Consider the following 72,089-nt stretch of genomic DNA (forward strand, 5'->3'; position numbering starts at 1 on the left):
GGGTACGGACATCCAGTTCAAGGGCTGTGGTGATCTATACCACCCAGTATACTGTGGTTTGGTCTGATCAGACGTTCATGTTATGTTACGGGCCACTTGCGTTGAAACATTATCTCTACCAGAAAATCTCATTATGATATTTTTATGACAGGGCTCTATCGAGCAAATCTTTTACGTATGATTGTCAGATATGCACGTATTTATAATTACATCATGACACGATTTTTACCTTACGCTTTACGATCCGATATTTTTACGATTACACGAAATTTTATGATATATTTACATGTTATTCACGATATATGCATGCTGAGTCTTTAGACTCACTAGACTTGATTGTTGTAGGTACTGATGAGGTCGAGACCGAGGGCGGGGACCAGTGAGCTAGCTTGGGTCAGCAGTAGTAGGAACCCGAGGACCTCATGTTTCAGTTTATTCATCTTTTTATGTTCAAACTCAGTTTTATTATGTTGCATTATTTTCAAGTGATTGTTTTGAAAAACAATATTTACTTCCGCTGTTATTTTAAAAATTAAATCCATTTATCAGTTTATTTTATGAATGATGCATGTTATTTATTTAAAGAGAAAAATTTCAAATAATTCAGCAAAATTACGAATATGAAATACGGGCCTCTACAGTTGGTATCAGAGCTATGTTCTTGTAAAGGGTTGTACTAATACTGATCTCGAGAAGCTCATGAAGTCACGTCTTCGGTCTGTAAGTTTTACATTTACGCATTTCGTTTAAATCATGAAATATTTTAGCGGCATGTTTTCATGAAAAATTTTATTTTCAGATTATGATTATACAATGTTTATTTAAATTTAAATAAATAATAGAATTACGCAAGTTGGTTACGTGTGGGTTATGCATGGAACAGTATGCCTCCTAGACGCAATAATGATCGCACGAGAGATGAGCATCGTCATGAGGACGGTGAGGATCATAGGCAGGAGAGAGATCTACCGCTACCCACTCCACAGGACAAGAACGCCCAGATGTTAGCCGGAATGACACAGTTCTTCGCACATTTTGCGGGGAACAATGCTGGGGTAGCCAGGCGAATGGGGCCTGAGGCTACCTATGAGCGGTTCATGAAGATGAGATCGAAGGAGTTTTCAGGGACGACAGATCCTATGATTACCGAGGGCTAGATTAAGTCCCTTGAGGTTATCTTCGAATTCATGGAGCTTGAAGATGATGATAAGGTTTGTTGTGCGACCTATCTGTTTGGAGGAGACGCTCGCTTGTGGTGGGAAGGAGCATCTGTAGCCCGGAATTTGGCCACTCTGAGCTGGACGCGTTTTACAGAGGTATTTTACACTAAATATTTTAATGACGAGGTGCGTTCCAGGTTGACCAGGTGTTGCGACTTTGATTGTTGCACTCCCAAGAGCAGGTTGTCAACAAGTAGTATAATTCGGTGAGTCCGAATATCGTATCTATAGGGAAGCTAAGGTAATTACAAGTCCACTACAATGTCTTTTTGTTTTTGTTTTTTTTTCTTTAATGGTTTGAATCTTTAATTGGTAATTTTTAATTGTTCAAATTTAATTTAAGTAGTTGAGATTATAGGATCCACTCTTGGTATTTTAATAAAGTTAACATTAATGAACATTATTGAAATCCACTTAATAAAATGGTTCCAATATATATAAAAAAATCATATTTTTATTTTGTTATATATTATTATCATATAAGTATATAATATATACCAAAACTTGTAAATGTTGTCAAGTATTTATTGTGCTATATATATATTTGTAAACACTAAATCAAGGTTCCCACTTTAAATGGTTGGTAAAACCAAACAAACATTTAAATGGTACCAATAAATTAATATTATGATACTAACAAATAATAAATCAAGGCATCCACTTTAAATGGTTGGTAATACCAAACTAACATTTAAATGGTTCCAAGAATTTAGTGTAACATATAGCAACAATAAATCAAAACTCCCACTTATAAGTAGGGTATAATAATACTTAAAGAAATAAATATAACATAAACAATAAATAATGATTAAATAATATAAAACATAGATTCTTACCTTTTAATAACCTTATTATCATGCCAAGAGTTTCACCTTTTCATCTCAACTTTGGGAAGTTAGCTACTCATTATTCAAAGTGTAAAACTTTGAATATGAATTTAACATACTAATTATATTTAAATGAAGAAATAAAGGAAAAACAAAGAAAGAAATATTATGAACTCAAAGGTTTGTTCATAAAATGAGGGATATCTCAATACATTACAATGCACCCCTATTTATAGCCAAATTTGGGTAGACAACCACAAATAAAATATTATTTTTTACACATAAGTCTTCATTGGTGTTCCAAGAAATTAATATTTTAATACACATCACTTTTGAAAATCTTCCCATCTGAATTTTCTTCTCCACATAAAATAAAACATGTAGATATCTGAGTTGTTTGAATTGTGGTATTTTTTTTTAACCATTTGACCAAGTAATTTGAGAGATATGGTCGAAATACTAGAGCATGGTAAAATGCCACTTCTTGGGTAACTTCAATTGTTGCTTAATTTGATCTCACTTGTGAGAAGATTTTTATCTCATGCTTGCCACCAATATTGTAGATGTTAAGATCAACTTTCTACCGGTCCAAGAATCATCTTAATCACATTTGCAACGCCAAGTTTATTCTTGTTTTATCAAACCTTTAAAAAATAGTAAAAACTTATAATTATACAACAACTTATATTTTATACAATTTATTATAAAACATATAATATTTAAACATTTAATAAAAAAAACTTTATATTTATATTATAAAACATTTAATTAATATACAATTTTTTATCTTTATCACACTCCAACCAGCTTATTGCTAGTCCCTAGCAATTTAAGCGTTAATAGCAACACAAAACATATTGATTAATTTAAATAGAAATGTAATCAGAACTATCCAAGTGTTGAAATTAAATTTGAAAACTGTCAAAGTTATATCAAGATCATTATAATTATAATTTATGAAATAATCTGAACTGATCAATTCAAAGCTTATTTTCAGGTAGTTAAATGTACATGGCCTTCAGAAATTCCTAGTAAGAGTCTCAACTCCATATTCTCACATGTTAATAAGTGTTTCAATTTATGGGAATGATTTCTTTCATGGAGTTGGAATACAGATAAATGCTCAGGAAAATGGTTTACAGAATGCAGACAGACAAACGAGCCAAACTAATCAAAAGATAGGAAATCCATTGATTTAAAATCCAGTTGTTCTTATTATATATTTTTTTCCTGATTTTTTTTACATCATGGAATCAGACTAAGTTTATGGTTCTTGACCACATATTTATTTAATTTGTACAATGTATTTCTCTCTTTTTTTCTTTTTTTTTTCAGGAAATATCAATTTTTTTTCAAAATAAGAACACAAGATCTAAACAAAAGATAGTCTCTCTGATGATCGATAAAGGCTCGCAAGCTGTTTTCTCAATCCTCTCCACTCACTCACAAAATATGTGTGAGTTTAAAAATTTTAGGCACTCTTATCAGGTATATCTTGGGCCATATACTTTAATAACTGATTTTATTACAATGGTTAATCATTCAAAAAGATTTCATAAATCATATTTTTATAGTGATCAAAATTTTAAAATTGACTTTTATTTTTTTTTCCAAATAAAAATTTAAACATCCTTAGATAGATTATTACAATTTCTAATCTAAACCTTTCAAACATGTAATGTATGATATTTTTGCAAAAATTACTAAGATACAAACAATAAACATTTTTTAATTTTAAAATAATTTTTTTTTTAATTTTTAAGTTTGTTCTCCCCCCAATCAGAATATGACAATGTCCCTAATGTCAAAATAACTATTAATAAAGAGTACATAATGAAAGAGATATCACCTGGAATTTTATTGAAGATAACAAACTGAAACAAACGCAAACCAATCCACGATTTTTGAATCAATGATCCAACTTTCTTTTCTTACTGCTTGATTGCGACCAATTGATATTTTTTATCATCGGATCAGGCTTAAAAACAAAAGCTTCCAAATCATCAATTAATTGGTCGGCAGTCGAAGAACAGATGAGCATCAGACGTTAGTTTTTTGAAATGAAATTCTGTTCCACAGCTTTATCAAGAAATGTCAACAAACTGTCATAATAATTATTGATATTCAACAAGCCCATAGGTTTATTATGGATATTAAGTTGTGCCCAAGAAACAGTGTGAAAAATTTCTTCTAATGTATCAAAACCACCTGGTAGTGCGATAAAAGCATCGGAATTTTCTATCATTTTGGTGATTCTTTCATACATAGAAGAAACTTTTAATTCCTCCCCAATCGTAACACCTGTAATATTTCCTTCAGCTAAAGCTGTAGGAATAATACCTAAAACCTGACTACCTCCAAGATGAGCAGATGTTGAAACAGATCACATTAACCCAATATTAGCTCCCTCGTATACCAAGTGAATTTTTCTCTCAGCCAATATCTTTCCAAGATTACTCGCTGCTTCTACAAATACTTCATTTTTTTCCAGAACTCGGCCCATAAAATACACAAATATTTTTCAATGTTTGTGCAGAGGATCCAACCATGTTTTTACTTTCTTTTTGGTCTACGAAAATAGAGAAAAAGATGAGAGATTTTATAGGAGTAATATGTTATCATGACAAAACTATGGGTCATAGCTGTAAGCAGAATAAAAAATAAAAATAATAATGACACACATGCATATAAACAGTAGTGTGATTGTGGCTCACAATTTTCCTCTGGTTTTACGTCCAAAAACGGTTTCAACGCCTTCTATGAGTCGAGGATATGCTTCCCATTCAATTTTCTTATAAATTGGCAAACAAGGTCTTTTTTAGTCGGATTCCCAAGACTATGACGCTCATCTTGAAATTGTTTCCATAAACGGAGAAGTTCAATATGCACATGTCCACTAGAATGCGTCTCAAGAGTCAATAAGATGTTATCTAAAGACTCCTTACTCAGCTCATTCTTAATGAAACCAATTTTATCTTCCCTGTTATCGGAAACACATCCCAAAGATCTGCATTGTTTGTCACAAGTCCATCTTGCACACTTATGACAAACCCCAAACCTTTTGGCCCTTCGTTTTTTCTCATAAGTGCTTTTTCCTAATCCAGACAAATACCGAATGAGCAATGATTGTGGAACTTCTCCTCCTAATCGGACCTTAGATTCTATTACAAGACGAATATCTTCTGGAATTCCTTTTTGCATTAACAATCTCAATCTTTCACACCTACCTGCATAAATTTTTCTTAGAACATTTTCAAAAACAGAAGGAAAATATTTACAAATTTTTGAGAGATTTTCATCCATTTTGAAAAGAAAAGAAATGATTTTTTTTTATTTTTGTATCAGCAATTGTGGGAAACTGATTTAACCGACTATGAGAGTAACGGAGTACCGTTATCCGCCATTTAACCGGGAAAATAAAAAGATTAAGGAAACCTGAAATAAAAAAAAAACAAAATAACTGCAACATAAAAATTTAAGGATCAGAAAGGGAAATAAACTCTTCCTGAAAGATTTCATTTTCCAAAAATGGTTTAAGTCTTTGTCCATTCACTTTAAAAACATCACCATTTTTAGGATTTTCAATATCCACAGCTCCATATGGATACACATGCTTTACAACATATGGCCTGTCCATCTTGATCGTAATTTTCCTGGGAATATGTTAAGTCGAGAATTATAAAGCAAAACTTTTTTACCAATCTCAAAAGATTTTCTAAGAATTGTTTTATCATGAAATGATTTGATTTTTGCTTTATAAATCCTTGAATTCTCATACGCATCATTTCTGAGTTCATCAAGTTCATTAAGTTGCAATTTGCGCAATTTGTTGCAATCATCCATGCTTGAATTAAAAGTTTTGATCGCCCAATAAGCTTTATGTTCCAATTCAACAGGCAAATGACAATGTTTTCCGTAAACCAACATATAGGGAGACGTATTCAATGATGTTTTAAAAGCTGTTCGATATGCCCAAAGTGCATTATTAAGTCGCAAAGACCAATCTTTTCTATTTGAGTTAACAGTTTTTTCCAAAAATTTTTTTATCTCCCTATTAGCTAATTCAACTTGTCCATTTGTTTGAGGATGATAAGGAGTAGTTACTTTGTGAGTAATACCATATTTTTTCATTAATGAAGCAAATGATTTATTAACAAAGTGAGTTCCCCATCACTTATCATGGCTCGAGGAATTCCAAATTTACTAAAAATATTTTCTTTTAAAAATTTTATGACGATTTTATGATCATTTGTTCGACATGGAGTTGCCTCTATCCATTTGGAAACATAATCAACCGCAACTAAAATATACAAGTATCCAAACGACGGTGGAAAAGGTTCCATAAAATCAATTCCCCAACAGTCAAAGATTTCAATTTCAATGATAGGATTCAAAGGCATCATGTTTCTTTTTGAAATCGCACCCAATTTTTGACAATTTTCACAAATCTTGCAGATTTCGTGGGTGTCTTTAAACAAAGTGGGCCAATAAAATCCACACTGCAAGATATTTGCAGCCGTTTTCTTTGAAGAAAAATGTCCTCCGCATGCTTCTGAATGACAAAATTTAATGACGCTATGATAGTATCGATTAACGTATCAAGAGTGTTTAGAAGGAGGGTTGAATAAACACTCACAATTAAAACTGATCTTTTCGAATTTTGAGTTCAGTTTGGTGACAAACTGATTCTCGGAATCTTGCTGGTCAATGACAATCAGTTAAACTAAATTAGTTGCAGAAAGTAACTAACTGAAAGATAGAATACAAAACTGAAATAAAATACACAAGGATTGTTTCTGGATGTTCGGAGATTTCAATTACTCCTACGTCACCCCTTCTATCTCAAGGATAGGATTTCCACTAAAAGACTTTGATCGAATACAAGATTTGTACTGACCCACTTTAGTTTGGACTTATCACTTCCAAAAGCTGAAACTCTTAGTATTACAAAATGTTCTCAGTGCGTAACTGTAGAACCCGTAACTCAGTAGACGTATAAGCCATGCATAATTCTAGATTTTTAAATTTAATTGACTTCATTGCATGATTATTTTAAATGCATTTATTTGAAGTTAATTATTCATTATTTCAATTCAGTAGTTTGATTTTTAGCATTTCAGTTATTTCAGTGAGGCCGGACCGGAGTTGGAGTTTTGAGATAGAATTTAAGATCCAGAAAATATTTCCAGAAGTTAATTTAGCTAGCAAGTAAGTTCATTTAAGTTAGTAAGGATGTTTTGAGGATTTAATTTAAGTTACTTGAGGTGAGTAGAAAATAAGCTCATTTAAGTTATTTAATTAAGGAGTTATAGCTCACTAAATTATTTAAGGGATTAGTGAGGCTTTTAAGAGTTATTAATTTAGTAAATAAACAACATTTCCCCTTTATTTTATCATGCATTTTCGGCCACCCCTAGTTGCTAGAAGACTCATTTTCCAACTCATCAACTTTGACCAATTTTTTGCATGTAATTAGTAGGATAATTCTAGGATTTTTGGGAGCACAATTTAATTAAATAAATGGACATATCCTAGACTAGAAAATAAGCAATAATCGGCCATCACCATTCTAGAAACACCCAACATAGATTTGATATCAAACCATAATTCAAAATTCAAAATGAGAAGACTTGGTCTTGATTCTTTCCTTATATCTTGCACCCACTTCCCTCACCCTCCTAACCATTTTTCCCCCCCTCTCCTTTTCGAAAATTCAGAGTGAAATCAGACCCCTTTTAAGTAGAAAAATCGTGAGCCATAGCTAGGGAGAGAGGCAAGAAAAAAAATCGAGAGTAAAGAAAACAAGAGAAGCGCTCCATCTCCTCCGTGCCGCGTCGTCGTCGTTTCGTTCGTTTTCTTTCGAAACGAAACCAGGAATGTCTAGATTCTTTCAACCTCAATCAAATCATATTATCAATTATTTTTCAGTACATGATCAAGATTTATCATTTCAAAAACCGAAATTTTCAGTAGACAAGAAACGAAAATTCTGCACAGATTTTTATCGACTTCCATGCTTCACGATCGGTATGTTTTGTTTCGATTTCAGGGATGGATCGTTCCAGGGGCTCGAGGCTGCATATGGACATGTACTAGGACATGTTAGGGCCATGTTAGAACGTTTATTTCAGTCCCATGCTTGCTGGAAAAACAGAAATGACAGCAACACCATTTGTGTCCCTTTTTGAGTTCGAAAAATTTCAGTTTTTATGTCAAGGGGTTGGATCTGATCTTGGCTGCCCTAAGGGCTCTTAGCCATGGTTGGATCACTCTTCTAGCATGTCTAAGACGTGACTAAGTTGCCCTTTTGGTGGCTTGGTCCATGGCTCATCGGTTTTTAATAAAAGCATCACAACAGCCCCTATACCCCTTCGGCTACTTCGGTTGGACAGCTTTTGGTTCGTTTCGTTTGGTTGCTTGGTATGGATCTTGGTTGGCCTATGGCCCTTAGCCATGGTTCATATCATGCTCCTAGATGTCTAGATCGTGCCATGGTCAATCAAATGGCCACTGGAACGACGCAAGACATCGATATAAGCAAAACACTACACACGCATGCACGTTGGCTCTCGGTTGGACCCTTCGGTTGAGTTATGGTGTGATGCGGATTATGGATGGCCTAGGGCCCTTAGCCATGGTTCAAATCATTCCTTGGGATGTTGGTAAGAGTCTCTGGTCGGTGGTTCATGCCCCAATGGCCGGTAGTCTCGAAAACAACACAAGTAACACGATTGTACAGTTGCTGGAAAATTACAGCAAGTTGCTGTGTCGGTTCGGTGGCTCATTCGAGTTCTTGGTTGGCTTTTAGCCCATGGTCTTGGACTGGACAGTGCCTCATTGAGTTAGGAAGGTCATGTTTTCGACCGTTCGTCATTTGGATCATTTTTGAGGTCGTACGAGAATTTACGGTGCGATGTGCCAAATTGACTCTCGAAAGAGCGTTTCGTGTTTTGGCCTCCATTCCACCTAGATTTCGAGCCTATCATTTTAGGAGCATTATTTTATGATTTTTCAGCGTATTTTAATCATGACTATACGTCGGTTCGGTGTTGGTTCAGGTTGGCTCGGAGTCATGATTAAATGCGAAGTCATTAGGCATCATAGTCGCATCTTTTGAACGTAAATTGCGTAGTTGGTCATGTTTAAGCTATTGCATATTTTTCATAGCACAGTTAGGTTGCAGCGAGCCTGGGGACGATCCAATCCAATCCAGTTGGTAAAATTACAGGATTTTTCATTACGTCAGTTAATTATATTACGTGCATGAAAACAAAAAATGATTATTTTTGAGATTTATGCGATATGGCTTGTGGTTCATTCACTATGTGGGAGTGTTATTTTATACGATCGCCAGTGACCGATCAGTTCAGTACGGTACCACCCAGTCGCCAGTGACCGGCCAGCTCAGTTCAGTTTCAGCCTCCCCGGTAGCCAGTTACCGATCAGTTCAGCTTAGTGCAGGGGCCACAGGCGTAAAACATAATCTCAACAGAAAATTTTACCAGTTATTTCAGTACAGGCTCCAAGGAGCAAACATTTTTACTGTGATTATCAGTTCAGTTATTAGCTGGGATGGCACAGTCCTTCGCACGGTTTGCGGGGGACATTGCCGCTGCCGTAGCCGCAGCCGCAGCCAAGCCGACAGGGCCCGAGGCTGTTTATGAGCGATTCATGAAGATGCGCCCGAAGGAATTCTCTGGGATATCTGACCCCATGGTTGCCGAGGGATGGATCAAATCCCTCGAGGTCATCTTTCAGTTTATGGAGCTGGGGGACGCAGACCGAGTCCGATGTGCCACCTACCTGTTCACTGGAGACGCCCGCTTATGGTGGGAAGGAGCTTCGGTAGCCTTGACTTTGGCTACACTTTCATGGACCCTCTTTACGGAAGTTTTCTACTCCAAGTATTTTGCTGAGGAGGTTCGCACCAGGTTGACCACCGAGTTCATGAGCCTAAGACAGGGGGATATGACGGTTACGGAGTTTATCCGTAAGTTCGAGAGGGGCTGTCACTTTGTGCCCCTGATCGCGAATGATGCCAGAGCCAAGTTGATGCACTTCCTAGTGGGTTTACGGCCGATCTTGCGCCGGGATGTTAGGGTATTTGACCCTGCTACTTATGAGATTGCTGTCTCCAAAGCCCTAGCCGCAGAGCAGGATCTGCGGGATATCGAGAGGGATCGCCAGGGCAAGCGCCCAGTCCACGCACCGCACCGCCCTCCTCCTCATCAGCATCAGCAGCAGAATAAGAGGCCTTTTCATGGACCACCCAGGAACCGAGGCCAGCAGCAGCAGCAGCGGGGACGCCCAGCCCCGAGGACTCAGGAGCACCCAGTCTGTCCCAGGTGCTCACGTCGCCATCCTTGAGCATGTATGGCTGGCTCAGGAAAGTGTTTTAAGTGTGGCAGTCCAGACCACATGTTGCTGCAGTGCCCTCAGAGGAATCTGCCTACTCAGGGCAAGGTTTTTGCTCTCCATGCCGCAGAAACCAACCCGGAGACTATGTTGTTGACAGGTACCTTTAAGCATTGAGTTATTATTCGAATTTCAGCATGTTGGGTGTAATGTCCCAGATTCGACGACTGTCCTCACTGTATCAAGACGAGTCTTTCCAGCGTGCTTATGTCCTCACTCACACGCACCCTGGGAAACTTCCCAGGAGGTCACCCATCCCAAAATTGCCCCAAGTCAAGCACGCTTAACTTTGAAGTTCTTATGTGATGAGCTACCGAAAAGAAGATGCACCTTCGTGATATGAGTAGTACAAATCAAATCTTTTAAGCCCTCTTCAACTGTACAGTCCATTACATTGAACAGTCTCGGAATCCCTCACATTCCCGTGTGGGTCGGTTCATTCATGTTCCCTCCACCTAGAAGCCTGCCAGGAGCCGCTCATTGTCCGTGCAACTACTGATGGCACCGGCGATCACCCCCCGCCCTCTTCGGCCCCGGGCCTCACAGGGAATCGGGATTTAGATTTTTGAACTTAGAACTGTTATAGGATTGCATGCTCTACTCAGATTTATTTTGGGGGAAATTAAGCTAGAAGAACCTTGACCTTTGCATGTCTATAAGTTTAGATCTTGTAGTGGGATTCAACTTAGAGTTCCGATCTTTCAGGGAGAATTTTTATATTTGGTTCCGCTACCAAGGCCTTGATAGATTCAGGGGCCACTCACTCGTTTATTTCGGAGGTCTTTACAAATTTTCTCAAGATCAAGACCATTGGGCTAGATACAGCCTTTTCAGTAGTGTTGCCGTCAGGCGAGGAGATGGCAGCCACCAATGTTATACGAGATATAGACCTTGAGCTGCACGGTAATCTTGCTTAGGCGGATCTGATTGTGCTACCGATGCCAGAATTTGACATCATCCTAGGGATGGACTGGCTATTGAGAAACAGAGTGTTGATAGAGTTCCAGCGGAGATCTGTTCTTGTCCGACCGCTTGGAATGGAGCAGTTCTTATTTGAGCCGGACATGTACTTTCCTTTACCGCGCATTATTCCTTATGTTCAGGCTAGGAAACTCATGCATAGAGGGTGTCGGGCATTTCTAGCGACCTTTTTATCTGTCCCCGAGGAACCCAACCAGTCAGCCTCAGATGTTCCGATTGTCAGAGATTTCTTAGACGTTTTTCCCGAAGACGTCTCTGGTATGCCACCCGAGAGAGAGGTGGAGTTTTCCATTGAGCTTATGCCAGGTACGGCTCCGATATCCAAAGCGCCGTACCGACTAGCACCGACAGAGATGGCAGAGCTTAAGAAGCAGATTCAGGAACTTCTCGACAAGGAGTTCATTCGCCCAAGCTTTTCTCCATGGGGCGCGCCGGTCTTATTTGTGAAAAAGAAGGATGGCTCGATGAGGCTTTGCATTGACTATCGGGAGTTGAACAGGGTTACAGTGAAGAATAAATACCCATTGCCGAGGATTGAGGATCTGTTTGACCAGTTGCAGGGAGCTTCGATTTTCTCCAAGATAGATCTGCGTTCCGGTTATCACCAGTTGAGGGTGAGAGATGCTGATGTTTCGAAGACAGCTTTCAGGACTCGTTATGGTCACTACGAGTTCCTAGTGATGCCGTTCGGTCTGACGAATGCGCCAGCGATCTTCATGATCTAATGAATCGCGTATTTCAGCCGTACCTTGACCAATTGTGATAGTGTTCAAATATGACATTCTCGTCTACTCCAAGAGTCGGGAGGAGCACAGCAGACATCTGACCACAGTGTTGCAGACCTTGCAGAAGCACAAACTATTCGCAAAGTTCAGTAAGTGCGAATTCTGGTTAGAGAAGGTGGCGTTCTTGGGCCACATTGTTTCTAGCAGTGGCATTGAGGTAGACCCGGCGAAAGTTGCAGCAGTCAGAGATTGGGTTGTGCCTCAGAATGCATCCGAGATTCGCAGTTTTCTTGGGTTGGCAGGATATTACAGGAAGTTCATTCAGGGATTCTCATCCATTGCCGTTCCACTCACAGCACTAAACAAGAAAAATGTGAAGTTTGTGTGGAGCGAGGAGTTTCAGAAGAGCTTCGATACTTTGAAGCAAGCTCTTATCTCAGCACCCGTTTTGGCTGTACCGTCAGGATCTTTTGAGTTTGTTCTGTATACCGATGCTTCGAAGCTTGGTTTAGGTGCAGTTCTGATGCAGCATGGGAGAGTGATAGCGTATGCTTCTCGACAGCTAAAAATCCACGAGAAGAATTACCCTACCCATGATCTGGAGTTAGCGGCCGTAGTTTTTGCTTTGAAAATTTGGAGGCACTATCTGTATGGAGAGAAGTGTCAGATCTTTACCGACCACAAGAGCCTCAAGTATTTCTTCACGCAGAAGGAGCTGAATATGCGTCAGAGGCGTTGGTTGGAGCTTGTGAAAGACTACGATTGTGACATTAGCTACCACCCGGATAAAGCTAATGTAGTTGCGGATGCTTTGAGAAGGAAAGTCGCAGTGATGGCTCATTTGACGATTCAGTAACCTCTTCAGATTGAGATGCAGAGGTTTGATCTTGAGACTTATCCTCGAGGTAGAGTTCCTCGTTTATCTACCTTGACTATCCAGTCCTCTCTTATTGACCGTATTCGCAGTGGTCAGGCAACAGATGAGCAGTTAGCACAGTGGAAGAAGAGAGATGAAGCCAAAGGCAGTGTTTTGTATTCAGTCAGCGACGGTATTGTGAGATACCGAGATAGGATATGGGTTCCTAGCAGTGATTCTATCCGAGCAGACATCTTATTAGAGGCCCATACGTCCCCGTACTCCATTCACCCTGGGAGTACGAAGATGTACAAAGATCTGCAGCTATTGTATTGGTGGCCACGGATGAAGAAGGACATCAGACGGTTCGTGTCCGAGTGTCTGACCTGTCAGTTAGTGAAGGCCGAGCATCAGAGACTAATAGGTTTGCTCAAGCCTCTTTCTATTCCTGAGTGGAAGTGGGAGAACATTACCATGGATTTTGTGACCGGATTGCCGAAGTCAGCCAGGGGATTGAATGCTATTTGGGTGATTGTAGATTGTCTTACCAAATCAGCGCACTTCTTGCCTATTAAGACGACTTTCACCATGGTTCAGTATGCATAGATGTATATCCGAGAGATAGTCCGACTCCATGGTATTCCAGTTTCGATCGTATCTGACAGAGATCCCAGATTCATTTCCTCGTTTTGGAAGAGTTTGCATTCGACTATGGGTACGAAGTTGCTGTTTAGCCAGCTTTCCATCCGCAGACAGATGGAAAGTCGGAGCGAGTTATTCAGATCTTAGAGGATCTTCTCCGTGCTTGCGTCATTGATTTCTCTGGGAGTTGGGAGTCGAACTTACCATTGGTAGAGTTCACCTAACAACAGTTTCCAGTCGTCTATAGGTATGGCTCCGTATGAAGCACTGTATGGCCGCAAGTGTAGATCTCCTGTTCATTGGGATGAAGTAGGAGAGAGAGAAGAGTTGGGTCCAGAGATTGTTCAGCAGGCAGCAGAGGTAGTAGCCAAAATCCGTGATAGGATGAGGACTGCTCAGAGCCGACAGAAGAGTTATGCCGATCAGCGGAGGAGAGACATAGAGTTTGCAGTGGGCGATCATGTCTTTGTGAAAGTGGCACCTATGAAGGGTGTCATGAGGTTTGGCAAGAAAGGGTAGCTCAGTCCGAGATTCATTAGACCGTTTGAGATCCTTGACAGAGTTGGGACGCTTGCTTATCGTGTGGCTCTTCCGCCGAATCTGGCCGGAGTACACAATGTCTTTCACGTCTCCATGCTGAGAAAGTACATGGCGAACCCTTCGCATGTGCTGAACTTTGAGCCGTTGCAGCTTACTCCGAACTTATCTTATGAGGAGAGACCGGTGCAGATCCTAGACCGGCAGGAGAAGAAGCTTCGGAACAAGCTTGTTAAGCAAGTCAAAGTCTAATGGCTTAACCATTCTGAGGAGGAAGCTACGTGGGAGTCTGAGTCAGAGATGAGGGAGCGTTACCCCGAGTTATTCGGTGAGTTCTAATTTCGAGGACGAAATTTCTTTTAAAGGGGGAAAGGATTGTAGAACCCGTAAATCAGTAGACGTATAAGCCATGCATAATTCTAGATTTTTAAATTTAATTGACTTCATAGCATGATTATTTTAAATGCATTTATTTGAAGTTAATTATTCATTATTTCAATTCAGTAGTTTGATTTTTAGCATTTCAGTTATTTCAGTGAGGCCGGACCGGAGTTGGAGTTTTGAGATAGAATTTAAGATCCAGAAAATATTTCCAGAAGTTAATTTAGCTAGCAAGTAGGTTCATTTAAGTTAGTAAGGATGTTTTGAGGATTTAATTTAAGTTACTTGAAGTGAGTAGAAAATAAGCTCATTTAAGTTATTTAATTAAGGGGTTAGCTCACTAAATTATTTAAGAGATTAGTGAGGCTTTTAAGAGTTATTAATTTAGTAAATAAACAACATTTCCCCTTTATTTTATCATGCATTTTCGGCCACCCCTAGTTGCTAGAAGACTCATTTTCCAACTCATCAACTTTGACCAATTCTTTGCATGTAATTAGTAGGATAATTCTAGGATTTTTGGGAGCACAATTTAATTAAATAAATGGACATATCCTAGACTAGAAAATAAGCAATAATCGGCCATCACCATTCTAGAAACACCCAACATAGATTTGATATCAAACCATAATTCAAAATTCAAAATGAGAAGACTTGGTCTTGATTCTTTTCTTATATCTTGCACCCACTTCCCTCACCCTCCTAACCATTTTTCCCCCCCTCTCCTTTTCGAAAATTCAGAGTGAAATCAGACCCCTTTTCAGTAGAAAAATCGTGAGCCATAGCTAGGGAGAGAGGCAAGAAAAAAAATCGAGAGTAAAGAAAACAAGAGAAGCGCTCCATCTCCTCCGTGCCGCGTCGTCGTCGTTTCGTTCGTTTTCTTTCGAAACGAAACCAGGCATGTCTAGATTCTTTCAAAACCTCAATCAAGTCATATTATCATTTATTTTTCAGTACATGATCAAGATTTATCATTTCAAAAACCGAAATTTTCAGTAGACAAGAAACGAAAATTCTGCACAGATTTTTATCGACTTCCATGCTTCACGATTGGTATGTTTTGTTTCGATTTCAGGGATGGATCGTTCCAGGGGCTCGAGGCTGCATATGGACATGTACTAGGACATGTTAGGGCCATGTTAGAACGTTTATTTCAGTCCCATGCTTGCTGGAAAAACAGAAATGACAGCAACACCATTTGTGTCCCTTTTTGAGTTCGAAAACTTTCAGTTTTTATGTCAAGGGGTTGGATCTGATCTTGGCTGCCCTAAGGGCTCTTAGCCATGTTTGGATCACTCCCCTAGCATGTCTAAGACGTGACTAAGTTGCCCTTTTGGTGGCTTGGTCCATGGCTCATCGGTTTTTAATAAAAACATCACAACAGCCCCTATACCCCTTCGGCTACTTCGGTTGGACAGCTTTTGGTTCGTTTCTTTTGGTTGCTTGGTATGGATCTTGGTTGGCCTATGGCCCTTAGCCACGGTTCATATCATGCTCCTAGATGTCTAGATCGTGCCATGGTCAATCAAATGGCCACTGGAACGACGCAAGACATCGATCTAAGCAAAACACTACACACGCATGCACGTTGGCTCTCGGTTGGACCCTTCGGTTGAGTTATGGTGTGATGCGGATTGTGGTTGGCCTAGGGCCCTTAGCCATGGTTCAAATCATTCCTTGGGATGTTGGTAAGAGTCTCTGGTTGGTGGTTCACGCCCCAATGGCCGGTAGTCTCGAAAACAACACAAGTTACACGATTGTACAGTTGCTGGAAAATTACAGCAAGTTGCTGTGTCGGTTCGGTGGCTCGTTTGAGTTCTTGGTTGGATTTTAGCCCATGGCCTTGGACTGGACAGTGCCTCATTAAGTTAAGAAGGTCATGGTTTTGACCGTTTGTCATTTGGATCATTTTTGAGGTCGTACGAGAATTTACGGTGCGATGTGCCAAATTGACTCTCGAAAGAGCGTTTCGTGTTTTGGCCTCCATTCCACCTAGATTTCGACCCTATCATTTTAGGAGCATTATTTTATGATTTTTCAGCGTATTTTAATCATGACTATACGTCGGTTCGGTGTCGGTTCAGGTTGGCTCGGAGTCATGATTAAATGCGAAGTCATTAGGCATCATAGTCGCATCTTTTGAACGTAAATTGCGTAGTTGGTCATGTTTAAGCTATTGCATATTTTTCATAGCACAGTTAGGTTGCAGCGAGCCTGGGGACGATCCAATCCAATCCAGTTGGTAAAATTACAGGATTTTTCATTACGTCGGTTAATTATATTACGTGCATGAAAACAGAAAATGATTATTTTTGAGATTTATGCGATATGGCTTGTGGTTCATTCACTATGTGGGAGTGTTATTTTATACGGTCGCCAGTGACCGATCAGTTCAGTATGGTACCACCCGGTCGCCAGTGACCGGCCAGCTCAGTTCAGTTTCAGCCTCCCCGGTAGCCAGTTACCGATCAGTTCAACTTAGTGCAGGGGCCACAGGCGTAAAACATAATCTCAACAGAAAATTTTACCAGTTATTTCAGTACAGGCTCCAAGGAGCAAACATTTTTACTGTGATTATCAGTTCAGTTATGCACGTATTATAATTGCTCAGTACAGATTATTTTCAGCATGCCTCAGGACAGGATATGTTAACTCATGCATATTTTAAATTCAGATTTTTACTCGTTACCTGCGATATATGCATGCTGAGTCTTTAGGCTCACTAGACTTGATTGTTGTAGGTACTGATGAGGCCAGGGCCGAGGGCGGGGACCAGTGAGCCAGCTTGGGTCGGCAGTAGTGGCACCCGAGGACCTCAGTGCAGCAGTTGTTATTTTATTCCGCAAACATTTTATCAGTCGTTGGATATTTTTAAATTGTTATTGTTCGCAAAACTTTATTTTATTCCGCTGCTATTATTTTAAACATTGAACTTGATTCATCAGTCGATTTTATGAATGAGGCCATTTAATTTCTTTTAAAAAGAAAAATTTTTAATTTTCCGCAAATTTTCAAGCAAGGTGGTCTAGGGCCTTTTCATTAACTGATCTTAACACTATCGAATTTAACGATTATTACAAAGTGCTAGTGAGCTCAAATTGTAGCCTTGACTGCTACGAATAAACCAAGTAAGAGTTAGCTAAGATTTTGGCAGAGTAACAACAAGCTTTGAATAGAGTGATCTTCTCTTTTTTTATTCAGTTGTTCTTCTGTCATATTTATAAACTTTCCTTCCAACGGTAACTTGAGATATATTTGAATCTTTGTATCCGTTGATTTCCACTTTATTATTTCTTGGGCATTGTTTGCTTCATTTATTGTAATGCGGCGTCTTAACTGCTTTAGCCGAAATGCGTTGTTCTAAGCTGTATTGATTGAAGTGCGGCGTTTCATATTCAGTTGCAGTCTTCTATGTCTCTTTGTCGGTTTAATGTTCTTTCCCGAGACATGTTCAGTTGAAGGATGCTTAGCTTAAAAGTATACGGCTGAATGTGCAAAGGCCCTAGAACTTCTTGCTTGAAAATTTGCGAAAAATTAAAATTTTTTTTTTAAAAGAACTTAAATGGCCTCATTCATAAAATCGACTGATGAATCAAGTTCAATGTTTAAAATATCGCAGCGGAAGAAAATAAAGTTTACCAAAAATCACAATTTAAAAATATCCAACGACTGATAAAATGTTTGCGGAATAAAATAACAACTGCTGCACTGAGGTCCTCGGGTGCCACTACTGCCAACCCAAGCTGGCTCACTGGTCCCCGCCCTCGGCCCTGGCCTCATCAGTACCGACAACAATCAAGTCTAGTGAGCCTAAAGACTCAGCATGCATATATCGCAGGTAACGAGTAAAAATCTGAATTTAAAATATGCATGAGTTAACATATCCTGTCCTGAGGCATGCTGAAAATAATCTGTACTGAGCAATTATAATACGTGCATAACTGAACTGATAATCACAGTAAAAAAAATGTTTGCTCCTTGGAGCCTGTACTGAAATAACTGGTAAAATTTTCTGTTGAGATTATGTTTTACGCCTGTGACCACTGCACTAAGCTGAACTGATCGGTAACTGGCTACCGGGGAGGCTGAAACTGAACTGAGCTGGCCGGTCACTGGCGACCGGGTGGTACCATACTGAACTGATCGGTCACTGGCAACCGTATAAAATAACACTCCCACATAGTGAATGAACCACAAGCCATATCGCATAAATCTCAAAAATAATCATTTTCTATTTAATGCACGTAAAATAATTAACTGGCATAATGAAAATTCCTGTAATATTACCAACTAGATTGGATTGGATCGTCCCCAGGCTCGCTGCAACCTAACTGTGCTATGAAAAATATGCAATAGCTTAAACTTGACCAACTAGGTAATTTACGTTCAAAAGATGCGACTATGACGCCTAATGACTTCGCATTTAATCATGACTCCGAGCCAACTTGAACCGACACCGAACCGACGTATAGTAATGATTAAAATATGCTGAAAAATCATAAAATAATGCTCCTAAAATGATAGGGTCGAAATCTAGGTGGAATGGAGGCCAAAACACGAAATGCTATTTCGAGAGTCAATTTGGCACATCGCACCGTAAATTCTCGTACGACCTCAAAAATGATCCAAATGACAAACGATCAAAAACATGACCTTCCTAACTCAATGAAGCACTGTCCAGTCCAAGGCCATGGGCTAAAAGCCAACCAAGAACTCGAACGAGCCACCGAACCGACACAGAAACTTGATGTAATTTTCCAGCAACTGTACAATCGTGTAACTTGTGTTGTTTTCGAGACTACCGGCCATTGGGGCGTGATCCACCGACCATAGACTCTTACCAACATCCCAAGGAGTGATTGGAGCCATGGCTAAGGGCCCTAGGCCAGCCACAACCCGTATCACACCAAAACTCAACCGAAACTCCAACCGAGAACCAACGTGCATGCGTGTGTAGTGTTTTGCTTAGATCGATGTCTTGCGTCATTTCAGTGGCCATTTGATTGACCATGGCACGATCTAGACATCTAAGAGCATGGTATGAACCTTGGCTATGGGCCATAGGCCAACCAAGATCCATACCAAGCAACAAAAACCGAAACCATATGCTGAACCAATGAAGAAGCCGAATGGGGAAAGGGGCTGTTCTTGTTTATTTGATTAAAACCAATGCACCATGGACCAAGCCACCAAAAGGGCGACTTAGTCACGTCTTAGACATGCTAGGGAAGTGATCCAACCATGGCTAAGAGCCCTTAGGGCAGCCAAGATCAGATCCAACTCCTTGACACAAAAACTGAAATTTCGAACACCAATCTGCGCCTATGGGAAACTTGCTGTCATTTCGGTTTTCCAGCAAGCATGGGGGCTGAATGAATTGGCCAACATGGTCCTAATGCATACTATTACGTGTCTAGGAGTCGCCTTGGGAGCCTGGAGTCGAACCAATCACCTGAAACTCACAAACCAAGAAAAACGTGAAGCTTGCCAAGGAATATCAAAAATTCTGCATGTGTTGTTTCAAAAGTTTTGACATGGATCTCGATTTTTGCTTGAATAAACATGATCATGTACTGAAAAATAAATGATAATATGACTTGATTGAGGTTTAGAAAGAATCTAGACATGCCTGGTTTAGTTTCGAAAGAAAACGAACGAAACGACGACGACGCGGCACGGAGGAGATGGAGCGCTTCTCTTGTTCTTTCTAGTTCTCGATTTTTTTTCTCCCTTTCTCCCTAGCTATTACTCACGTTTTTTCTACTGAAAAGGGGTCTGATTTCGGTGGGGAGGGAGTGTGATGGAGTGGTTATGAGGGGTGAGGAGGATGGTGCAAGATATAAGGATCATATCAAGACCAAGTCTTCATGCATTTGAATTTTGATATTGAATTGCTATCAAATGATCTCTTGGGTGATTCTAGAGTATAGTGGCCGATTTCCTCCCTTGATATCTAGACTAGGATGTGCCCATTAATTAATTAAATTGTGCTCCCAAAAATCCTAGAATTATCCTACTAATTACATGCAAAGAATTTGTCAAAGTTGATGAGTTGGAAATGTGTGGTCTAGGCAAGGGGTGGCCGAAACATGCATGATAAATGGTAGGGGGAAATTGATTATCTAGTAATTTAATAACCCTTAAAAGCCTTACTAATCCTTTAATTAATTTAGTGAGCTAACCCCTTAATTAAGTAACTTAAATGAGCTCATTTCCTAATCACCTCAAATAATTAAATTAAATCCTCAAACCTCCCTTTCTAACTTAAATGAACTTACTTGCTAGCTAAATTAACTTCTGGAAATATTTCTCGAATCTTAAATTCTATCTCAAAACTCCAACTCTAGTCCGGCCTCACTGAAATAACTGAAATGCTAAAAATCAAACTACTGAACTGAACTAATGAATAATTAACTTCAAATAAATGCATTTAAAATAATCATGCAATGAAGTCAATTAAATTTAAAAATCTAGAATTATGCATGGCTTAAACGTAGACTGATTTACGGGTTCTACAATCCTTCCCCCTTAAAAGAAATTTCGTCCTCGAAATTAGAACTTACCGAATAACTCGGGGTATCGATCTCTCATCTCCGGCTCAGACTCCCACGTAGCTTCCTCCTCTGAATGGTTGAGCCATTTGACTTTGACTCGCTTAACCAACTTGTTCCAGAGTTTCTTCTCCTGTCGGTCTAGGATCTGCTCTGGTCTCTCCTTATAAGATAAGTTCGGAGTAAGCTGCAACGGCTCAAAGTTCAGGACATGCGAAGGATTCGCCACGTACTTCCTCAGCATGGAGACGTGAAAGACATTGTGTACTCCGGCCAGATTCGGCGGAAGAGCCACACGATAAGCAAGCGTCTCAACTCTGTCAAGGATCTCAAACGGTCCAATGAATCTCGGACTGAGCTTCCCTTTCTTCCCAAATCTCATGACACCCTTCATAGGTGCTACTTTCACAAAGACATGATCGCCCACTGCAAACTCTAAGTCTCTCCTCCGCTGGTCGACATAACTCTTATGTCGGCTCTGAGCAGTTCCTCATCCTATCACGGATCTTGACTACTACATCTGCTGTCTGCTGAACAATCTCTGGACCCAAATCTGCTCTCTCTCCTACTTCATCCTAATGAACAGGAGATCTACACTTGCGGCCATACAGTGCTTCATACGGAGCCATACCAATAGAAGACTGGAAGCTGTTGTTGTAGGTGAACTCAACCAGTGGCAATTTCGACTCCCAACTCCCTGAGAAATCAATGACGCAAGTGCGAAGAAGATCCTCAAAAATCTGAATAACTCGCTCCGAATGCCCATCTGTCTGCGGATGGAAAGCTGTGCTAAACAGCAACTTCGTACCCAAAGTCGAATGCAAGCTCTTCCAAAATGAGGAAGTAATCTGGGATCTCTGTCGGATATGATCGAAATTGGAATACCATGGAGTCGGACTATCTCTCGGATATACAGCTCTGCATACTGAATCATGGTGAAAGTCGTCTTAATAGGCAAGAAGTGCGCTGATTTGGTAAGACGATCTACAATCACCCAAATAGCATTCGATCCCCTGGCTGACTTCGGCAATCTGGTCACAAAATCCATGGTAATGTTCTCCCACTTCCACTCAGGAATAGGAAGAGGCTTGAGCCAACCTGTTGGTCTCTGATGCTCGGCCTTCACTAACTGACAGGTCAGACACTCGGACACAAACCGTCTGATGTCCTTCTTCATCCTTGGCCACCAATACAATAGCTGCAGATCTTTGTACATCTTCGTACTACCAGGGTGAATGGAGTACGAAGACGTATGGGCCTTTGATAAGATGTCTGCTCGGATAGAATCACTGCTAGGAACCCATATCCTATCTCGGTATCTCACAATACCGTCGCTGACTGAATACAAAACACTGCCTTTGGCTTCATCTCTCTTCTTCCGCTGTGCTAACTGCTCATCTGCTGCCTGACCACTGCGAATACGGTCAATAAGAGAGGACTGGATAGTCAAGGTAGATAAACGAGGAACTCTACCTCGAGGATAAGTCTCAAGATCAAACCTCTGCATCTCAATCTGAAGAGGTTTCTGAATCGTCAAATGAGCAATCACTGCGACTTTCCTGCTCAAAGCATCCGCAACTACATTAGCTTTACCCGGGTGGTAGCTAATGTCACAATCGTAGTCTTTCACAAGCTCCAACCAACGCTTCTGACGCATATTCAGCTTCTTCTTCGTGAAGAAATACTTGAGGCTCTTGTGGTCGGTAAAGATCTGACACTTCTCTCCATACAGATAGTGCCTCCAAATTTTCAAAGCAAAAACTACGGCCGCTAACTCCAGATCATGGGTAGGGTAATTCTTCTCGTGGATTTTCAGTTGTCGAGAAGCATACGCTATCCCTCTCCCATGCTGCATCAGAACTGCACCTAAACCAAGCTTCGAAGCATCGGTATACAGAACAAACTCACCAGATCCTGACGGTACAGCCAAAACGGGTGCTGAGATAAGAGCTTGCTTCAAAGTATCGAAGCTCTTCTGACACTCCTCGCTCCACACAAACTTCACATTTTTCTTGGCCAGTGCTGTGAGTGGAACGGCAATGGATGAGAATCCGTGAATGAACTTCCTGTAATATCCTGCCAACCCAAGAAAACTGCGGATCTCGGATGCATTCTGAGGCACAACCCAATCTCTGACTGCTGCAACTTTCGCCGGGTCTACCTCAATGCCACTGCTAGAAACAATGTGGCCCAAGAACGCCACCTTCTCTAACCAGAATTCGCACTTACTGAACTTTGCGAATAGTTTGTGCTTCTGCAATGTCTGCAACACTGTGGTCAGATGTCTGCTGTGCTCCTCCCGACTCTTGGAGTAGACGAGAATGTCATCTATGAACACTATCACAAACTGGTCGAGGTACGGCTGAAATACGCGATTCATTAGATCCATGAAGATCGCTGGCGCATTCGTCAGACCGAACGGCATCACTAGGAACTCGTAGTGACCATAACGAGTCCTGAAAGCTGTCTTCGAAACATTAGCATCTCTCACCCTCAACTGGTGATAACCGGAACGCAGATCTATCTTGGAAAAAATCGAAGCTCCCTGCAACTGGTCAAACAGATCCTCAATCCTCGGCAATGGGTATTTATTCTTCACTGTAACCCTGTTCAACTCCCGATAGTCAATGCAAAGCCTCATTGAGCCATCCTTCTTTTTCACAAATAAGACCGGCGCGCCCCATGGAGAAAAGCTTGGGCGAATGAACTCCTTGTCGAGAAGTTCCTAATCTGCTTCTTAAGCTTTGCCATCTCTGTCGGTGCTAGTCGGTACGGCGCTTTGGATATCGGAGCCGTACCTGGCATAAGCTCAATGGAAAACTCCACCTCTCTCTCGGGTGGCATACCAGAGACGTCTTCGGGAAAAACGTCTAAGAAATCTCTGACAATCGGAACATCTGAGGCTGACTGGCTGGGTTCCTCGGGGACAGATAAAAAGGTCGCTAGAAATGCCCGACACCCTCTATGCATGAGTTTCCTAGCCTGAACATAAGGAATAATGCGCGGTAAAGGAAAGTACCTGTCCGGCTCAAATAAGAACTGCTCCATTCCAGGCGGTCAGACAAGAACAGATCTCCGCTGGAAGTCTATCAACACTCTGTTTCTCAATAGCCAGTCCATCCCTAGGATGATGTCAAATTCTGGCATCGGTAGCACAATCAGATCCGCCTAAGCAAGATTACCGTGCAGCTCAAGGTCTATATCTCGTATAACATTGGTGGCTGCCATCTCCTCGCCTGACGGAAACACTACTGAAAAGGCTGTATCTAGCCCAATGGTCTGGATCTTGAGAAAGTTTGCAAAGACCTCCGAAATAAACGAGTGAGTGGCCCCTGAATCTATCAAGGCCTTGGTAGCGGAACCATATATAAAAATTCTCCCTGAAAGAGCGGAGCTCTAAGTTGAATCCAGTAGTTACAAGAACTAAACTTATAGACATGCAAAGGTCAAGGTTCTTCTAGCTTAATTTCCCCCAAAATAAATCTGGGTAGATCATGCAATCCTATAACAGTTCTAAGTTCAAATCTAAATCCCGATTCCCAAAACACGGAAATTCAAATAATAACTTAAAGTTTAAAGGTACATGTCAACAACATAGTCTCCGGGTTGGTTTCCGCGGCATGGAGAGCAAAAACTCTGCCTTGGGTAGGCAGATTCCTCTGAGGACATTGCAGCAACATGTGGTCTGGACTGCCACACTTAAAACACTTTCCTGAGCTAGCCATACATGCTCCAGGATGGCGATGTGAGCACCTGGGACAGACTGGGTGCTCATGAGTCCTCGGGGCTGGGCGTCCCCGCTGCTGCTGCTACTGCTGCTGCTGGCCTCGGTTCCTGGGCGGTCCATGAACAGGCCTCTTATTCTGCTGCTGATGCTGATGAGGAGGAGGGCGGTGCGGTGCCTGGAATGGGCACTTGCCCTGGCGATCCCTCTCGATATCCCGCAGATCCTGCTCTGCGGCTAAGGCCTTGGAGACGGCAATCTCATAAGTAGCAGGGTCAGATACCCTAACATCCCGGCGCAAGATCGGCCGTAAACCCACCAGTAAGTGCATCAGCTTGGCTCTGGCATCCTTCGCGATCAGGGGCACAAAGTGACAGCCCCTCTCGAACTTACGGATAAACTCCGTAACCGTCATATCCCCCTGTCTCAGACTCATGAACTCGGTGGTCAGCCTGGTGCGAACCTCCTCAGCAAAATACTTTAAGTAGAAAACTTCCGTAAAGCGGGTCCATGAAAGTGTAGCCAAGGTCAGGGCTACTGACGCTCCTTCCCACCATAAGCGGGCATCTCCACTGAACAGATAGGTGGCACATCGGACTCGGTCTGCGTCCCCCAGCTCCATAAACTCAAAGATGACCTCGAGGGATTTGATCCATCCCTCGGCAACCATGGGGTCAGATGTCCCAGAGAATTCCTTCGGGCGCATCTTCATGAATCGCTCATAAACAGCCTCGGGCCCTGTCGGCTTGGCTGCGGCTGCGGCTACGGCAGCGGCATTGTCCCCCGCAAACCGTGCGAAGAACTGTGCCATCCCAGCTAATATCTGGGCACTCATGTCCGGTGGGGGTGGTGGAGGAGGTGGTAGGTCTCCCTCCGGTCTACGCTCCTCCCTGTCCTCTCGGCGAGGCTCCTCCTCTCTGTTGCGCTCTAAAATGCGTCTAGGGGGCATACTGTTCCAACATAACCCATACGTAACTAACATGCATAATTCCATAATTTATTTTAAATGAACACTGAAATACTGAAAATCTGGAAGCATACTGACAAAATAATTCATGCTTTAACTGAAATGCTGAACAAAATGCTGAACTGAAAAACTTACAGACCGAAGACGTGTGGCTTCGTGAGCTTCTCGCGGTCAGTAGTAGTGAAACCCTATACAGAACCACCGCTCTGATACCAATTGCAAAGGCCCTAGAACTTCTTGCTTGAAAATTTGCGGAAAATTAAAAATTTTTCTTTTTAAAAGAACTTAAATGGCCTCATTCATAAAATCGACTGATGAATCAAGTTCAATGTTTAAAATATCGCAGCGGAAGAAAATAAAGTTTACCAAAAATTACAATTTAAAAATATCCAACGACTGATAAAATGTTTGCGGAATAAAATAACAACTGCTGCACTGAGGTCCTCGGGTGCCACTACTGCCGACCCAAGCTGGCTCACTGGTCCCCGCCCTCGGCCCTGGCCTCATCAGTACCTACAACAATCAAGTCTAGTGAGCCTAAAGACTCAGCATGCATATATCGCAGGTAACGAGTAAAAATCTGAATTTAAAATATACATGAGTTAACATATCCTGTCCTGAGGCATGCTGAAAATAATCTGTACTGAGCAATTATAATACGTGCATAACTGAACTGATAATCAGAGTAAAAAAAATGTTTGCTCCTTGGAGCCTGTACTGAAATAACTGGTAAAATTTTCTGTTGAGATTATATTTTACGCCTGTGGCCACTGCACTAAGCTGAACTGATCGGTAACTGGCTACCGGGGAGGCTGAAACTGAACTGAGCTGGCCGGTCACTGGCGACCGGGTGGTACCATACTGAACTGATCGGTCACTGGCGACCGTATAAAATAACACTCCCACGTAGTGAATGAACCACAAGCCATATCGCATAAATCTAAAAAATAATCATTTTCTATTTAATGCACGTAAAATAATTAACTGGCATAATGAAAATTCCTGTAATTTTACCAACTGGATTGGATTGGATCGTCCCCAGGCTCGCTGCAACCTAACTTTGCTATGAAAAATATGCAATAGCTTAAACTTGACCAACTATGTAATTTACGTTCAAAAGATGCGACTATGACGCCTAATGACTTCGCATTTAATCATGACTCCGAGCCAACCTGAACCGACACCGAACCGACGTATAGTCATGATTAAAATATGCTGAAAAATCATAAAATAATGCTCCTAAAATGATAGGGTCGAAATCTAGGTGGAATGGAGGCCAAAACACGAAACGCTATTTCGAGAGTCAATTTAGCACATCGCACCGTAAATTCTCGTACGACCTCAAAAATGATCCAAATGACAAACGGTCAAAAACATGACCTTCCTAACTCAATGAGGCACTGTCTAGTCCAAGGCCATGGGCCAAAAGCCAACCAAGAACTCGAACGAGCCACCGAACCGACACAGAAACTTGATGTAATTTTCCAGCAACTGTACAATCGTGTAACTTGTGTTGTTTTCGAGACTACCGGCCATTGGGGCGTGAACCACCGACCATAGACTCTTACCAACATCCCAAGGAGTGATTTGAACCATGGCTAAGGAACCTAGGCCAGCCACAACCCGCATCACACCAAAACTCAACCGAAACTCCAACAGAAAACCAACGTGCATGCGTGTGTAGTGTTTTGCTTAGATCGATGTCTTGCGTCGTTTCAGTGGCCATTTGATTGACCATGGCACGATCTAGACATCTAAGAGTATGGTATGAACCTTGGCTATGGGCCATAGGCCAACCAAGATCCATACCAAGCAACAAAAACCGAAACCATATGCTGAACCAATGAAGAAGCCGAATGGGGAAAGGGGCTGTTCTTGTTGATTTGATTAAAACCGATGCACCATGGACCAAGCCACCAAAAGGGCGACTTAGTCACGTCTTAGACATGCTAGGGAAGTGATCCAACCATGGCTAAGAGCCCTTAGGGCAGCCAAGATCAGATCCAACTCCTTGACACAAAAACTGAAATTTCAAACACCAATCTGCGCCTATGGGAAACTTGCTGTCATTTCGGTTTTCCAGCAAGAATGGGGGCTGAATGAATGGGCCAACATGGTCCTAATGCATACTATTACGTGTCTAGGAGTCGCCTTGGGAGCCTGGAGTCGAACCAATCACCTGAAACTCACAAACCAAGAAAAACGTGAAGCTTGCCAAGGAATATCAAAAATTCTGCATGTGTTGTTTCAAAAGTTTTGACATGGATCTCGATTTTTGCTTGAATAAACATGATCATGTACTGAAAAATAAATGATAATATGACTTGATTGAGGTTTAGAAAGAATCTAGACATACCTGGTTTCGTTTCGAAAGAAAACGAACGAAACGACGACGACGCGGCACGGAGGAGATGGAGCGCTTCTCTTGTTCTTTCTAGTTCTCGATTTTTTTTCTCCCTTTCTCCATAGCTATTACTCACGTTTTTTCTACTGAAAAGGGGTCTGATTTCGGTGGGGATGGAGTGTGATGGAGTGGTTATGAGGGGTGAGGAGGATGGTGCAAGATATAAGGATCATATCAAGACCAAGTCTTCATGCATTTGAATTTTGAATTTGAATTGCTATCAAATGATCTCTTGGGTGATTCTAGAGCATAGTGGCCGATTTCCTCCCTTGATATCTAGACTAGGATGTGCCCATTAATTAATTAAATTGTGCTCCCAAAAATCCTAGAATTATCCTACTAATTACATGCAAAGAATTGGTCAAAGTTGATGAGTTGGAAATGTGTGGTCTAGGCAAGGGGTGGCCGAAATATGCATGATAAATGGTAGGGGGAAATTGATTATCTAGTAATTTAATAACCCTTAAAAGCCTTACTAATCCTTTAATTAATTTAGTGAGCTAACCCCTTAATTAAGTAACTTAAATAAGCTCATTTCTTAATCACCTCAAATAATTAAATTAAATCCTCAAACCTCCCTTTCTAACTTAAATGAACTTACTTGCTAGCTAAATTAACTTCTGGAAATATTTCTCGAATCTTAAATTCTATCTCAAAACTCCAACTCTAGTCCGGCCTCACTGAAATAACTGAAATGCTAAAAATCAAACTACTGAACTGAACTAATGAATAATTAACTTCAAATAAATGCATTTAAAATAATCATGCAATGAAGTCAATTAAATTTAAAAATCTAGAATTATGCATGGCTTAAACGTAGACTGATTTACGGGTTCTACAGAATGTATCAACTGATCGGTTTCCAACTGATCAGTTTTCTTTATTAGATCAGCTGATTTCAGTTGTTAAGTCCAGTTACTGAATATAATTGTGCGTCACGAATCTGTAGAGATTTTTCTTCAACGAGAAGATTTCTTTTGTTGTTCTAGAATCTCTTTGATCTCTTCCCCCTTTTTGTCAAACAACTCCATCTTCAATGAGAATTTTCGAATATCTGTTGATAAAACATTGACAGTAGTGGATATGCTAGAGACAACAGAGAGCATTGTGTTTTGCAACGAGTCTATTTTTCTTGTTACAAGCGTCTCCATATTTTCAACTCGTTTGCTAATAACATCTTGAGTGATGGAGAGACTCTAAGCCAAACCTTTGTTCTTCTTAATTGCTTCCATTGATTGAAACAGAGAGTTTAAGGTTTCTTGAATTGCTTTCAGTTTCTCTGAGTTGAATGCCTCAGAATGTTCTAGCTTCAGAGAATGTTCTAATTGAGTATGCTGAATCTTGTACAGATCATTAATCACTCTATGTATATCATGCTGAATTTCCTGAATTTCGGCAAGAACAAAATCAAGATCTTTGGCGGAGTTAAGATTTGGCTGATCCGACGCTCCAGCTTCCTGTGATTTGATCAAAAACCACCATGGTTCTTTCAGATATCATTGTTTCAGCAATATTTGGTTCTGGAACATCTGTTTCAGTTACTGCCACTTGGACCAGATGAGGTGAAGACTAATGTTGTTCAGCATTTGAGCTTTCCTGCTGAATGTGAGATTTTGTAGGATCTTCAGCTAGTGAGTCATGAACTGATGCTTCTGCTTGATAATCATCTGAGATTTGAGCTGACTCTTTAGTTGGAGGATTGTCAGAAGTAAGCAACAGAGCCTCCAGATTCTCAGCAATTTGGTGATCTGGTGATTAAGCAGACATCATTCTTGGATCATTTGGTTCAGAAATGGCGGCCTTAACTGGCACTTCAGTTAAGATGGTATTCTCTTCAGCTGCTTGATCAGCGGAGTGATCAACTGATAAAGGTTCATTAATAACAGATTCTGTCACCACTGCTTGAATAATTTCATCAATGTTGGCAAAACTCAACTCGGCTTCAGAGTACAGCTGATGTTCCACAGCAGATGATTGTGGAACATCCTGAACAGGTTCTTCAGCAACCGGTTGTGGAAGTGGCTCTTTCTGCTGGGAGGAGAATGTATCTTCTTCTGTTTTTGAACAGGAGGATTTTTCAGGAAGAACCAATTCCTGATCCTGTTCCCAAAATCTGATTTCCCTTTGTAGGCCACTAAGATCTGAGTCAAATTGGGTGAACACAGCTCTATCATGATATGCAGTTGGACCTATGGGATTGTAGTTGGATTTCAGCTTTTCAACCATTCTAGTCAGCTTTTTGGCCCGAATTTGATCAAAGAAATATTTTTGCCTCTCCAATGCCTGGGCAATAGTAGCAGCTTTGACTATATTCAACACAATCACTTCAAGTTTAATAAACTTTTTCAGTTGGGATTTGTGCTTCAGCTCTTTGGCAAAAATCTCAGTCCTAAAACTCTTCCAACTATCAAAAGATTTTAGTTTCGATGTGGCAAATGCATTTACCTGTTCCCAAACCAGGTCAATGTGAGTTTGGATGGCATTAGATGGTCTTGGCTCTTCAACTAGCGTGCCCTTTCCTTTTTCAGTAGTGAGAATGTGAGGAATATCCAAACCAGAGTGAGTGGTGTCAACTTGTTCCCTCAATATAACGCCTTTAGATCTGGCCGGAGGCAAAATGGTAGGGCGATTTACATGAGTCAAGGGAGATCTTACTTTAGCGGGTGCCTTTTCTTCAGTAACTGAATCATCAGGTGGAACAACCTGCAAAGGGATAGCCTGAATAGGCTGTTGGGCAGGTGATTGAGTCAATCTCTCAGTTGGAATGAATTCCACCGCTGTTATTGGTTTAGTTCTTTGCGTCCTCGGTCTCTTGACAAGCTTAGGAGAATGAGTTTTCTCCGAATCTGATTCACTGATAATCAGTTTTTGTTTTGCAGTCTTCAATTGGGCAAAATTTTTGGCCTTCTTGACTGGTGTTGGAGCAGGTGGTTGCGTCCCAACCTCCTGTTTGGTTTTCAAAAACTGTTTGGGAGAAGTGTCCAGTTTGGTCTTTGGCGGCAAGATGTTCTTGGCAGTGAATACCTTGAACTTTGATGATTTTCCAGCATTGTCAGCTACCAATCCCTTTAGTTTCAGAAGATAACTGATTGGAATAGCAAAGCCTCTTGATTGTTTGTTAGTTTGAAGCATATTCCTCTGAATATTGAAAATAATATGCCTCTAGTTAGCTTTCTTCTCTCCCATGATGATGCTCATCACTTGGAATTTTTCAAGAGTAACGGCAGCGTAAGAGCCTGCCTTAGCCAATATGCCCTTCGCCACAATGTCGGCTAATAACTGAATTTCTGATTTCAGCTCTTTCTTTGGATCGGAAACTTTGATTTTCCGCCTATCAGCAGACAGCAAAGATTGCATTTCCTCAATGTCAGATGTTTTGACTTCAGAGAAGCTGACGTACCCATCAGTTGGCAAAGAGAAAATTTCTTCGAAGGCCTCTTCAGATAGGATCAACAGCTGATCATTGACAGTTACAGAGATACTTCCATCAGTAGTGACAAACCCCTTAAGATAGAATTCATTTAGTTCCTTGGGGTATATCTCCTGCGAAGATTGTCCCTAAAACATCCTGAGACCAGCAAATTCAATCTTCAGAAAGACGTTCTTAACTTCAGCTTCTTGAACAGATAAAACTGAGTCAAAATCAATGGCCATAGCGTTCGACACGTGAGCTGGGATTTGATTCGCCATTTCGAAAGATAAAACGATCTGAAATTCGTAAAAGATAAGCTCTGGAATTAGTATGCTTTTAGGAACTGATTGTATTCGTAAGAAAGAAAACTGAATTGAAGCGGACATAGTATATTTGTACGTGACTGTTCAAATTCGAGAAACGTGTCAGTCCATGAAAAAATTTGAATAAAAATATGTGTACCTGTGCTGTAAGCGTGTGTGCAAAAAGTGAGCGGTTTAAAATAGGCCACGTTATGAAACTGCAGTCACGTCAGTTGATTTGGAATATAATAAGTTTTTTAATTTGTTAACTTTTGTGAGAAGATTTGTAAAATATCCAGCTGAACAATCAATTGGGAAACTGATTCGTTTCAGTTGAGAATTCACGAACAATTGTCCTCTCAGTTAACCTCTTCAAAACTTATATTCCCCCTTAATCGGTGCATAGAATAATTAAAGTGACGATATAAAATAAATTTAAGGTTAGAAAGATTATCGTTTGCTGAAACTGTTGACGACCCTTCAGCTTCCATGATTTTCGGCTATAAATAGAAGTAACACGGTTAGTTTCAGTCATATTGGTGAAAATATTCAAGAAAAAAAGAATGGCAGATACGAGTAGCTCGAGTGCTTCGCCGTTTGCTCTGGAGACCAGGAAAGCTGTTATAGAAGATGAAGTCTTCTATAAGAGTCTTCACTACTGGGAAAAGTTACAGAAGCTTGAGTTCCTGTATAATACTGGAGAGGCTACCACTCCCGAACTGGTGGCAGAGTTGAAAAGAGTGCGGGAGCACTTGAACATAGCTGTGTGGGTGGACATCTTTAAGGATGGTCATATCTATCAGCTAATGCTTCGAAAGGAACTGAAAATCCTTAAGCGCATAGCTGTTTCTCAGAGCTTTGTCAAGACATCTACCGCACCTTTATCCACTTGGTTGAAAATGTGGATAATTGTTGTAGAGGAAAAATATGATGATGTAATCCGTGCAAACGTTTATGGTTGAATGAATTATTTATATGAACTTAATTTTGTTTTTCTCTTTCCTGCAAATGATAAATTTCATCAGTTGTTATATATGAATTGCGAACTTAAACAGATGAACTGATGAAAGACTAACTTATATAAGTTGACTATGAACTGAAATCAGTTAAGCATTAAGTAATAAATGACAAACTGATATCAGTTGATAATGAACAACTGATAAATAAGAAGCCTGGGTAGATGAGAAAAACGCTTCGGTTGACTTGAGACTCTTTGGTTTCTTCAACATTTAATGTCATCTGTCTATAAATAAGATGAGAGAGATAAAATGTGAGACAATAACAGTTCAATATGTCAGGATTCAAGTAATTTTGATGCATGCAGCAGTACGCATATTCAAGTTACTGAACAATTAAGTCCTTATTTAGAAGAGTTGAAGAAAACGATGGAGGAATATGTCTTGACGAAAGTGATGTCAACATGGTTCAAAATTCCTGATTTGCAGAGGATAAGTAGTAGTGGTGCTGCTCCTTCTCGTGCTCAAGCAGCAACAGCAAGAAAATACATTGATCGTTTTGAAGTCAGGCATGTTACAGACCTGGTTGATGACAATGTTCTGTTACAAGCAATGCTATGGAAGGAATGGCATGTGATTGAGAAGATTTCTACAACTGAATCATTTTCTAGAATCCGAATTTATGAGTTGAATAATTGGATTACAGAATGGCAAGATTCAGTTGGTCGTAAGTTATCTTCTGTAAGATGGAATCGATTTTATTCTTAATAAAGTATCATTTCCAATTTGTTGTTGTGTTCTTATTTTCTGCAAAGAATTTTATTAGTAAAACATCATCAATAATAATTTTAAGACAAGTCAATTAAACCAAGAATATTACGAAAGTAAGAAAACTTAGTCTCGGGTAATGGTTTGGTGAAGATGTCAGCTGCTTGTTGCTCAGTTGAAATATACTCCAGTCTAATGTTGTTCTTCAAAGCATGATCTCTAATGAAGTGATGCCTGACATCTATATGCTTGGTCCTTGAGTGAAGAACTGGATTATAGGTGATGGCAATTGTGCTCGTATTGTCACAAAATATGAGCGATTCATTTGTAATTACTCCATAATCTCTCAGTTGTTGCTGGATCCAGATCAGTTGTGCACAACAACTACCAGCAGCAAGGTATTCTGCTTCAGTTGTTGAGGTAGCTATGGATGTCTGCTTTTTGCTGAACCAAGAGATCAGTCTGTCTCCTAGAAACTGACAAGATCCCCTTGTACTTTTACGATCAAGCTTACATCCTGCATAATCTGCATCTGAATATCAAACTAAATTGAAAGTATAGTCTCTAGAATACCATAACCCAACATTTTGTGTACCCTTGAGATATTTCAAAATTCTTTTAGCAGCTGAGAAATATGATTGCTTAGGATTTGCTTGAAATCTAGCACACATACAGACAGCAAATACAATATCAGGACGACTGGTAGTTAAGTACAACAATGAACCTATTAAACCTCGATATAATGTCGCCTGAACTGATATTCCCCCTTGATCAGTGTCCAATTTTACTGATGAGCTCATGGGAGTATTTGCAGCTGAACATGATTCCATGCCAAATTTCTTCAGCAGCTCCTTTGTATATTTAGTTTGACTGATGAATATACCCGTCTCCAGTTTCTTCACTTGCAGTCCAAGAAAAATGTCAGTTCACCCATCATGCTCATTTCAAACTTATCCTGCATTAGCTTAGCAAACTTTTCGCATAATTTGGGATTAGTTGACCCAAATATGATATCATCAACATAAATTTGAACTAATAAATGTGATCATTCTTAGCAAATTTGAACAAGGTCTTATCAACTGATCCATCAGAAAAATCATGATCAGTTAGAAATTTTGAAAGAGTTTCGTACCAAGCTCTGGGAGCTTGTTTAAGACCATATAAGGCTTTGTTCAAATGATATACATGATCAGGAAAGTTGTGATTTACAAAACCTGGGGGTTGTTCAACATATACTTCCTCTTGTAGTTGACCGTTCAGGAATGCACTCTTTACATCCATCCGATAGACCTTGAAGTTCTTGTGTGATGCATAAGATAGAAAAATTCTGATTGCTTCCAGTCTTGCAACTGGAGCATACGTCTCATCATAGTCAATTCCTTCTTCTTGCCTATATCCTTGTGCCACTAATCTTGCTTTGTTGCGTCCAACTGAACCATTCTCGTTCAGTTTATTTCTGTATACCCATTTTGTACCTATAATAGTTTTTGAAATTGGTCTTGGAACTAAGTTCCAGACATTGTTATAAGTGAACTGATTTAGCTCTTCTTGCATTGCATTTACCCAGTTAGGATCAGCAAGAGTTTCATCAGTTTTGTTCGGTTCTAGTTGTGAAACAAAAGCTGAATAGGTAAATAAATTTAGCATTTGATTGCGAGTTCTTACTGGATCAGATGGATTTCCTATTACCAGTTCAGGTGGATGTGATTTTCTCCATCTGTACTCAGTATTTGTTGTATCAGCAATTTCTTCAGTTGGTAAATGAACACAGTTTTCAGTCTCAGTTGGTGCTTCGTCAACTGGTATTTGAATGTTATCATAATGCTCTATCAACTGATCATCAGCAACGACTTCCTGCACATCTGATTGGTCAAGTACTTATGGTTCTGGTGTTTGAAGTATGTTTTGATTGCCATGACTTTCATTTTTGTCATCAACGTCCAAACTGATATCTGTAAATCGATCAACTAGCTCAACTTGATCAGTTGGCTTATCAGTTAGTTCAGTTTCATCGAAATCAACATGAGCAGATTCTTCAACATTTAGGGTTTTCTTGTTGAAGACTCTATAAGCTATACTAACTGATGAGTATCCAAGAAATATTCCTTCTGCAGATTTAGCATCAAACGCTTTTAAATAATTTTTACCATTATCAAGAATAAAACATCTGCAGCCGAATATTTTGAAATAAGTAATTATACTTTTTCTTCCATGCCAGATCTCATATGGTGTTTTCATATGATTTTTATTAATCATTGATATGTTCTGAGTGTAACACGCAGTGTTTACTGCCTTTGCCCAAAATCTTTGAGAAATACCAGAATCAGCAAGCATCGTTCTAGCAGCTTCTTTAAGCGTCCGATTTCTCCTCTCAGCTATACCATTTTGCTGAGGAGTTCTGGCTGCTAAGAGCTCATGCTTAATTCCAGCATTTTCTAGGAAATTTGAAAGAGTTTGATTGATGAATTCAGTTCCTCGATCAAATCTGATTCGATCAATTCCAACTGATTTTTCATTTAAAAGTCTTTTGAAGAGCTTTATTAGTTGCGAAGCAGTATGCTCTTTTGATTTGAGAAAAATAACCCAAGTAAATCTTGAAAAATCATCTACGACTACCAAGGTGTATTTCATTCCTCCTAAGCTCATGACTGGTATAGGACCAAAGAGATCCATGTGCAACAGTTCTAAGCATCGGGATGAAGATTTACAGCCCTTGTTTTTAAAAGAGGATCGTACTTGTTTACCATACTGACATGCTGAGCAAAGTTTTTCTTTTGAAAAGTCTATTTTGGGCAAACCAGTTACAAGTTCATGTTTACTCAGATAGGCAATGATTTAGTCTCTTATGCCACAACCAGTTTTTAGACGATTTGGAAGCAATAAAACAAACTGGTGCATAAGTTTGATCATTCCAACTGACTTTATATGTGTTTCCAGAATGTTTGCAAGTTAGTATGATTTCATTAGTTGAAGTTTTGACTGAACATGAGTTTTTTTCAAATTGTACTGAGAATCCACTGTCGCATAACTTACTGATGCTAATCAAATTATACTTCAGGTTTTCTACTAATAGAACATCTTTAAAAGTAAAGTTACCATGGATAAGCTTACCCTTACCCACAGTTCTACCTTTGGAATTGTCCCCAAAACTGATGTTTGGACCACTGTATTTGATCAGTTGAGATAACGCACTTGCATCTCCTGTCATATGTCGCGAACATCCACTGTCCAAATACCATATTGAGTTCTTGTTTGTATCTGTTACCTGCAATCACACACATAATATAACTTGGTTCCCATATCTATTTGGGTCCTGAATTGATTAGTCCCTTAGGAACCCACACTTGGATTAGTCTAACAGACTTTCCAGTAGCTGTATTCCAAATGGTTTTTCTCGGCTTTTGTGTGCTTGGTGTGTAGTGTACAGATGATACAATATGTGTTTTAGCTTTATTCAACTGATTGTTCAGTCTATATCTCTTCTGAACTGGCTTGCAGTTATAGTAATTGAAATAGCTATTCGAATAGTTCTTGTGAAACCTCTTTGATGACTGACTTTGTGAATCAGTTGAGAATTTTTTATTATAACCAATCCCATATCTTCTAGCCTTGTTCATATTCTCAGTAGGTCGCTTAATCAGTTTACTGGGCTCAATTTGTTCTTGTACCACTGTTGTTTTGACAAAGTGAATGTATTTCCCTTTGTCTGTTTTTAGCTTTAGTTGAGTATCATTTGGATACATTTCTCCTTGAGTGTTGAACCCTAAACCACTTTTATCAGAAACTGATTTTCGTGAATTATGCATCTCATTCAGTACAGTAGATGACTTGTTCCAAGACTGAATGAGCTCAGTCTGTTTTGAGTTTTCAAGAATCAACTTCTGGATTAATGACTGATTTTTGTTTCTCTCTACGTTTAACTCAGCAATTTCCCTTTTTATACTCAACCCATCAACTGATTCATCAGTTTTGGTTTTATTGTCTGTGGGATCAGTTTGCTTTGCTTTGATTTTTTCAAATGATGATGCAAGCTTTTGATACTCATTTACCATGTCATGTAGTGTTAGAATGAGTTCTTCTCGTGTGAAATCAGTTGAGCTGAAATCAAATACCTGTTGGCTAGATGATTCTTCTTCTGCATCATTAGCCATCAAGCACTTGACTTCCTCATCATCACTAGAGATGCATGAGCTTTCTGATTTTGACTCATCACTGTCAGTTTCTGCCCATTTAGATTTGTTTTCTTCAGCTAAGAGTACCTCATGTTTCTTTCTGAAGGACTTCTTATCTTCCTTGGGTCTTCTTTTGTGTTCATATGATTTCTTTCTTCTATCAGTTGAGCCTTGACTTTCCTTCTTGGGTTTAGGACAATCAGCCATAAAGTGACCTGATTTGCCACAGTTGTAGCAGGCATTTGATTCATCTTTGGAGCTGTTCCTTTGGTATGGCTTCTGGAAGTTTCCTTGATTCTTTCTCACGAACCTTCCAAATTTTTTGATGAACAATGACATAGCATCACTTCTCAACTGATCAGCAGATTTCTCGACTGAATTGATTGGTTCTGTTCTGACAGCAGCTAGAGCAGTTGTGGCTGCAGGGGTAGATGGTTCTCCTTCTCTGTTCTGCTGCTCAAATTCATAAGCCTTTAAGTCAGCAAACAGATCATGAAGTTCAATCTGATTCAGATCTTTGGACTCCCTCATTGCCATGGTCTTGACATCCCATTCCTTGGAAAGACCTCTCATTACCTTCAGTGCAATCTCTTTGTTAGTATACACTTTTCCATTCATTTTGATGTTATCAAACTTTTGAACAGCAACAGAAAGTTTATTTTCTTTGGTTTGATCATTTCCTTCAGACAGCTAGATCAGTTTTTCCCAAATTTCTTTGGCTGTCTTACACATCTTTATTTTGCTGAAGGTTACTTTGTCCAGCGTTTTGTACAGAATGTCTTTAGCCACATTATCAAGATTTGCTTTTCTTTTATCTTCAGTTGTCCATTCATCTCTGGGCTTTTCTATTCTTTTTGGTGCCCCTTCTGTTATGGCAACTGCTGTATTTGTTTTTAGAATCTTCATGGGTCCATCAGTTATGACATACCACATGTCATCATCTTGTGCAGCTAAATGAGCATGCATTCTGATTTTTCAATAATCAAATTCTTCTCTGGAGAACATAGGAATTTTGTTGAATGAAGTCATGCTAGCAAGTTTATAGATCAAAAGTATTCAAGAACAAGATTCAACTGCTCTGATACAACTTGATAGGATCGATTAACGTATCAAGAGTGTTTAGAAGGGGGTTTGAATAAACACTCACAATTAAAACTAATCTTTTCGAATTTTGAGTTCAGTTTGGTGACAAACTGATTCTCGGAATCTTGCTGGTCAATGACAATCAGTTAAACTAAAGTAGTTGCGGAAAGTAACTGACTGAAAGATAGAATACAAATCTGAAATAAAATACACAAGGATTGTTTCTGGATGTTCGGAAATTTCAATTACTCCTACGTAACCCCTTCTATCTCAAGGATAGGATTTCCACTAAAAGACTTTGATCGAATACAAGATTTGTACTGACCCACTTCAGTTTGGACTTATCACTGCCAAAAGCTGAAACTCTTAGTATTAAAAAATATTCTCAGTGCGTAATTGATCTTAGCACTATCGAATTTAACGATTATTACAAAGTGCTAGTGAGCTCAAATTGTAGCCTTGACTGCTACGAATAAACCAAGTAAGAGTGAGCTAAGATTTTGGCAGAGTAATAGCAAGCTTTGAATAGAGTGATCTTCTCTTTTTTTATCCAGCTGTTCTTCTATCATATTTAGAAGCTTCCCTTCCAACGGTAACTTGAGATATATTTGAATCTTTGTATCCGTTGATTGCCACTTCATTATTTCTTGGGCATTGTTTGCTTCATTTATTGTAATGCGGGGTCTTAACTGCTTTAGCCGAAATGCGTTGTTCTAAGCTGTAAGGATCGAGATTTATTAGTCTTCATTGATGTGATATTCGGAAGATATGAGTATGCATGACATGTAATGAGAGGCACTGAATGAGATTATGAAGGGTTGCATAAAGTCTAGACCGCACCCGCGGTTGATGGACAGAGAGTTGGAGATTATTTACAGAAGTGACACCGCACCCGCGGTGAAGAAGTACCGCACCCGCGGTGCATGGCCAGTAGGGTATGAAAGCTGCTACTGGAGATTGAGCGCACCCGTGGTGCTAGACAGACCGCACCCGCGGTGTTGTACCAGTAGGGTCAGCGCACCCGCGTTAAAAGACAGAGCGCACCCGTGGTCCAAGCTTCGGGGAAAGTTGATGCATATCAATACATGGAGCGCACCCGCGGCGCAAAAGTGAGAGCACCCGCGGTGCGACGTGCAGTATGAAGCTTAAGCCACTTGCCTCCTACCTAAGGAACGTGTATATATATATATATACCTACATGCAATCCAGGAGAATGAAGGAAAAGAGCCGAGGGAAGTGCAAGAAAGAATTGAAATATTCTTACGCCTTTTGTGAGAAATCCGTCCGTCTGTTTTTGAATCCGACTTCAGTACCGTGTTCCTATCGACGCAGGCTACAATTGGACATTTGGATATTGACAGATTGGAATACAAGACTTCGTCTTCATCAGACCGAGAAGAGAAAGGTATAAATCGATGTCAATTGAGAGATCGACTTGAGTTAGATTTAACTCGAGTTTCCCTAAACCACATACTTGTATGGATATTGTTTTTATACCTTTGTGTTTTAATGAGTATGTTTATTCTATTAAATTAGAATTAGAAAGCAGAGAGAGCTATTAAGTAAGAGTCACTGACAGAGGGGTTAGATTTTGACAGACTTGTCACTGACCCATTGCACATTGTCAGAATAGGCTTAGTCTTGGTAGATACGCCAAGGCACTGGACGTTTGGTGTATCGATGTGCTTAAGATACAGATATTGTTCTTATTGTAGATTATTCGATACAGCTAGACCAAAGTCCATAAATAAGAACGTACCGCCACTGCGACTGGTAGTAGTAGGTGGGAGACTTGTTACGTTCTTATTCACCGGGATCCCTAGACTATATTAGAATGAGAGATGAGTCGAGTCTTAGATGTAATAGCCAAGCCTGGTGTACGGTACGCATTTAAGTTTTCATAAGTTTATTGACTACTTGGTCAAGTTTAGGTATAGTTTGGATGTTAAGAGTTTCGATTTATGATCTATAGTATGGTTGGTTATAGATGATGTGTAGTGCTTTTGTAGCGGCGTTACGATTAAATTCATGATAAATTGTATATTGATCCAAATGAGGTGAGGCCTTTTCCATTAGAAAGATAAGACATAAAGGTGTAACTTTCTTATTTTGAGTTTTGTGCAAATCATTGTGGAAGGTAAGCCAAAAGTGCCCCGAAGTGTTTCGTGTGTTTCGATATTCCTCCAGTGACACATGTTGGGAGAACGGGTATAACGTTTTATTCAGACGTCTAAATATCTAAAATTTTGAGGGATTCAAGACAAGACATAGAGCTACAACTTTGTAGTTTACCCCTTTTCCAAATTATGAAGGAAAGAGGCATTTCAGAAGCGATCTTTGGAGTGGCAGTGCGTAGAGTGCGCGCCCGAGCAGAAATAAATGTCCGCCCGGGCGAGCCTACTTCGAAAATTTTGGATTTCTGGCCGAGAGTTCCGCGCCCAGCGGAAAAATATGTCCGCCTAAGCGACCAGCGATTTTTTAAAAGCGTGTTTTTGGAGTTTTAAGTGCTTATATACAAGAGTTGCTCTATTTTCTCTCATTTCAGTTATTTCATGTGATGCAGATAAGAGCGACAGACCAGGACGTTGATTGTGGCCCGGAGTCATATGCATACGAAGTTGGAAGGAAGATGTTATTTTGCAAGTATTTTTGGATCATTATCATAGGAATGATATTTTGTATTTTGTTATATCATTTGAATGATCATTTATTTACTTTTAAACATTTTATGGTGATGTATTTTGAAACCTTCCTTCATTTTATAAGAAAATTTTAAATTCCCCTGCTATTTTTATTGTAAACGGGTCGAGGTGTCACATTTAGTGGTATCAGAGCACCGTTCTTCGGACCAATGCATATGACTTCGTCTACTTTCAACTGTCCGGGTATGTTTTCTTTTGCATCTATTCATTGTTATTTATTGTTATGTCTTTTGTGAGCACATTGTAGAGTATGCCTCCTAAGCGTAAGGCGTCAGAGGGTGAGGATAGTTCTTCCTCGAGAGTTGTTGACGAGTTCGGCAAGTTGCTTAAAGAGCAGGCCAAAGTCCATAGCGAGTAGATTCAGCAGCTGCTTCGATTGCAAGGAACAAGGCAGGGTAGAGGTCAAGTGAGAGGCCAAGTTGCTCAACCAGTTGGTAACCGATGGCATCTTTTCTGCTTTCAAGAGGATGGATCCGCCTGAGTTTGCAGGGAGCACCGATCCGTTAGTGGCTGTGGAGTGGATCCAGGCTCTTGAGGCTATCTTTGATCATCTCAACTACGAGGACAAGGACCGAATCAGTTGTGCATTGTTCATGTTGGTCAAGGCTGCACGTATTTGGTGGAATGCGACCAAGGTTAGTGTTGATCTACCGGCTTTGAAGTGGTCAGAGTTCACTGATCTGTTTTACGACAAGTACTTCCCAGACGCACTTCGAGCTAGAAAGGTGACAGAGTTCTTGGAGCTTCGACAGGGAAGGTATGAATGTTGATGAGTACATCTTGAAGTTCGAGGAGGGTTGTCTATTTGCTCCGTATATTGCTTCCAACGACAAGGACAAAGGTGCTCATTTCATCAGAGGTCTTCGAGCTGAGATCAGGAGAGATATCAACATGTCCAAGGCTGTGACTTTCAAAGAGATTGTGTCTAAGGCGTTGTTGGCCGAACAAGACGAGAAGGATATCGCCAGAGAGAGGCAGGAGAGGCATCAAGCTATTGCTCAGAGAGAGGCAAGGGCTCGAATCAAAGAGGCAAGGATCGTTTCAAAGGGAAGGGCAAGATGGAATCGAGTCCTAAACCACCGGCAGTTCCATTTGATCCCGAGAAGCCTTTGTGTCCCAAGTGCAGCAAGCATCATCGAGGAGAGTGCAGATTTGGCACTCATATGTGTTATCGTTGTGGCACGGCTGGCCACATTGCTAAAGATTGTCCAAGGGGAGCGAGCAAGGATAAGGTGCAGGGTCGCATCTTTACGATGACCAAGGAAGGTATAAACCATGATTCTTCTGTGATCTCTAGTACTATTATAATTTCAGGCAGAGTAGCTACGACATTGATTGATACTGGTGCTACTCATTCATTTATGTCTGAATTGTTTTTGAGATCTTTGGGTATAGTTCCTTCTGTTCTTCCCCTCCAGTTCAATGTTGTTTTGCCTTCGGGAGATGTGTTGTGCCCGACATCGATTGTGTATGCGTGCTCTGTTCAAATTGATGAGCGTTTGGTTTTTGCTGATTTGATTGTCATCCCGATGGTTGCATTTGATGTTATACTTGGCATGGATTGGCTATCAAACTATCGTGCAGTGATTGATTGCGTTGCTAAGACGGTGACTTTTGCAGATGATGGCAATAAGGAAGGTACGCTCGCCAGTGCAGGTACTTCGCTGGTCCTTCCTTTTATTTCTTGTCTTGAGGCTGATAAGTTGCTGTGTAGAGGTTGTGATGTGTTTCTGGCTTCGATTGTGGATATGGATAGAATGGTTAAGTTGAATATAGATGATATCGATGTTGTGAGGGAGTTTGCTGATGTGTTTGAGGATGATGTGCCGGGTTTGCCGCCGGACAGGGATGTTGAGTTTGTGATTGATCTAGCTCCAGGTACGGTTCCTATTTCTAAGGCTCCGTATAAGATGGCTCCTACCGAGATGAAGGAGTTGAAGACGCAGTTGCAGGATCTTTTAGACAAGGGTTTTATTCGACCGAGTTCTTCGCCTTGGGGAGCTCCGGTTCTGTTTGTCAAGAAGAAAGATGGGTCGTTGCCGCTGTGTATCGACTATAGGGAGCTCAACAAAGTGACTATCAAGAACAAGTATCCGTTGCCACGGATAGATGACTTGTTTGATCAGCTGCAAGGTGCTATTGTATTTTCGAAGATTGATCTTCGGTCTGGCTACTATCAGTTGAAGGTTAGGGAATCTGATATCTCTAAGACAGCGTTCCGGACCAGGTATGGTCACTATGAGTTTCTTGTGATGTCTTTTGGTCTGACCAATGCTCCTTCAAATTTCATGGATCTGATGAACCGTGTGTTCAAGCCGTATTTGGATAGCTTCGTCATTGTCTTCATCGACGACATTTTGATCTATTCCAAAATCAGAGAGCTTCATGCAGAGCATCTCAGAGTTGTTCTTCAGTTGTTGAGAGAGAAGAGGTTGTATGCTAAGTTGAAGAAGTGTGAGTTTTGGTTGGAGCAGATTTCTTTTCTAGGCCATGTTGTTTCGAAGGATGGCATAGCTATTGATCCAGCAAAGATTGAGGCGATTCAGAAGTGGCCTATTCCTACCACTGTCTCAGAGGTACGCAGTTTTCTTAGGTTATTATCGTCGTTTCATCTCAGATTTCTCCAAGATTGCCCTGCCGTTAACCAATCTGACGAGGAAGACTGTGAAGTTCGAGTGGTCCAATGATTCCCAGAGTGCATTCCAAGAGTTGAAGGACAAGTTGACGACAGCTCCGGTACTTGCATTGCCCAGTGGTTCAGAGGACTTTGTTGTTTATACTGACGCGTCGAAGAAAGGTCTTGGTGCAGTGCTGATGCAACGTGAAAAGGTTATAGCTTATGCTTCTCGCCAGTTGAAGGACTACGAGAAGAATTATCCTACGCACGATCTGGAGCTGGCAGCTGTGGTTTTCGCCTTGAAAATCTGGAGATATTACTTATATGGCGAAAAGTGTGAAATTTTCATGGACCACAAGAGCTTGAAGTATCTGTTTTCCCAGAAAGAGCTCAACATGCGACAGAGGAGGTGGTTAGAGCTTGTCAAAGACTATGATGTGACGATCAGTTATCACCCGGGGAAGGCGAATGTAGTCGCTGATGCTTTGAGCCGTAAATCGAATTCTTCCTTGAGTTCGATGATTTAGAAGCCGTTGTTGTTGGACTTGCGGCGAGAGGAGATTTCTTTGGTAGTCCCTGGAACCATTGCTCGCTTTTCAGCGTTGGTCATTCGGGCTACTTTGATGGACAGGATCCGTAGAGAGCAGACTGTTGATGTTCAGTTGACAGAGATGAGGGCTAGAGCAGAGGAGAAAGGTAACTCAGAGTTTGGGGTGAATGGAGATGGTTTGGTGACTTTCAGAGGCCGTATTTGTGTTCCCGCTGGTGATGATATTCGACGAGACGTCTTGACAGAGGCACATACCGCACCATATTCGATACATCCAGGCAGCACCAAGATGTATCAGGATCTACGTAGACTCTACTGGTGGCCAGGTATGAAGAAAGATATTGCCATGTTTATTTCTCAGTGCCTAACTTGTCAGCAGGTGAAGATTGAGCACCAGAGACCTGCTGGGACATTGCTATCTTTGCCGATTCCTCAGTGGAAATGGGAGCATATTACGATGGATTTCGTGACTGGTCTTCCCAGAACGCAGAAAGGTTTTAAATCTATTTGGGTTATTGTCGATCGATTGACCAAGTCAGCGCATTTTCTCCCAGTCAAAACGACGTATTCCATGAACCAGTATGCCGAGGATTATATAGCAGAGATTGTTAGACTTCACGGTGTCCCTGTGTCGATTATGTCTGATCGTGACCCTAGATTTACCTCAGAGTTTTGGAAGAGTCTGCACAGAACTATGGGTTCACGGTTAGCTTTCAGTACAGCATATCACCCTCAGAGCGACGGTCAATCAGAGAGAGTTATTTCAGATTTTAGAAGATATGCTCAGAGCTTGCACTATTGATTATTCTGGTAGCTGGGATTCTAAATTGCCTCTTGTGGAGTTCACGTACAATAACAGTTACCAGGCGACGATTGGGATGGCACCGTACGAAGCACTTAATGGCAGGAAGTGTAGATCTCCCTTGTATTGGGATGAGACTGGTGAGAGGAAGATGTTGGGTCCAGAGTTGGTCCAACAGACTGCTGATGTAGTTGCTGTTATTAGAGAGAGGATGAAGACAGCGCAGTCGAGACAGAAGAGCTATGCAGATGTGCGTCGTAGGCCGTTGCAGTTTGAGGTTGGCGACCATGTGTTTTTGAAGATAGCACCTCTTAAGGGTGTGATGCGGTTTGGCAAGAAGGGAAAGTTGAGTCCGAGATTTATTGGTCCATTTGAGATCTTGGATAGAGTTGGTGATCGAGCCTACAGATTAGCCCTACCGCCAGATCTTGACAGAGTCCATAATGTTTTTCACGTGTCGATGCTCAGGAAGTATATTGCGAATCCTTCCCATGTTCTTCGCCACGAGCCATTGGACTTGACGCCGAATTTGACGTACCAAGAGATTCCGGTTCAGATACTGGACCGCAAATTTAAAGTTTTGAGGAAGAAAGATATCGGCATCGTTAAAGTCCTTTGGAGGAATCATTTGATTGAAGAGGCTACGTGGGAACCAGAGGATGAGATGAGAGAGAAGTATCCTGAGTTGTTCGTGCAATGACGTCAATTTCGAGGACGAAATTCCTCTAAGGAGGGGAGATTGTAATAGCCAAGCCTGGTGTACGGTACGCATTTAAGTTTTCATAAGTTTATTGACTACTTGGTCAAGTTTAGGTATAGTTTGGATGTTAAGAGTTTCGATTTATGATCTATAGTATGGTTGGTTATAGATGATGTGTAGTGATTTTGTAGTGGCGTTACGATTAAATTCATGATAAATTGTATATTGATTCAAATGAGGTGAGGCTTTTTCCATTAGAAAGATAAGACATAGAGGTGTAACTTTCTTATTTTGAGTTTTGTTCAAATCATTGTGGAAGGTAAGCCAAAAGTGCCCCGAAGTGTTTCGTGTGTTTCAATGTTCCTCCTATGACACATGTTGGGAGAATGGGCACAACTTTTTACTCATACGTCCAAATGATCTAAATTTTGAGGGATTCAAGACAAGACATAGAGTTACAACTTTTTAGTTTACCACTTTTCCAAATTATGAAGGGAAGAGGCATTTCAGAAGCAATCTTTGGAGTGGCAGTGCGCAGAGTGCGCGCCCGAGCGGAAATAAATGTCCGCCCGGGCGAGCCTACTTCGAAAATTTTGGATTTCTGGCCAAGAGTTCCGCGCCCGAGCGGAAAAATATGTCCGCCCGAGCGGCCAGCGATTTTTTAAAAGCGTGTTTTTGGAGTTTTAAGTGCTTATATACAAGAGTTGCTCTATTTTCTCTCATTTCTTCCCTCATTCTCGATTCTTCTCTCAAGGGGTGAGCTAGGGTTCCATTTTCTTTCTTTTGTTCTCTTGATTCTAGCCTCTTGTTGGATTATTGGAGTGAGAGCAAGGTTATTTTGGGATCAAGGAAGCTAAGGTAAGCTTTTGGTTTGATTATTTCTTAGTTTTTGGTGTTGGAGATGTTATGGGTTTGTGATGGTGTTTATTCTTTGGCTTTTATGGTATTGTTGTTGGGTTATTGGGTTATTGATGGTGCAAATTATGGTTTATTGTTGTAGGATTGCTACCAAGAGTATAGAATCAAGGTTCCAAGTGGTTGTAAGTGGAATTTCATTCTTGTGCTCACATGATTATATATGTATTGTGTTTCAAAGGTTTTATTGTGTTATTCCCTTTCTTTGATTCACTATTATGTATTGATACCTTTGTTGTATATTGTGGAGGCAATTGATGTCTCAACTTTGAGAAGGGAATACAAAAGAGAAAGAATATCAAAGTGTTTGATGAAATGTCCCAAAGAAAGAGTTTAAATGTTTTATGGATTGATAGATACATAGTCAGAGATTGCATGCAATTAGTTGATCAACGACCATAGGCTTATATCCCTCAGAGTTGTCGATTTTTATCGATGGGATACGAGCACCACAGACAGAGTTACTATTGATATCAATCCACCATAGTAAAGAGAAATACCATCTCATTGTTATGCTATTGCTACGATATACATGTTTCAGAGTTGATGGTATTTTATGTTTTCAAAGCCATGTTTTCAGAGTATACTATGTATCATTGCTATGTAAGAGTTCCACTTGCTGAGTTTTATACTCATTTCAGTTATTTCATGTGATGCAGATAAGAGCGACGGACCAGGACGTTGATTGTGGCCCGGAGTCATATGCATACGAAGTTGGAAGGAAGATGTTATTTTGCAAGTATTTTTGGATCATGATCATAGGAATGATATTTTGTATTTTGTTATATCATTTGAATGATCATTTAATTACTTTTAAACATTTTATGGTGATGTATTTTGAAACCTTCCTTCATTTTATAAGAAAATTTTAAATTCCGCTGCTATTTTTATTGTAAACGGGTCGAGGTGTCACATTAGATATCGAGACTAGAACTGGATTTACAGATGTGTATTGATTTATGTTTCGTAGAGTACGATTCATGTTTTATTTACAGACTGGTATTGATACATTTTGTTTGATTATGCTACATGTGATAAGATGTAATTCATGCTTTTATGTTAATTCAGTTAACTGCATGTATACATTATTTATACTGAGATTTATTCTCACCGGAGTATCCGGCTGTTGTCTTGTTTGTATGTGTGCATGACAACAGGTGGGGCAAGATCGGGGTCAAGAAGATGATGAGAGATCGAGATTAGAGTGGTGATTCCGGACTTGGATGTAGACTTGGTTTAATACTTGAAATTTAGTAGTTAAACCTTCGATTAGTTTGAACTAGAAGCATGTTGTACAAGATTTGTATTATTATAATGGTTTGTATAATAGATTGATTCCATTACCTTCCGCATTTTAAAGAAAAATTTTTAGACCCTGTTTATCTTAATTGATAATTAAATCACAAAGATGATTAAGAAGATGATTAGCGTCCGGGTCCCCACATAAGCTGTATTGATTGAGGTGCGGCGTTTCATATTCAGTTACAGTCTTCTATGTCTCTTTGTCGGTTGAATGTTCTTTCCCGAGACATGTTCAGTTGAAGGATGCTTAGCTTAAAAGCATACTGCTGAATGTATCAACTGATCGATTTCCAACTGATCAGTTTTTTTTATTAGATCAGCTGATTTCAGTTGTTAGTCCAGTTGCTGAATATAATTGCGCGTATCAGTTGGTTCATATTTTGTCAAACTCCGGAATTTAGTTTCCAACACACTACTTATCTCATTGTCGGGTATGCAACGTCGAAAATTTTGATCTGGACAATACTTGAACAGATACGGATCATCCCAATAAAAGTTTTTTACCTCATTCAAAAATTTTCTTTTATCTTGGAAACTCCATTGCGGTGGCATTTTTCATGTCACAAGAAAATTTACTATGTTAGCAAACCAAGGTGTAGTAGTAACTGAAAATAGATGTTCATCAAGAAAATTATCGTTAATTGGTGCCATTTCACAAGATGATCCTGTTACTAGTCTCGATAAATGATCGGCTACGACATTCTCGGTTCCTTTTTTATCTTTGATCACAATGTCAAATTCTTGGAGCAACAAAATCTGTCGTATCAGTCGTGGCTTTGCATCCTGTTTGGTCAATATATATTTAATAGCAGAATGATCAGTAAACACAATAGTTATTGATCCAATCAAATAAGAATGAAATTTATCTAATGCAAATATTACAGCAAGTAGTTATTTTTCAGTTGTGGAATAATTCATTTGAGCATTGTTTAAAGTTCTACTTTCATAATATATCACGTAAGGATTACCGTTTCTTCTTTGACCCAGTACTGCACCGACTGCATAATCACTCGCACATGATTTCAAATGGTAAAGACGAATCAGGAGGTTGCATGATAGGAGCTGATGTTAAATGTCGAATGATTTTATCAAAAGCATTTTGACATTTTTGAGTCCACTCAAATGCATTGTCTTTTGTTAAGAGGTTACAAATGGGGTTAGAGATTGAACTAAAGTCCTTTATAAACCTCCTATGAAATCCAGCATGTCCCAAAAATGAGCGAATTTCTTTAATGGTTTTTGGAGGGGGTAAATTGGCAATGACATCAACTTTGGCTTTATCAACTTCAATTCCATGAGATGACACGACATGTCCCAGAACAATCCCAGAAGTAATCATGTAATGACATTTTTCCCAATTTAAAATAAGATCTTTTTCCTCGCATCTTTTTAAAACTTTTTCCAAATTTTCAAGACAATTAACAAATGTATTTCCAAAAACAGTTAAATCATCCATGAAAATCTCCAAATAATTTTCAACCATGTCGCTAAAAATGCTTAGCATACATCTTTGAAATGTTGCTGGTGCATTGCATAATCCAAATGACATCCTTCTAAATGCAAATGTTCCAAAAGGACATGTGAATGTAGTTTTATCTTGATCTTTGAGTACAATGGGAATGTGATAATAACCTGAATATCCATCAAGAAAACAGTAGTATGGATGACCTGCTACTCTTTCTAAAATTTGATCCAAAAATGGTAATGGAAAATGATCTTTTCTAGTGGCGTCATTTAATTTTCTATAATCAATACACATCCGCCAACTAGAGGAGACTCGACTTGTTAACAATTCACCTTTTTCATTTTTTATCACTGTGATGCCAGATTTTTTTAGAACTACTTGTGTTGGGCTTACCTACTTACTATCAGAAATAGGGTAGATAATCCCAACATCAAGTAGTTTGAGAACTTCAATTTTCACAACATCTTTTATGTGTGGATTTAATCTCCTTTGGGGTTGTTGAGATGTTTTTGCATTTTCTTCTAAGTGAATTTTGTGAGTGCAAATTAGTGGATTAATGCTCTTGAGATCATTTAGTGTCCAACCAATTGCATTTTTATGTCTTTTAAGCATATCAACTAATTTACCTTCTTGATCACTTGCTAGTTTGGAAGAAATTACCACCGGATATGTTTCATCTTCTCCAAGAAATGCATACTTCAATTCTTCTGGAAAGGGTTTTAACTCCAATATGGGTGGTTCGTCTTTGTTATCATATTTTGCATCAAATTCTTTCTCTGATCCTGTTAACGAGTGATACTTGATAAAATCATCAAGATCAATTTCAATATTTTCTTTAACAGTTTCAATTGAACAAATATCTAATTGATCATGAGTACTCCCTTCTTGAATGTTTTCTTCCACAAGAGTTTCAATAAGATTTTCATCTTCATTTTCATCTCCTTTGTCATGTGGTTGCTTACAAAGATTAAAAACATTGAGCTCCAAGGTCATGTTACCAAATGGCAACTTCATTATTCCATTCCTGCAATTTATAAGAGCATTAGAAGTTGCTAAAAATGGACGACCCAGAATTACAGGAATTGCATTACAAGCTTCGAAAGGTTGTGTATCTAAAACTATGAAATCGACAGGATATACAAAGTTATCAACTTGGACCAACACGTCTTCTACCATACCTTTTGGCACTTTAACAGATCTATCGGCAAGTAAAAGTGTTACCGAAGTAGATTTTAACTCGCCTAGATTGAGTTCTTGATAAACTGAATATGGGAGTAAATTCACACTAGCTCCAAGATCAAGCAAGGCTTTTTAATCTTTCGTTCTCCAATAATACATGAAATAGTAGGACAACATGAGTCTTTGTATTTCAAAGTATCATTATTTTGAATGATTGCACTTACTTGTTCGGCTAAAAATGCTTTCTTTTTCACATTCAATTTTCTTTTCACAGTGCAAAAGTCTTTCAAAAATTTGGCATATGATGGTACCTGTTTTATTGCATCTAATAAAGGAATATTAACTTTTACTTGTTTAAAAATATCATATATCTCACAATTCAAATTTGATTTTTTTGTATTTTTCAATGCATGAGGGAATGATAGTGACACTGTCTGTTGAACCTCCTCTTCGTAAGTTATGGGGTCCACATCCTTACCCTTTGGAGTTGATTTATCATCATCTTCACAAGGTTCAGGAATGGATTTTTTCACAACCTTACCACTTCGAAGGGTAATAACAGATTTTACCCGATCCATCGGTTGAGTTCCAGAAGTTCCAGTTTGTGAATGATGATCCTTGGGATTAGGCTGTGGTTGTGAAGGAAATTTACCTTTTTCATGAACATTAAGTGCAGATACAAATTTAGCAAGAGTATCTTTCAAATCTGTCATGGTTTGAGCAGTTTGAGTATTGATAGACTCTTGCTTTGCAATGAAAGAATTCACTAAATCATCCAAATTTCTTTTAGGTGGAGGAACATAAGGTGCATAATTTTGAAAATTTTGTTGAGTTTGAAAATGTGGTTGCGGAAATTGTGAAGCATTATCATTCATCCAACTAAAATTTGAATGATTTCGCCAACCTGGATTGTAATTTTGAGAAAATTGTTCAAAATTTGGTCTTTTGAAATTGTTCAAAACATTGACTTGTTCATGGAGACATTCTTTAAAAGAGGGCAAAGTGGGACAATCTTTTGTAGAATGATCACTTGTATCACAGATGTGACACGCAATTTCTTGAATAGCTTTTAATTGACCATTTTTTTTCAATTCAAGTGCCTCAACTTTTCTTGCCAAAGAGGTAAATCTAGCTTGGAGATCATGTTTGTAATGCCCGAGATTTTGATTATGATAATCCGAAATGATTCGGTGATTAATTGATGTGATTATAGAAGGAAAGGATCGGACCGGGAAAGACGAGAAAATGCATGAAATGTGCGAGGAACAGTAGCCCTCGCGCATATGCGCGGCACCGATGCGCGCATATGCGCGACGTGGGCAGAGGACCTCGTGCATATGCACGAAGTAAGTCGCGCATATGCGCGAGACTGTACAAGCGAAGTCCAGAGGACCTCGCGCATATGCGCGAGCTGCCGAGACTGGACATAAGTTTTGCTACGTTTTGATATGTTTTGAAATGATAGTATTGTCAGAATCTGATATGATTCATATATGATGTTACTGTCATATTAGACATCGTATAATCAAAACCGGACTGGAGAACAGATACCATATGAAATTGTTATGATTTTCGGAGTAGTTTTGGAATCGATTTGTTATCAGAATTGAATTATTACCGATTATGAGATGTTAGAATTGATATCTGACTGAGATGATATTGCTGGGTATATTGAGACTATGACGTTGTGCTGTTGAAACAGAATTTGATTGAATTCTGATTATATCCAGTGTTGTTTGAGTGGCGTATTGATACCGTACCCTCGATATTGTTATTTTCAGATTGAGTATTGACAGGCTTTGAGTTCAAGACTTCGACAGAGTCAGAGTATCAGAAAGAAAGGTATAAATTAATGTTGAGTTGGGATTGCACAACTCGAGTGAGGTTTGACTCGAGTCTCCCTAAATCACATACTTAGTTTATTACATTGATATTTGTAATTGATAAGATTGATGTTTATAGTCTATTTATTTATAGCCACTGCATGTATTGACTACTGATTCGTTTAGTCATTGGCTGATTCGCCTAGTCACCGGCTGATTCGTCTGGTTATTGGCTGATTCGTCTAGTTATCGACTGATTCGTCTAAACTTTGGCTGATTCGCTTAATTACTGACTGATTCGTCTAATTATTGGCTGATTCGCTTAATCGTTGACTGATTCGTCAATTCTGTAGCTGTTTCGCCTAGATACTGGATATATAAATTATATCGATGCCGTTTAGGGTTGATTCATTCTTATTGACTGAGATTCGATATAATTATCCATATCCAGACATTGGGATCCCTAGGTTAGAGTTGAGTCGAGTCTGAGACGACGCGTTGTTTGAGTCGATTCTGTGATGACTAGCTGATTTACAGTTTTATATCATTCATGTTTGTTGATTGGTTGCATGTGAATGATATTTGTTGTATGCTTTTGTATATGTTTTTATATGATTGCATGTTTACATTGTTTATACTGGGATTTATTCTCACCGGAGTTATCCGGCTGTTGTCTTGTTTTGTATGTGTGCATGACAACAGGTGGGACAGGTTCAGGGTCGAGGAGATGAGAAAAGATCGTGATTAGAGTGGAGGCTCCGGACTTGGATTAGAGATAGGGTTGGACACTTGATATTAGCTTTTAAACCTTAGTTAAATAAATTTATGTAGTACAGGACTTGTACTTTTATACTGAGATGTATATACAGTTTTATTTCACTACGTTCCGCATTTTAAAAAAAAAATTAGACCCTGTTTTATAATTGATTAATTAGTCCCAATGATGATTAAGAACATGATTAGCGTACGGGTACCCACAACAGGTGGTATCAGAGCGATAGATCCTTTAGACTGAGATAGAAGCTAGTGAGCGTGGTAGATTGAGTTTTCTTTCCTTGCTTGTAATTGCTAGCATGCTTTACTGCTTTATATAATACATGTTACTTGACTTATCTGATTTGATTGTGTAATATGTATTATTGGGAACGAATTTGAACCGATTCTCGATCAGCAGTAAAATGATCGGAGGAGGGAACTGAATTGAAACAGATTTATTGGATTGGGGTACTAATCCATTTGATTATCAGATATGCCTCCTCGAAGAATACCATAACAGGGTAGCACATCGAATCCTCCAATGGATGTGACAGCAACTCCGATGGAAACGTTATTGAAAAGGTTTCAGTCATTCAAACCACCGACTCTGAAGGGTACTGAGACATCAGTTGAATGTGAGAGTTGGTTAGATAACATTGAGATGCTATTTGATTCACTGGAGTACAGTGATGAGCGCCGAATTAAATTGATTGGGCACCAGTTGCTTGATGTTGCAAAGAACTGGTGGATTACGATGAAGAGGGCCTTGGAGCATCGAGGTACGACTGTTACTTGGGATGTATTTAAAACTGAGTTTTATCAAAGATTTTTCCCAGTGTCGTACAGGAAAGACAAGGGGGCGGAGTTTGCCAATTTAAGACAGGGTCAGCTGAACATTTAAGAATATGTGACCAAGTTCTCTACCTTATTGAAGTTTGCTCCCCATGTGGCTGGAAATGACGAAGCGATTGCTGATCAGTTTATCAATGGCTTGAATCCCGATATATTTACATTGGTGAACACAGGGTGACCGAATAACTTTGCTGATGCCATGAATAGAGCAAAGGGCGCTGAAGCGGGCCTGATAAGGCAGAGAGGAGCTACAGATATTCCTCCCGCACCGAGACCACAACAACCACCTCCCCGATTTGAGAGGGATAGTAGCAGTGGTGTAAAGAAAGATTTTCTGAAGGCTAGAGGAAAGCAGTTTAAGAAGTTTGGCAGCAGTTCTTCTAGCTCCAGTGGTTCCAAACAGAGTTATACCGGAACTTAATGCGGAAATTGTGGAGGGAGACATTCCACTGAGCAATGCCAAGGAGTACTTGGTAGTTGCCACTTCTGCAAACAACAGGGACATTTTGCCAGAGCTGTGTCCACAGAAGGGTTCTCAAAGATCACGGGGAGCCGAATCATCTGGATCAGCGACACAGTGGAGTAGACGATCAGCTGCTGTTCCTTCATTTCAGCCATCACCATCTCAGTCACAGCAGAGGCCAGGAGGAAGCCAGACAGTTGGCCAGCCTCCTAGACAGCAAGCCAGAGTATTTGCTTTGACTGAGGAGCAGGCTCAGGAAGCACCAGATGATGATGGTACAGGTAACTGTTCTTGATGTAGTTATCCTGCTTTTGTATTGATGAATACGGATGCTTCCCATATGTTTATTTTTGAACGATTTGCATTGAGTCATGCATTACCTGTTGAATTTTTATCTACTGTAGTATATCTCTTTACTGGTTAGGGAGAGTTTTTATATCAGTGAACTCTGTAAAATATCGTATACTACAGTAGGATGAGAATGAGATTGAGTTAGATCATGTGGTAGCTTGTATTGTACTAGTGTTGTCTGGTTTTGAGACTGCATTACTGATATTGATATGCTAACCAAGTACAGAGCTACCCTAGATTAGTTCCAGAAGATGGTGAGAATCGGACCTGAGATGGCCAAGGGATGAATAGTGTACGATAAGGATTCTAAATTGAGAATTCCTTTGATAATTCGTACTATCTATAACTCGATTATTACAGAAAGGAACAGAGGAACTCCTTATGTATTCAGTTGATTTACTGAAGTTGAGTCTATCATTGGCTGATTTACCAATGATAAGAAAGTTAATAATGTTTTCCCCGATAAGACTTCTGGTTCGATTCCAATCAGAGAGATAGATTTTAGCCTTGATTTGATATCAGAAACAGATTGCATCCTGATTTAGACAGATTGCATTCAGGGTGTGTTATATCTGAAGATGATGTATCTGTTGAATTTAGCAGAATTAAACCGGAATTCGTTGGCCGAGGGGATATCAGTGTCAAACATTTTCGGTTTATTAGTTTAGCAGATCAGTACCAATGAGTGAAGTTTTGAATCTGATTGAAGCTTGCTGTTGTTTTGAATCCGTGTTTGAATCAGGTAAGTAATACTGTATTGTATATGAATAACCAATCTGTTGTTCCAGATGTTCCGAATTTAAAATGATAAATATTGCCAGACAGTGTGGAATAATCTATGCGGTATGCATTTTGATAGCTGAAAAGGTGTTGATAGAATGCTTGAATCTGCATATATTATGTGTACAGGATGATGTACAAATAAGATCAGACGATCAAGAGTTATGGCAGAAGAGTGATTAGACTGCATTGAATGCCAAAATTGACTATATCATACCATCATTTTCGGTTGATTTTGTATTTTTGGCAGAATATATTATAAACTCCTTTACCTACTGTCTATAGATTGACGGATATTCGGAGCAAACTATCCGGATACTGGAGAATATCCAAGAACTGTAGTACTGGATTTTAGCATTAGTTGACATGATTTATTGTCATTTATGAATTATCGTACAACCATAGCTATCAGACGAGTATTGAAATGACTTCTTTCGAAGCGTTGTACGGAATGAAATGTTAATCCCCTCTTTATTGGGATGATATCTCTGAGGTTCCTGAGATCGGACCTGGCATGATCAGAGATATGACTGAAAAAGTGAAGCTGATTCAGAAGAAAATGAAGGCAGCCCAAGACAGACAAGCCAAATATGCCAATGTCCGACGACGACCGTTGGTATTTGAGGCTGGAAACCGAGTATTTTTGAAAATTTCACCTTTCAGATGAATTGTCAGATTTGGCAAGAAAGAGGAGTTGTCTCCACGATAGATTGGGCCGTATGAGATTCTTGAGAAGATAGGAGATCGTGCCTATCGACTAGCTTTAATCGCCTTCATTATATGGGATACAGGACGTTTTCAAGTTGTTCTTGCGAAAATACCTGTCTGATGCTTCACATGTCATCCAACCCAATGAGGCTGAGTTGGATGAGACATTGAGTTATTTCGAAAAGCCGATTCAGATTCTTGATCGGAAGGAAAAATAGCTTAGAACGGAGACTATTCCGTTTGTGAGAATTCAATGAAATCGTTATGATATTGAAGAAACTAGTTGGAAAACAAAATCTGAGATGAGGGAAAGATTCTAGAAATCACTTCATCGAGGTGAGTTTTCTTCTTAACTATTGTATAGATCTCCTTCTTGTATCAGAATTGGTATCTGATATGATTACCTGTGATATCCGAGTTGATTGATTGTGATTTCGGGGACGAAATCGTATCTTAGGGGTGGAGAAATGTAATGCCCGAGATTTTGATTATGATAATCCGAAATGATTCGGTGATTAATTGATGTGATTATAGACGGAAAGGATCGGACCGGGAAAGACGAGAAAATGCATGAAATGTGTGAGGAACAGTAGCCCTCGCGCATATGCGCGGCACCGATGCTCGCATATGCGCGACGTGGGCAGAGGACCTCGCGCATATGCGCGAAGTAAGTCGCGCATATGCGCGAGACTGTACAAGCGAAGTCCAAAGGACCTCGCGCATATGCGCGAGCTGCCGAGAAGCCGAGTCCAGAGAGTTGGGCGCATATGCGCGGAAATGTGTCGCGCATATGCGCCAGCAGTTAGGAAGACACGCGCCGAGACTTAAGGTCTCGCGCATATGCGTCAGTTGGTGTCGCGCATATGCGCGAGACGTGTTGCGTAAAGGATGAGCCACTCGTCCTCTGGCATGTACGTGGATGTATATATATATATATATATATATATACATATATATATATATATGCACGAATTCTTCAGAAAAGGGAGGAAAGAAGAATCGAGAAAGGGCCGAGGAAAGAGTGAAAAATCCTTACGCCTTTTGTGAGAAATTCGTCTATCTGATTTTGAATCCGACTTCAGTATTGAGTTCCTATCGACGTAGGCTACAACTGGTCGTAAGTTTTGCTACGTTTTGATATGTTTTGAAATTATGGTATTGTCAGAATCTGATATGATTCATATATGATGTTATTGTCATGTTAGACATCGTATAATCGAAACGGACTGGAGAACAGATACCATATGAAATTGTTATGATTTTCGGAGTAGTTTTGGAATCGATTTGATATCAGAATTGAATTATTACCGATTATGAGATGTTAAAATTGATATCTGACTGAGATGATATTGCTGGGTATATTGAGACTATGACGTTGTGTTGTTGAAACAGAATTTGATTGAATTCTGATTATATCCAGTGTTGTTTGAGTGGCGTATTGATACCGTACCCTCGATATTGTTATTGTCAGATTGAGTATTGACAGGCTTTGAGTTCGAGACTTCGACAGAGTTAGAGTATCAGAAAGAAAGGTATAAATTAATGTTGAGTTGGGATTGCACAACTCGAGTGAGGTTTGACTCGAGTGTCCCTAAATCACATACTTAGTTTATTACATTGATATTTGTAATTGATAAGATTGATGTTTATAGTCTATTGATTTATAGCCACTGCATGTATTGACTACTGATTCGTTTAGTCATTGGCTGATTCGCCTAGTCACCGGCTGATTCGTCTGGTTATTGGCTGATTCGTCTAGTTATCGACTGATTCGTCTAAACTTTGGCTGATTCGCTTAATTACTGACTGATTCGTCTAATTATTGGCTGATTCGCTTAATCCTTGACTGATTCGTCAATTCTGTGGCTGTTTCGTCCAGACACTGGATATATAAATTATATCGATACCGTTTAGGGTTGATTCATTCCTATTGATTGAGATTCGATATAATTATCCATATCCAGACATTGGGATCCCTAGGTTAGAGTTGAGTCGAGTCTGAGACGATGCGTTGTTTGAGTCGAGTCTGTGATGACTAGTTGATTTACAGTTTTATATCATTCATGTTTGTTGATTGGTTGCATGTGAATGATATTTGTTATATGCTTTTGTATATGTTTTTATATGATTGCATGTTTACATTGTTTATACTGGGATTTATTCTCACCGGAGTTATCCGGCTATTGTCTTGTTTTGTATGTGTGCATGACAACAGATGGGACAGGTTCAGGGTCGAGGAGATGAGAAAAGATCGTGATTAGAGTGGAGGCTCCGGACTTGGATTAGAGATAGGGTCTGACACTTGATATTAGCTGTTAAAACTTAGTTGAATAAATGTATGTAGTACAGGACTTGTACTTTTATACTGAGATGTATATACGTTTTATTTAACTACGTTCCGCATTTAAAAAAAAAATTAGACCCTGTTTTATAATTGATTAATTAGTCTCAATGATGATTAAGAACATGATTAGCGTCCAGGTCCCCACAATGTTCATCTTTGAGGGTGTACATACCTCCACCAGATGTAGGAGATTGAATCTTGTTTGATGGTTCGATTGTACCTATAGTGTCCCAATTTTGAGCATTTTCAGCTAATGAATCGAGATACTCAATTGCCTTATTTGGATCTTTATCTTCAAATGTTCCATTACACATAAATTCAACCATTTGCCTACCTTTAGGTGTTAAGCCTTCATAAAATTGAGAAACAACTCTCCAAATTTCAAAACCATGATGTGGACAAAGATTAAGCAATTCTTTGTATCTATCCTAACACTGATAAAAAGTTTCTCCTTGTTTTTGAGTGAAAGTGATGAAATGCCTTTTGAAAGAATTTGTTCTATGAGATGGAAAAAACTTTTTCAAAAATTATTGTTGCAATTCATCCCATGTTCGAATGGATCCCGATCTAAGATTTTGTAGCCAAGCTTTAGCTTTATCTTTTAAAGAAAAAGGAAAAAACTTAAGTCGAATGTTGTTCATGCTACAATTTAGATCATTATATGTGTTGCACACTTCTTCAAACTCTCGTAAATGCATGTATGGATTTTCAGAATCGAAGCCATGAAAATTGGGTAAAATTTGGATAATATCAGGCTTAAAATTTAAATGAAATGCATCAGGGGGAAAAACTAGACATGAAGGTGCATTAGTACGTGTTGGATTCATGTGATCTCTAAGTGTTTTTCGTCTATCATGATCATGTTAAGATTGAATTTCATCTTCATTTTCTTGGATGGGTTCTTCCGTCATGTTTTGTAAAAATAAAGAGTTATTTCGAATGAGTCGACCACTAAGTGTACGTGACCAAATGCTCATGCAAATGCAAAAGAATAAAAACACACAAAAGCAATAAAAATTCAAATAAAAAAAATAAACTATAAACAAAATTAAATAGACTTGAAATTAAATTATACTTCCCCGGTAACGGCGCCAAAAACTTGTTGCGACTTTGATTGTTGCACTTCCAAGAGCAGGTTGTCAACAAGTAGTATAATTCGGTGAGTCCGAATATCGTATCCACAGGGAAGCTAAGGTAATTACAGGTCCACTACAATATCTTTTTGTTTTTGTTTTTATTTTTTTCTTTAATGGTTTGAATCTTTAATTGGTAATTTTTAATTGTTCAAATTTTAATTTAAGTAGTTGCGATTAAAGGATCCACTCTTGGTATTTTAATAAAGTTAATATTAATGAACATTATTGAAATCCACTTAATAAAATGGTTCCAATATATATTAAATAATCATATTTTATTATGTTATATATTATTATCTTATAAATATATAATATATACCAAAACTTGTAAATGTTGTCAAGTATTTATTGTGCTATATATATATTTGTAAACACTAAATCAAGGTTCCCACTTTAAATGGTTGGTAAAACCAAACAAACATTTAAATGGTACCAATAAATTAATATTACGATATTAATAAATAATAAATCAAGGCATCCACTTTAAATGGTTGGTAAAACCAAACAAACATTTCAATGGTACCAAGAAATTAATATTATGATATAATCATATAATAAATCAAAGCATCCATTTTAAATGGTTGGTAATACCAAACTAACATTTAAATGGCTCCAAGAATTTAGTGTAACATATAGCAACAATAAATCAAAACTCCCACTTATAAGTAGGGTATAATAATACTTAAAGAAATAAATATAACATAAACAATAAATAATGATTAAATAATATAAAACATAGATTCTTACCTTTTAATAATTTTATTATAATGCCAAGAGTTTCACCTTTTCATCTCAACTTTGAGAAGTTAGCTACTCATTATTCAAAGTGTAAAACTTTGAATATTAATTTAACATGCTAATTATATTTAAATGAAGAAATAAAAAAAATACAAAGAGAGAAATATTATGAACTCAAAGTTTTGTTCATAAAATGAGGGATATCTCAATACATACAATGCACCCCTATTTATAGCCAAATTTGGGGAGACAACCACAAATAAAATATTATTTTTTACACATAAGTCTTCATTGGTGTTCCAAGAAATTAATATTTTAATACACATCACTTTTGAAAATCTTCCCATCTGAATTTTCTTCTCCACATAAAATAAAACATATAGATATCTGAGTTGTTTGAATTGTGGTATTTTTTTTAAGCATTTGACCAAGCAATTTGAGAGAAATGGTCAAAATACTAGAGCATGGTAAAACTGTCACTTCTTTGGTAACTTTAATTGTTGCTTAATTCGATCCAATTTGTGAGAAGATTTTTATCTCATGCTTGCCACCAATATTGTAGATATTAACATCAACTTTCTACAGGTCCAAGAATCATCTTAATCCCATTTGCAACGCCAAGTTTATTCTTTTTTTATCGAACCTTGAAAAAATAGTAAAAACTTATAATTACACAACAACTTATATTTTATACAATTTATTATAAAACATATAATATTTAAACATTAATAAAACAAAAACTATATATTTATATTATAAAACATTTAATTAATATACAATTTTTTATCTTTATCACCGGGGAATTTATGACCCTGAGGCAGGGAGACATGACTGTTACGGAGTTTATCCGTAAGTTTGAGAGGGGTTGCCATTTCGTACCACTGATTGCAAATGATATTGGAGCCAAGTTGAGGCAAATTATGGATGGTCTGCGGCCGATCTTGCGCCGTGATGTTAGGGTGGCTGGCCCTACTACCTATGATGTCGCTGTCTCCAGAGCTCTAGCTGCAGAGCAGGATCAGAATGATATTGAGAGGGATCTCCAGGGCAAGCGACCAGTCCAAGCGCCACCGCCCTCCTCATCAGCAGCATCAGAGTAAGAAGCCTTTCCACGGCACATCCAGGAACAGAGGGCAGCAGCAGCAGGGACGGTTAGTCCCGAGGATCTCAGAGTACCCAGTCTGTGCCAAGTGCACACGCCGCCATACTGGAGTTTGTAGGTATGGTTCCGGGATGTGCTACAAGTGTGGTAGTCCTGACCACTTACTGAAGAATTGCCCTCAGGAGAGTCTGCCTACCCAAGGCAGAGTTTTTTCTCTCCACGCAGCGGAGACAAACCCGGAGACGATGCTCTTGACAGGTATCTTAATGCTTTAAGTTTATATTTGAGATTTAATGTTTTGGGATTCTGGGTTAAGATCTTGAACATAGAATTGGTGATAGGATTGCATGTTCTAATCAGTGTTACTTTCGGGAATTTAGAGTAGAAGAACTTTGACCTTCGCATGTCTAAAACTTTCAAAAATTATTGGTTTAGCATGATGTTCCAACCTTTCAGGGAGAATTTTTATAGCTGGTTCAGCTAAAAATGCCTTGATAGATTCAGGGGCTACTCATTCGTTCATTTCGGAGACCTTTGTGAATTTCCTCAAGGTCAAGACCATTGGGCTAGATATAGCGTAGTCAGTAGTACTGCCTTCTGGGGAGGAGATGACAACTACTAATGTGATCCGGGACATAGACCTCGAACTTCATGGTAACCTTGTTTATGCGGATCTTATCGTATTGCCGATGCCAGAGTTTGACATCATTCTGGGTATGGATTGGCTATTAAGGAACAAGGTTTTGATTGACTTCCAGCGGAGATCTGTTCTAGTCCGACCTCTTGGGAGAGAGCAGTTGTTATTCGAACCAGACAGGTACTTTTCTTTACCGCATATAATATCTTGTGTCAAGGCTAGGAAGCTCATGCATAGAGGGTGTTGAGTGTTTTTAACAACTTTTGTATCTGTTCCCGAGACACCCAGTCAGTCAGCCTCCGACGTCCCAATTGTCAGAGACTTTCTAGACGTTTTTTCTGATGACGTCTCTGGTATGCCACCCGAGCGAGAGGTGGAGTTCTCTATTGAGCTTATGCCAGGTACCGCACCGATCTCAAAAGCACCGTACCGATTAGCACCGAAATAGATGGCAGAACTCAAGAAGCAGATTCAGGAACTTCTTGACAAGGAGTTCATTCGTCCGAGTTGTTCTCCATGGGGCACGCCGGTCTTATTTGTGAAGAAGAAGGATGGTTCGATGAGGCTTTGCATTGATTATTGGGAATTGAATAGAGTTACAGTGAATAACAAATACCCACTTCCGAGGATTGAAGATTTATTTGATCAGTTGCAGGGAGCTTTAGTATTCTCAAAGATTGATCTGCGTTCTGGTTATCAGCAGTTGAGGGTGAAAGATACCGATGTTCTCAAGACTGCTTTTAGGACTCGTTATGGCCACTTCGAGTTCCTTGTGATGCCGTTCGGTTTGACGAATGCGCCAGCGATCTTTATGGATCTCATGAATCGCATATTTCAGCCGTATCTTGATCAGTTCGTGAGAGTATTCATAGACGACATTCTCGTCTACTCAAAGGATCAAGAGGATCAAAGCAAACATCTGGCCACAGTATTGCAGACCTTACAAAAGCACAAGTTATTCGCAAAGTTCAATAAGTGCGAGTTATTGTTAAAGAAGGTGGCGTTCTTAGGCCACGTCGTTTCTAGCAGAGGTATTGAGGTAGACCCAGCGAAAGTTGCAGCAGTCAGAGATTGGGTTGTGCCGCAGAATGCATCAGAGATCCAAATTTTCCTTGGGCTAGCAGGATATTATCGGAAGTTTATTCAGGGATTCTCCTCTATCGCGGTTCCACTCACGTCGTTGACAAAGAAGAATGCTAAGTATGTGTGGAGAAATGAGTGTCAGAAGAGCTTCGATACTTTGAAGCAAGCTCTTATTTCAGCACCAGTATTGGCCATGCCTTCAGGACCCGGAGATTTAGTTTTGTATACCGACACTTCGAAACTCGGTTTAGGCGCAGTGTTGATGCAGCATGGGAAGGTGATAGCATATACTTCTCGTCAGTTGAAGATCCATGAGAAGAATTACCCTACCCATGATCTAGAGTTTGCAGCCGTAGTATTTGCCTTGAAGATTTCCAGGCATTATTTGTACTGGGGAGAAGTGCTAGATCTTTACTGACCATAAGAGCCTCAAGTACTTCTTTACGCAGAAAGAGTTGAATATACGTCAGAGGCGTTGGTTGGAGCTAGTAAAGGACTATGACTGTGACATTAGCTACCACCCTGGCAAGGCTAATGTGGTTACGGATGCATTGAGCAGGAAAGTCGCAGTGATGGCTCATATGGCGATTCCGAGACCTCTTCAGTTTGAGATGCAGAGGTTTGATCTAAAGACATATCCTTGAGGTAGAGTTTCCCGTCTATCTACTTTGACGATTTAGTCTTCCCTTCTAGACCGTATTCGCAGTGGACAGTCAGCAGATGAGCAGTTGGCGAAGTGGAGGCAGAGAGATGAGGCCAAGGGCAGTATCATGTATACAGTTAGCGACGGTATTGTGCAATATCGAGACAAGATGTGGGTTCTTAGCGGCGGTTCTATTCGAGCGGATATTTTATCTGAGGCCCATATGTCGTCGTACTCTATTCATCCTTGGAGTACAAAGATGTACAAAGATCTGCAGTTGTTGTATTGGTGGCGCGGCATGAAGAAAGATATCAGACGTTTTGTATCCGAGTGTCTGACATGCCAGCCAGTGAAAGCGGAACATCAGAGACCAGCAGGTATGCTCAAGCCTCTTGCTGTTCTCGAGTGGAAGTGGGGGAACGTTACCATGGACTTCGTTGTCGGTTCGCCGAAGTCAGCCAGAGGGTCAAACGCTATCTAGGTGATTGTTGATCGTCTTACCAAATCAGCGCACTTCTTGCCTATTAAGACGACTTTCACCATGATTCAGTATGCAGAGTTGTATATCCGAGAGATAGTCAGACTTCATGGTATTCCCGTTTCTATAGCTTCTGACCGAGATCCTAGATTCACTTCCTCATTTTGGAAGAGTCTGCATTTAGCTATGGGTACGAATTTTTTGTTTAGTACAGCTTTCCACCCTCAGATGGATGGTTAGTCAGAGAGAGTTACCTAGATTTTGGAGGATCTTCTCCATGTATTTGTCCTCGATTTCTCAGGGAGTTGGGAGTCGAAGTTACCATTGGTGGAGTTCACCTATAACAATAGTTTTCAGTTGCTATAGGTATGGCTTCGTATGAAGAACTGTACGGTCGTAAATGCAGATCGCCTATTCATTGGGATGAAGTAGGGGAAAGATCAGAATTGGATCCGGAGATTATTCAGCAGGTTGCCGATGTAGTAGTCAAGATCCATGATAGAATAAGGACTGCTCAGAGCCGACAGAAGAGTTATGCGGATCAGAGGAGGAGAGATCTAGAGTTTTCCGTTGGCGACCATGTTTTCGTGAAGATAGCACCTATGAAAGGCGTCATGCGTTTCGGGAAGAAAGGAAAGCTTAGTCTGAGATTCATCGGACAATTTGAGATCCTTGACAGAGTTGGGACGTTAGCTTATCGTGTTGCTCTTCCGCCGAATATGGCTGGAGTACACAACGTGTTCCACGTATCTATGCTGAGGAAGTATATGGAGAATCCTTCGCTTGTCTTGAACTTCGAACCGCTGCAGCTCACTCCGAACCTGTCTTATGAAGAAAGACAAGTGCAGATCTTAGACAAATAGGAGAAAAAGCTTCGGAACAAACTGGTGAAACTAGTGAAAGCCAAATGGCTCAATCATTTGGAGGAGGAGGCTACATGGGAATCGGAGCCAGAGATGAAGAGTCGATACCCCGAGTTATATGGTAAGTTTTAATTTCGAGGACGAAATTTCTTTTAAGGGGGGGAGAGTTGTAGAACCCGAAAAATAAGATTACGTATAAGCCATGCATAATTACTATTAATTAAAAATAAAAACGATATTTTTATACATATATGGAGTGTTTAATTCATTTTAAAATTTGTGAAGTCATGATTATTTATTTTAATCGCAGGAGTTTAGTTTTATCTTTACAGATAATTACGCGAGGCCGGACTGAAGTTGGAGTATTGAGATAAAATTTATAATAAGAAAGTGTTCTTAAATTTAATTTAAGTCAAGGAATAATTTATTTTAATGAGAAAGAAGGTTTTAAGATTTATTTAAATTAACTGGATAAAAGTTATTAAGTAAGTTCTTTTATGTTCAATAGTTAATTAAATCCTAAATTAAAATGTGTAACCAATTGGGATAAAATTTATCTAAGCCTAATATATTCAAGAAAATTACAACCTAACATTTTAATAATTAATTATTCTATGGACCAAGTCATGCCATGCAAGAAAATTATTACCCTAATTTAATTTATTAAATTAGTAAAATACATAATGGATATCTAAGACTTTAAGAATTTAAAATTCATGATTTAAGCAATATTCTTACCTTGTTTTTGTTAGAGAATTTTGGCCCCCTCCCTAGATCAATCCAACCATATCACACATCATTCCATATCTCACAAGCAACAAGGATAGAAAGATTTTTAATTGCCATTCAAACTCCCCATTTAATTGGCAACCTTTCACCGCCATTACCTAGCCATTTTCCCTCACCCTACATTCGAAAATTTCAGAGAAAACACAAGCTAGAAATCGTGAACTAGCAGTAAGAAAACAAGGAAGAAAAGGAACTCCGACTCCGCTGCGCCTTGTTCGTCGTATTGCTTTGTTCTTTCAAAAACTGATTTCAAGGCATGTTTATATTGTTCATTTCTCTTCAATCAAGTCCAATAAATATTTTAAAACATCATATGTTCATGATTTAAGAAGCAAAAAACCGATTTGACAGCAACTTTGAGAAATTCTGCACAGCCCCTTCTCAGCCTTGGCTTTATGCTTCACGGTTTGAATTGATTTTGTGATTTCAGGAGGTTGGCTCGGTTCCAGGCGCTCAAAGCTGCATCTAGGCATGTACTAGGGTGTGTTAGGGTCATTTTGGTTCAGTGGTTTCAGACCATGCACGCAAGAGGAAGGCTTGATAGCAACTCTTCTATAGTTGCAATTTTGAGCCTCGGTTTTTGATTGTTGGTTGTCTAAGGAGAGTGTTCGGATCATGGTTGGTCTAAGGCCTGTAACCATGGTTAGAACCCTCCATTAGCATGTTAGGACATGACCAAGATGGCCTTTCAAGACTTGGTACACGGATACATCAAAATTTTTAAACATTAACACAAGTGTCCTTCGGTTTTGTTTTTTTTTTTCTGGTGTGTGAGTGAAGCTTCGGCTTCTTGAGGTTTGGGTGGATCTTGGTTAGCTTCTAGCCCTTAGCCATGGTTCACACAATACCTCATGATGTCTAGATCAAGCCATGGTTGATCATATTGCAACTGGAATGATACATGACAGCAAGATAAAGCAACACCCCCCACGGTACAGCACATGGTGTCTCGGGTGAAGCTTTGGATTGTCATAAGTGTTTGCTTGGATTGTGTTTGGCTTTTACCCCTTAGACATGGTTCAAGACACACCTTAGGATGTTGGTAAGAGACTCTGGTTGGTGGTTCAAGCCCCAATGGCAATTAGCCTTGTAAAAGAATCATAGCAAGCGCAGCTGCTGCCATCGCGCAATTGACCGCAGCAAGGTTTCGGTGCAAGGGTCTCGTTTAAGTACTTGGTTTGCTTTTAGCCTATGGCCTTGGACTGGACAGTACCTTAATGAGTTGGGAAGGTCATGTTTTTGGCCGTTTGTGATTCAGTTAAGTTTAGAGGTCGGACGAGAATTTACGGTGTAATGTGCCAAAGTTACTCTCGAAAGAGCGTTTCAAGATTTTGGCCTCCATTCACTAATTTTCGTGGATTACATTTCTTAGGTTATTATTTCATCATGTTAAGTGTATTTTAATCATGACTAAACGATGGTTTGATGTTGGTTCGGGTTGGTACGGATTCATGGTTAGAAATTTAGTTGTTGGTCTCGTTTGCCCTGTTTTTGGTTCGATTACGAAGTTGTTCTCAAGATAAAAATATTTGCATGTGTCTCATATTAGAATTAGGTCGCAGCAAGCCTGAGAACGATCCAACTCATTCGGTAAAAGCAGGGTTATAATTATATTACGTGCATAAAATATAAAATGTTTATTTTGAGATATATGTGATATGTCTTGTGGCCACCTCACGCTTATGGGATCTCCACCCGGTGACCTACGACCGGTTTATGTTTATGTATGGGTACGGACATCCAGTCCAAGGGCTGTGGTGATCTGTACCGCCCAGTATACTGTGGTTTAGTCTGATCAGACGTTCATGTTATGTTACGGGCCACTTGCGTTGAAGCATTATCACTACCAGAAAATCTCATTATGATATTTTTATGACAGGGCTCTATCGAGCAAATCTTTTACGTACGATTTTCAGATATGCACGTATTTATAATTACTCATGACACGATTTTCACCTTACGCTTTACGATCCGATATTTTTACGATTACACGAAATTTTATGATATATTTACTTGTTATTCATGATATATGCATGCTGAGTCTTTAGACTCACTAGACTTGATTGTTGTAGGTACTGATGAGGTCGAGACCGAGGGTGGGGACCAGTGAGCTAGCTTGGTTCAGCAGTAATAGGAAACCAAGGACCTCATGTTTCAGTTTATTCATCTTTTTATTTTCAAACTCAGTTTTATTATGTTGCATTATTTTTAAGTGATTGTTTTGAAAAATAATATTTACTTCCGCTGTTATTTTAAAAATTAAATCCATTTATCAGTTTATTTTATGAATGATGCATGTTATTTATTTAAAGAGAAAAATTTCAAATAATTCCGCAAAATTACGAATACGAAATACGGGCCTCTACAACACATTTCGGGGCGCTTTTGGCTTGTCTTCCAAAATGATTTGGACAAAACCCAAAACATTAAAGTTGTAGCATTACATCTTAGATTTCTAATGTTTATGGCCTCACATAATTTGGAAAAATATTCTAATCACTATGCTAAAACCCGTAAAAACTTCCATATTTTCATCTTATTTCCTACCAACTTCATTACACTACTTCTACCTACACATCTTAATATCACTATTTAAACACATATTCATTCACAATACACCATGGACAATCTAGAAATCATATTCAATCTCAAAATCGATACCTCAATCAAGATGTAAAACATAATGAGTTAAATAACTACATATTAAATGACGTAAACGCCTTATTATCATTTGTACGAGTAACCGGGCATTACATCTTCGATCACTGCAAACGAAGATAAAGAGTTGGGGATGGATCAGGAGTTGATTAAATGCTCTGAGTCCTTTGTCTGAAGAGAAAGCTGAACAATCAGTTTCATATCCATAGCAATCCCAGGAACCAGTTACTGAATCAACTGAGCCAGAAACTCCTCCTCCCTCCAAGGATGATCAACTATCACTTTTAGTTCCTCCATCTCTACTACAGATCTTCAGCTCTACACTGATGCTGAGTTGTCATTGGCAAACATCGACGAAGTCATACAATCAGTCTACTGATATTCAGCTAAATATTTTATATACAATAGCAGCTGAAGAACCGAACGTAACTGAACAACCAGCCGCAGAGGCTGTTTTGCAACAAACTGAAGAACCAGTTTAATTGGCTGCCACAACTGAACAAGAAGTTTAGCTGACACTGACGTGGCTCAGATGCACATGGAACAAACTAAAGAAGTGCAAATCGAACAGCCACCTACAGTTTCAGTTGTTCAACAAACTGAAGAACCAGCTACAGTCTCAGCTGATAAGAAAACTGACGAACCTTCCAGCTCAACTGATCCTCCGACTTCCTTCCTTCCTCCAGAACTACAATAGGAAGCTATACCAGAAAAAGTTTGAGAAATGGTCACTATTGCGACTGAACCAAATGATAGAACCTTGGTAATATTTAATCAAGAAGACAAGGAGCAGAAACCTGAATCATCAGAAGCTTTGTCTCCTGAAATACCAACGGCCAATGAATCTATGATCGAAGAAATTCAGTCAAACCTTCACGATGTGATATCATCCATTTCTGATATCAAATCAACTCAGCTGCTGCACACCTTAAAGATTGATCATATAAAGGAGAATACTTTCAAAAGTTTACAACAAGTAGCGAAGGACATTACTTCGTTTTTTCTCCAAATAGATCAGTTGAAGAAGGACCGAGTGACGATTCAAGCTCATTTCCAACTCAGGAAGTGTTCACTAACCGTATGGATTTTCTACAAAATGTGGTCACAAAGAAAATTGATTTGCTGCAAGAACACGTAGTACATGCCTTATCAAATGTCACTTCGGAGGTTCGCGCCTTATCCAACAGAGTTGATTAGTTTGACAAAAATGGGGAAGAAGAAAAAAAAAGAAGATTAGCAGACACAATCATAGAAAAGACCTAGTCAACTAACTGATCAAGGACCATCTGATAAAAGAGCAAAGAAATAAATAGATCCAGATCAGTTTGAAGGCAGTCTTTATATTTCTTATTCAGTTGAAGAGTTTGGCAGATTTTGTAGAATTTTTCAGTCAGCAGATGATTCTTTTATTCTTTCATTCTTTGTACAAATCTGTACATTGGAAGAGTTGTTAATAAAAGTTTATTTTATCTACAAGAGATTCAGCTTGATCAGTTCTCATTTTCTAAGTTTTATCAAACACCAAAAAGGGGGAAATTGATGAAAACTTAATTTCGGAAGTTTGACAATCAGAGCGTATAAAGATTGAACTAACTGATCAAGAAGACTGATTAGAACTGATCCAAAACATACGCAAACTGTTATTTTCCTAACTGAAGATTAGTGCGCAGACAAGGCAACTGAACTAAGCTAACTAAATTGTGTCCTTTACTGGATGATCAGTTGGAACTGATCAATTTTATTGCAATCAGTTGTGAGCTATCAGCCAGTTCTATCGGCTATGTCAAACTGATAGAATATTTTGACACGTCATCAGTTAAGGAATGTAACTATCAACCGACAACTGTACAAAAGCAGACTGTAACATGTAGTGGGAATGCCGCATATCAGCAAAGCTAGAGTGAACGACTATCAGAAGGATATTGACGTGGCAAACAACAGATAGAAAGATTTAAACGCACTTATTGTTACCTTTAGAAGCAAAGCTTATAAATATTCGAGAAGAGCAGCTAAGAAAACAAGTGACACATAGAACCAAATTGTTATGCTGCAGAAACCCTCACAAAGCATTCTGTTCATATTCAAAGATTTGAAAAGCTCACAATTATAGCATATATTCATAGCATTCAAGGGCTATACATTGAGCTTACAAGCACAAATAATTATTGTTGTAAGTTCGATCTTAAGGAGATTAATTGTGTTAAGTAGTTTCAGATCAGTTGAGAACTGATAAACTGTATTGAAATTAAGAGTTTCAGTTTGGCATTGTTAAGTCCTAAGCTGAAGGGGGTCTGTACAAGTCTTTTATTGAACAAAGTCTTTTAGTGTATATCCTATCTTATAGATAGAAGAGTGACGCAGGAATGATTGAAATCTCCGTGTAACATCCTGAAAAATTTGAAGGTCCACGTAAACCATACGCATGCAAGTTATCAATTTATTGTGTTTTTAATTAAATTTTTTTAATACATTAAATGCATGGTTAACATGAATATATATATATGTTTAATTTTTTGATTATTTAAAGTTTCATGCATTGGAGGTTTAAGTTACATTTGGCGCTCGATCGAGAAACGGAGACCGGAGATATTCATAAAATAAAGATTATGGAATGATTAATTTTAATTAATTAATATGAAGTGTTTTTAAGGGTGTTTTTCGAAAATGAGCCTTGGTGGGTATTTTAACTCGCCAGGGCGTATTTTTTTAAATCATACGCGAATTTTAGCG

The sequence above is a fragment of the Primulina tabacum genome, chromosome 2, assembly GCF_025594145.1.
Source record: "Primulina tabacum isolate GXHZ01 chromosome 2, ASM2559414v2, whole genome shotgun sequence".
Taxonomy (NCBI): domain Eukaryota; kingdom Viridiplantae; phylum Streptophyta; class Magnoliopsida; order Lamiales; family Gesneriaceae; genus Primulina; species Primulina tabacum.